This window comes from Leptodactylus fuscus, chromosome 4 (genome assembly GCF_031893055.1).
Source record: "Leptodactylus fuscus isolate aLepFus1 chromosome 4, aLepFus1.hap2, whole genome shotgun sequence".
NCBI classification, from domain to species: domain Eukaryota; kingdom Metazoa; phylum Chordata; class Amphibia; order Anura; family Leptodactylidae; genus Leptodactylus; species Leptodactylus fuscus.
The window spans coordinates 193,740,125-193,812,213 of record NC_134268.1 but is presented as its reverse complement, the minus strand read 5'-3'; the positions used below and the strand labels follow the sequence as shown (position 1 = coordinate 193,812,213).

Below are 72,089 nucleotides of genomic sequence, written 5' to 3'. Positions count from 1 at the left end.
GGGATAATACTGTGTGCAGGGGCCACTATGGGGGATAATACTGTGTGCAGGGGCCACTATGGGGGATAATACTGTGTGCAGGGGCCACTATGGGGGATAATACTGTGTGCAGGGGCCACTATTGGGTATAATACTGTGTGCAGGGGCCACTATGGGGCATAATAGAGCGCGCAGGAATGCGTAGGAGGGGGTCGGTCGAGGTCTTCGGCGTCGGTGCTGGTCGGGGGGGAGGGGGAGCCCCATGTCAAAAGTTCGCCACGGGACCCCGCCATTCCTAATTACGCCACTGATATGAACGTACATATTTGGCATCCCTGTAGCTATAACAACCAGGGGAGTAACTACCGGGGTAGCAGCGGTAGCAGCTGCCACAGGGCCCAAGACATTAGGGGAGGCCATTATACTGTATCGGGCAGGCATAAGTGGGCCATTCTACTGTATAGTCATTACCAGAGCATCTTCAAGTTTTCTTTATATACCTGCCTTTACTTATGACCATATCCCCTTGATCCCATAGACTGTCTTGAAACATGATGCCAATTTCAAAGTTACTTAAAGGGAGTCCAAAATGCCTCCGAAAACAAAATTACGTATCGCTCACTCGGTATGATATTTCTGCTCTTTTTAAAGGACCCCAACCCACCCAATTCTTAGTCTGGGAGACATTATGGAGCTAATAGACTGTAATACATTCCCTTTCTATGTTCTATAAATCCTCTTGAACATAACTGTATAAGAAGACATCATCCCATACACAACTGCACTAAATCATCCTTTAACAGATAAATAATGGAAACCTGAAATGTAAAATGCTGGAGAAAGGAACATTTTTCAGTCATTCAGCTGTACAAATAAGTTACATCTAAGACTGGCAGACGGTTATTGAAGCTTTCAGTCAGGGATCAGTCTGGAGCGGAGCCAGAATAAGCTGGAAGACTTCAGCGTGGAGCTAATAAATTAGCCTCATAATAATTCAATTCGCCCTGTCAGACATGAAAGCTCCAATTACAAGATGTAGTCTGAGTTACTTCAGGTAAATGCTCGCAACGTGTTCTCATGGTGAACAACAATAGGTATTTACAAGGATCTGTGGAAGAATGAGCTGCCATGTAGAGATCTGATTGACTTTGTGCTTTCCACTGCTTGTAGTTTGCAATATTGTCAGGTCTGGACAAAATTCTAATTGCAAAAGTTACTTTATTGGATATAAAACACCCAAACTAGCTCCGCTCACATCCTACACAACATTTACATGTACGTTACATGCCATGCATGCACACACTTCTTCAACATAGGACACATGCTGCACACTGACCAGTGTCAAAACGCGTAGCCTTGTCTCCACTGTCATTGTAACTGAATAAATATGGCCTTCCAGCCTAAAGTTACTTTTTGTGTTGCATCCTTCCACAGTAGCACTCTATACAATTTCCCGTTGTTTTTTTTTCCGCACCTCAATGGACACATCTCACACACAGCAGTCACACATTGGACACATGCTATACACTGACCACTCACACAATAGACACATCACACACAGCACTCACACTTGCGCTTAAGTAGCTTTAGTAGCAGGTTACTCTTTTGAGACGCGACTAGAGTTGAGCGATCGTGTTCGGAAAAGATCGGATTCCGATCGGCGATCGAGAAAATTTCACGATCGCGATCGGAATTCCGAACACAATCTTTTTATGTGGGATCGAGATCGGTGATCTTTTCCCACAATGCTTTGCTTAGCCTTCACACTGAGTATACGCTGTATACTCAGTGTGAAGGCTCCTCTGCAGGTCCATAGGAATGAATGGAAGCAGCCGGCACACAGCCTTCACCCCCTGCGTGCCGGCTGCCTCCATTCATTCGAATGGGAGGCTAAACTAAACATCTCTAGCAGCTACTTACCTCTAGAGATGGCTGCTCCGGTGCCCTCCTTCTTCTTGCCTCGCTGCCCCGCCTCCCAGGTTAGTGTTTAAAGCGCTAGGTAGGCGGGGCTTGGGGCTTGTGGCTTAGGAGAGTGTGGGCGGGTACAGGGTGGGGAGACGTGACGGCTCCCCTCCCAGTACCGTCCACACTCTCCTAACCCGTCCACACTCTCCTAACCTGGCAGGGAGGGGGCAGCGAAGGGAGAAGAGCAGCGTGGAGCGGCAGCGAGGCAAAGAAGAAGGAAGGCACCAGGCATCGGACCAGCCATCTCTGCAGGTAAGTGGACACCATCGGGGACTAAGTAACCAGAAAAAAATCCTTTGGCTACTTTAGTGATTCACTACACAGCCTGGATTCTAACAATTGTTAGATTCCATGCTGTATAGTGAATAGGATTGCTTTTAAAATCCGATCTCTGATTAGTAAAAAAAATCCCATTGACTTGCATTGGGATTGGAATTGGGATCGAGATCGGGTTCGAATGAAAAATGATCAGAAATCGGATTTTAAAATTGATCCTGAAAAGTCAAGATCGGCTCAACCCTAGAAGCGACTCTTCACTAACTTACTGGGCCAGACAGCTCTGTCCTCCAGGTGGAGATAGAGTATGAGGATGAGCAGGCCTCTCCTCCTTAGCTATTGTCTTGTCTAATCTGCTTTCTGAACTCTGTTCTTAGTCAGTGCCAAAGTAAAGACAATACCTTTTTTAATGGCTAACTCATAATGATGACAGAATATAACGTTTCGAGGCTCCCGGCTTCTTCTTCAGATATAACTAAAAACTATTTCTGAAGGCTGCATATTTATGTACAACAGAACAGATAGAGATAGAATTTTAGGAGGGAGGGGGGAAGGAGGAAGAGGCTTATTGGTATGTACACATAAACAAATCCCCAGTTCCCAGGTTCTTATCAGTACAGAGTGTCTTTATGGCTGTCTCAGGTCAGTGATTTCTGTAGGAGGCCATGAACCCATGTGAAAGGTTCATTCCATCCTCCAGAGTGTTAAACAGGGTCATGCACTTGTACTCATAAATCCGTCTATTCTTCTTGGATTTAAAAATTCCCTCTTAAAAATCAAAATTTCGTCGAAACGTTACAATCTGTCATCATTATGAGTTAGCCATTAAAAAAGGTATTATCTACTGAAGACTTTCAAGTTTTTTGTTTATTTTATATTTCTTACCCACTGGCTAACAAAGTACAAAAACAACATTTTTCTTAAAGTAAAGACAGTGTGTATGTATAAGTAAGTTGATTTGGCCCTTGTCTATCTGCAGGTTTCCGTTTTCTGCCCGAAACTGGGCAGGAGACGGAAACCTCCAGTAATTTTTCAAACCCATTCATTTGATTGGGTTTGAAAAGTGTCTGGCCGTGAGTGTGGTGACCATTTTTTGGGAAGCATATAGAAAGTCCCCGTCCTTGGACTTGCTGGTATGAGGCCACTTAGGCTTTTAACTCCATCAGATAGGCTGGAGATCATCTTTTTTAGTTCTCTGGAGTATTCCACTGTAGGCCTATATACAGGCCACCAAACAGCACAGTGAGTATCTGTAGCCCTAAAGTGTTGGCCAAAAGTATTGGCACCCCTGAAATTCTGTCAGATAATACTCAGTTTCTTCCAGAAAATGATTGCAAGTACAAACTCTTTGGTATTATTATCTTCATTTAATTTGTCTTCAATGGAAAACCACAAAAAGAATTGTCAAAAAGCCAAATTGGATATAATTCCACACCAAACATGAAAAAGGGGGTGGACAAAAGTATTGGCACTGTTCAAAAATCATGTGATGCTTCTCTAATTTGTGTAATTAACAGCACCTGTTACTTACCTGATTTGTGAGGAAGCATGAGCAATCTCAAGGCTACAAGTCCATCTCCAAAGACCTGAATGTTCCTGTGTCTACCGTGCGCAGTGTCATCAAGAAGTTTAAAGCCCATGGCACTGCGGCTAACCTCCCTAGATGTGGACGGAAAAGAAAAATTGATGAGATTTCAACGCAAGATTGTGCGGATGGTGGATAAAGAACCTCGACTAACATCCAAACAAGTACAAGCTGCCCTGCAGTCCGAGGGTACAACAATGTCACCCCGTACTATCCGTCGGCGTCTGAATGAGAAGGGATTGTTTGGTAGGAGACCCAGGAAGACCCCACTTCTTACCCAGAGACATAAAAAAGCCAGGCTGAAGTTTGCCAAAACTTACCTGAGAAAGCCAAAAACATTTTGGAAGAATGTTCTCTGGTCAGATGAGACAAAAGTAGGAAAAGACATCAACATAGAGTTTACAGGAAAAAAAAGAGAGGCCTTTAAAGAAAAGAACACGGTCCCTACAGTCAGACATGGCGGAGGTTCCCTAATGTTTTGGGGTTGCTTTGCTGCCTCTGGCACTGGAATACTTGACCGTGTGCATGGCATTATGAAGTCTGAAGACTACCAACACATTGTGCAGCATAATGTAGGGCCCAGTGTGAGAAAGCTGGGTCTCCCTCAGAGGTCATGGCTCTTCCAGCAGGACAATGACCCAAAACACACTTCAGGTCAGCACTAGAAAATGGTTTGAGAGAAAGCCCTGGAGACTTGTAAAGTGGCAGCAATGAGTCCAGACCTGAATCCCATAGAACACCTGTGGGGGAGAGATCTCTTGATGGTAGTTTGGAGAAGGCCCCCTTCACATCTCAGGGGGGACCTGGAGCAGTTTGCCAAAGAAGAATGGTCTAAAATTCCAGCAGAGCCTTGTAAGAAACTCATTGATGGTTACCGGAAGCGGTTGTGCGCAGTTATTGTGTCTAAAGGTTGTGCTACCAAGTATTAGGCTGAGGGGGCCAATACTTCTGTCCGGCCCATTTTTGGAGTTTTGTGCAAAATGATCAATGGTTTGACTTTTTTTTTTCATTCTCTTTTGTGTTTTTACTTGCAAGCAAAAGAAATGAAGATATTACCAAAGAGTTTGTGCTTGCAATCATTTTCTGGAAGAAACTGAGTATTATCTGACAGAATTGCAGGGGTGCCAATACTTTTGGCCAACACTGTATATACAGGTCACCAAACAGCACAGTGAGTATCTGTAGCCCTACTGAATATACAGGCCTACTGACTGGTTACAAGATTGTAGACACCTGTGATGCGAATTAGTGGACACATTAGTGAAGATTTTACATGTCCCTTTGGTGACATCATTTTCAGGGGTCCCATCATTTCTGTCCAGGCCTGTTTCAGGAGTTTTTTTTTTTTTTTTAAATTCAGTTGAAGCGAAAGGCAATGTCTGACTTTCATTTGTTCGTTTTCATATAATTTTTATTTATTCTTACTTTTGTCAGATTCAAGTTATTTCTGTGACCATTGTGGGTTTTTCTTTCATTAAACGAGGGCGACCACCAATTTTGTCCACGTGTGTAGATGGGGGATAGGTTATCACAGGGATGACGAATACACATTGGACAGGCCAATTGGTCAAACTGAATGCTGATAGTAACACTTCTCTAGATACTATAGATTAAGAAGCAACCTCATTTCTTTAGCCGTCCACTTTGCAGATATCATAGCAACAAATGCAACTCACAATGAATCATCCATAGGCAAAAATAGCACTTTGTAGCTAGTTCTGTAAGAATTAAGATGTTGGCTCCAGGAGCCATGGGATATAATGTATCCAATTAGGGTATATTGTGTTGGCTTTGATATAGTCAGTCTTACCTCCCTACTGCTTTAATTATGATCAACTCTTAAAATTTACATACCCTTGGCGTCAGCGCTGCCTACATTAGCATAATGAGACCATTTGCAAATATCTCCAAATATACCACAATGACTTGCCCGGAATATATTGCTTTTTATGACTGACTATTAAAATTCAAAATTCATCAAATCCAATTTGTTTTGCCAGAATGTTGATAAATGATTAATTTTCCCCAAATGACACAGACAGAACAAGTTGACAAACCAACATGTTAGATCAATATTTTATATAAATCTCCACGATTGAGGCAATTACCGAGAAGTATGTCAGTGACGCCGGCTCTATCACGGGTGGCGGGATGTATCATTCCTCTTTGTCATTTCTCACACTGTATTCACAACCACTTAGACTTTATTACTGATGATAACAATTGGAAGACGTCTTCTTCTCCTTCTTCATTCACTATCTTGAGGCAAGTGCTTTCATACCGATGTGGACAAGCAACCGTAGCCTAAAAATCACACAATATTATAAATATGAGGTGTGTAATATTTCCTAGGCAGAACGTTACAGGATACTCGAAAAGCAGTGAAGAATTGGAGAACAATGAAAGATTATGAATGATAATCTGTTTTCCCTTAGCCCAAACAGCAGCACAACTGGGAGGGGGAGGGGGGTATTCCTGCCCCTATGAGCTGTTAGGACAGGTGGAATTTTTATTTACCTAACAGCTTTGACCCCTATAAGAGTTCGGAAGACCAAACAGATTATCATTCATAATCTTTCATTCCCCCTACGCCCAACAGCAGCACAACTGGGGATTTAGCAAGTATCGCTTTTACCCTAGGGTGGGTGATCCTGGCAGGTTGATGCCAACACAGAGTGTCCAAACGCTGTAGACTCCGTCGTCTGCCAATCCAGTCTATAATGCTTGGCGAATGTTAGATGCGAACTCCAAGAAGCCGTGGCACATATCTGCTCCAAGGAAAGGGACCGCCTTTCGGCCCAAGATGTTGCCACTGCACAGGTGGCATGGGCACGGACAAAGTCTGGCACTGGAAGATCTTGGGCACGTAGGGAGCAGATAATGGCTTCCTTGATCCATCTTGACAGAGTTGAATTGATGTTTTGGCACCTCTATTGTGCCCAAACACGTTGACTAGCAAATTCTCTGATCTCCCCTGTCCTGTCCCACAGGACAGAAAAAAACACAAGTGGTAGTTGGTCTTCCGACCTCTTATAGGTGTCAAAGCTGTTAGGTAATTAAAAATTCCATTCTGCTGTTGGGCGTAGGGGGAATCCAATGGACTTTATAGAAATACATTTATGTTTATTGTGGGCCGCTGAGGATATAGAGCAGTTTTTTAGTATCCAATATTTTACTATGTTTGTTATAGAACAGACAGTTAGAATGAAAGATTATGAAAATCTGTTTTCCCTTAGCCCAAACAGCAGCACAACTGGGTTATTCCTGCCCCTATGAGCTGTTAGGACAGGTGGAATTTTTAATTACCTAACAGCTTTGACCCCTATAAGAGGCCGGAAGACCAACTCCCCCTGTGTTAGTAGCAAGTATAAAGTACAGCATATATTTCATCGAATACAAAATAGTACAATCTAGTACAAAAAAACAACATAGGGAGGGAGCCTTGTGCTGCTGTTTGGGCTAAGGGAAAACAGATTATCATTCATAATCTTTCATTTCCCCTACGCCCAACAGCAGCATTGGGGACCCCCCAGTGCTGTTTGAGCACTGGGGCCCACCCCCATTGCTGCGAGAGAGCTCATTTGCATACCAACAAGAACCGGGGTTGTAAGCAAACGGCGGCACGGAGAAGACAGCGAAAGGTAGGAGATGAATAACCTTTCTTAAGGCTATTCCGATGTGGTACCTAGAAAAAATTGTGTCTGAATGATAGGATCCCTTTAAAAAGAAAGTTCGCAGAGTTTTCCTCCGCAGACATTGTTTCAATTATACCTATGGGGAAACCGCTAACGCTCCCGTAGGTATAATTGACATGCTGCAATTTCTAAAACCGCACCAGTTTTGGAAATCGAGGGGTGTCCACATCATGGTTTGTACCGCAAAGTGGGTATGGGATTGGGGCAACATGGTGGCTCAGTGGTTAGCACTGCAGCCTTACAGCGCTGTAGTCCTGAGTTCAAATCTCACCAGGAACAACATCTACAAGGAGTTTGTATGTTCTCCCCATCTTTGCGTAGATTTCCTCCCATTCTACAAAAGACATACTGATAGGTAGAAAAAAAAATGTACATTGTGATCCCTATATGGGGCTCACAATCAACATTAAAAAAAGAAGAGAAAAAAAATAAAGTAGGTATGGCATTCGTTAGAATCACTGAATTCATTAGAGTCACTGCATTTCCATCCTGTCCTAAAGGATTTCCCATCTCCCTGTTTCAGCATCTTTGCCTGCTGTCTCTTCTTCTCACTTCCTGTATTCCTTATCAGTCAAAGTCGCCTCCCCCCAGCTTGCTGAACAATACTATAATATCTTACTATGATTACTATAAATCTAATATAAATGCAGATGAAATGCACTCAGTGGCCAAAAGTCACGGAAAGGCATGTCCCAGTGCCGGATATGATGCTCAAACAGTGTGACGCGATGCGGCCTATGGCACTAGTGTCACCACGCTATCTGAGCAGTCTGATGCAGACGTGTCTCGTGAACATGGCAGTACATTGCAAATTAAGTGACTTTGAAAGTGGAATGATAATTGGTGCATGGGGGATATCATTTTGGAGATCCAGGAATTTGGTTTTCCGAGGTCAACAGTGTCTCGGGTGGAATTGCAATATCACAGAGACAACGTCGTCCACGAGTGTTCGATAAATGGACATCACGTCACCTCCGCAGAGTCATATGGGGATCTCGATGGTCTACTGTGGGTCAAATTACCGCCAATTTGAATGTGGGGCACCAGGATGCCATTTCCACCAGGACTGTACAGCGGGAACTGCACTGCATAGACTTCAACAGTCAACGCCCAAACTGTGTCCCTTTGCTGACGTCGCGACACAGAGCTCGAAGACTGGCATGCGCCCGCGACCATCGTCATTGGACCATGGAACAGTGGCGGCATGTGGTATGGTCTGATGAATCACGGTTTCAGTTGTACAGAGCCGATGGGTGTGTGAGAGTGTGGCGTATGCCCCATGAAGCCATGGATCCTGCATGCCAACAGGGTGTCCAGGCGGGAGGTGGCTCCGTCATGGTCTGTGCCATGTTCACATGGTCGTAATTGGGCCCCATTGTTCGGGTGCAGGGATCAATGACCAGTGTTAGATATGTGCAACTTATGGCAGACCATCTGCACCCCTTTCAGGTGTTGTAGTTCCCTGATGGGGATGCTGTGTACCAACAGGACACCAGTGCCTGCTCCATGGACCCAGCGTCAACTACACAGGATCAATTGTGAGCTACAGTGCCGACGGCGTAGATCAATATCCCTCCAGAACTCTTCCAGCACCTCGTGGAGTCCATACCTTGTTGTCTTGCTGCATTTATCAGGGCTCGCGGAGGGGCGACCCGCTAATAACAGCGCATCCGGTACCTTCCCATGACTTTTGGCCACTCAGTGTAATATGCACATGCTTGTAGAGAATGGACTCAGTGTTATCTGTGTGTTTACAGGGCTTTATCAGCAACCTGCAATTAAGGCAGAGCTGTAGATAACAATGAGTGATGTCACTTGTTCTGTCTTATCACACAGGTCTGGCTCTATGGAAACGTTGTGTAAACAACAGGAGGAATAAATTCACATAGCAGGAAAACAAAGTGGCATCGCTAAAGCAATATATTAAGGAAAACTTTTCAATATACATAAGGTACAAGTATAGACAGGATCCTTGAGACGGGAATATCCCTTTAATAAATATTGTAATATACTTATTAATGGATTTTGCCTCCTTCACAATAAAATTCTGTGTTGAAATTCATTTTCTGTTCCTATTGTATTTTTCTTCTCAGTGCTTCTTAAGAGTATAGAGGTGCAGGGAAGCTGAGGCTGGGGGGGGGGTAATTTCAAGCAATTATATTTCAGGCATTATAAAAGTTAGAATAAATGTAGAAAGATTCTCATTCTCATCAATGACACCAAGATTGCAATTCTACCTGTATAATTTCCAGAGACATCAGTTGAAATCACAGTCAGGCTCAGAAGCAGATGCTGTTCTTGGGGTATTCACAAGGATTAAAGGGGGCCTTTCACTCTCTCCACCAATTCCAGTTCTCATCATCTGTTAACTGATTCCAGCACAGTTGGCATTTTTTCTCTAGCCCTCACCATTCCTGAGCAACAAGCACAGGTAGTTTGTGTGCCTGATGTGCTATTTAAGCTCTGTAATGTCAGAAAGGTGGTGTCAGGCAGGGGGTGTGATTCAGAGCTCCAATCAGAGGCAGCCAGTGTCAAAGCTCAGACTCATACCGCTTGTCTGCTCCTGCCTGACACTGCCCTCCTGACAGTACAGAAACTAGATAGGCCCCAAAACTAACAAGATCGATTGCTCTGGAATGGTGGGGGCTAGAGAAAAGATTGCAACTGTGCCAGAATCAGTGGAGCAGCTTCTCTTAAATGGTGCAAAGAGCTTGACTTGTTGGAAGTGGCGACAAATTCGCTTCAAATATCTTAATGAAATAAGTAACGAAAGGTCAGTGAAGGTTAAAAGAGAAAAGAGCCATGTTGAGGACAAAGAGCTAGAGGAGTACTGTGGTTGGGACCAACAATAAAGAGGCAATAGTTTTTTGTGCAAAACCAATGATAAATGCCAGAAGCAATTTTTTTTGCATTACAAAAGGACCACTGCACTAAATACTAGTAGGTGAATAAATGCATACTCCCTCTGCTGACCTTGTGAATTCCTCTTCATTTTCCGCCACCGTCTATGATTGGGCCTAATCAGCAGGCAGTCTCAAAACGCGGAATCGCAGCGGAATTTGCCAAAACAAAAGGAGGGAGATACATTGAAAACTACAGGTCCATTCACACATCGGCATTTTTTATAGATGGAAAAAAACAAAACCTATGCCTGTCCACTTTTTCCAAATATGAATGCATCAAGTCAATAGAAGTCTATGGGTCAGTGGAAAAAACAAAATATGGATGGAATCTGTGTCATCTGCTTTTCATGGATCGAAAGACAATGTCATGGATAAAAATATCTAAAAATAAAATAATAATGATCATTTTTAGAGATGAGCGAACAGTGTTCTATCGAACTCATGTTCGATCGGATATTAGGCTGTTCGGCATGTTCGAATCGAATCGAACACCGCGTGGTAAAGTGCGCCATTACTCGATTCCCCTCCCACCTTCCCTGGCGCCTTTTTTGCTCCAATAACAGCGCAGGGTAGGTGGGACAGGAACTACGACACCGGTGACGTTGAAAAAAGTAGGCAAAACCCATTGGCTGCCGAAAACATGTGACCTCTAATTTAAAAGAACAGCGCCGCCCAGGTTCGCGTCATTCTGAGCTTGCAATTCACCGAGGACGGAGGTTTCCGTCCAGCTAGCTAGGGCTTAGATTCTGGGTAGGCAGGGACAGGCTAGGATAGGAAGGAGAAGACAACCAACAGCTCTTGTAAGAGCTAAATTCCAGGGAGAAGCTTGTCAGTGTAACGTGGCACTGACGGGCTCAATCGCCGCAACCCAGCTTTCCCAGGATCCTGAATGGAATACACTGTCAGTGTATTCCCGTATACCCGATATATACCCCGATACCCGTTCCAACGGTGTGCCCCCCCACCTTCACCCCAGAAATACCCTGCAAGTCCCCTAGCAATAGAATTGGGGCTATATACACCCACAATTTTTACTACTGGTATACAGTGCCATTGTCTGACTGGGAATTCAAAGAATATATTGGGAATACAAATACCCTCATTTCTTGCTACTGCCATATAGTGCCAGTTTCTGACTGGTAATTCAAAGAATATATTGGGGTTACGTGCACCCACAATTTTTACTACTGGTATACAGTGCCATTGTCTGACTGGGAATTCAAAGAATATATTGGGAATACAAATACCCTCATTTCTTGCTACTGCCATATAGTGCCAGTGTCTGACTGGGAATTCAAAGAATATATTGGGGTTACGTGCACCCACAATTTTTACTACTGGTATACAGTGCCATTGTCTGACTGGGAATTCAAAGAATATATTGGGAATACAAATACCCTCATTTCTTGCTACTGCCATATAGTGCCAGTGTCTGACTGGGAATTCAAAGAATATATTGGGGTTACGTGCACCCACAATTTTTACTACTGGTATACAGTGCCATTGTCTGACTGGGAATTCAAAGAATATATTGGGAATACAAATACCCTCATTTCTTGCTACTGCCATATAGTGCCAGTGTCTGACTGGTAATTCAAAGAATATATTGGGGTTACGTGCACCCACAATTTTTACTACTGGTATACAGTGCCATTGTCTGACTGGGAATTCAAAGAATATATTGGGGTTATAAATACCCTCATTTCTTGCTACTGCCATATAGTGCCAGTTTCTGACTGGTAATTCAAAGAATATATTGGGGTTACGTGCACCCACAATTTTTACTACTGGTATACAGTGCCATTGTCTGACTGGGAATTCAAAGAGTATATTGGGAATACAAATACCCTCATTTCTTGCTACTGCCATATAGTGCCAGTTTCTGACTGGTAATTCAAAGAATATATTGGGGTTACGTGCACCCACAATTTTTACTACTGGTATACAGTGCCATTGTCTGACTGGGAATTCAAAGAATATATTGGGGTTATAAATACCCTCATTTCTTGCTACTGCCATATAGTGCCAGTTTCTGACTGGTAATTCAAAGAATATATTGGGGTTACGTGCACCCACAATTTTTACTACTGGTATACAGTGCCATTGTTTGACTGGGAATTCAAAGAGTATATTGGGAATACAAATACCCTCATTTCTTGCTACTGCCATATAGTGCCAGTTTCTGACTGGGAATTCAAAGAATATATTGGGGTTACGTGCACCCACAATTTTTACTACTGGTATACAGTGCCATTGTCTGACTGGGAATTCAAAGAATATATTGGGGTTATAAATACCCTCATTTCTTGCTACTGCCATATAGTGCCAGTTTCTGACTGGTAATTCAAAGAATATATTGGGGTTACGTGCACCCACAATTTTTACTACTGGTATACAGTGCCATTGTCTGACTGGGAATTCAAAGAATATATTGGGGTTATAAATACCCTCATTTCTTGCTACTGCCATATAGTGCCAGTTTCTGACTGGTAATTCAAAGAATATATTGGGGTTACGTGCACCCACAATTTTTACTACTGGTATACAGTGCCATTGTCTGACTGGGAATTCAAAGAATATATTGGGGTTATAAATACCCTCATTTCTTGCTACTGCCATATAGTGCCAGTTTCTGACTGGTAATTCAAAGAATATATTGGGGTTACGTGCACCCACAATTTTTACTACTGGTATACAGTGCCATTGTTTGACTGGGAATTCAAAGAGTATATTGGGAATACAAATACCCTCATTTCTTGCTACTGCCATATAGTGCCAGTTTCTGACTGGGAATTCAAAGAATATATTGGGGTTACGTGCACCCACAATTTTTACTACTGGTATACAGTGCCATTGTCTGACTGGGAATTCAAAGAGTATATTGGGAATACAAATACCCTCATTTCTTGCTACTGCCATATAGTGCCAGTTTCTGACTGGTAATTCAAAGAATATATTGGGGTTACGTGCACCCACAATTTTTACTACTGGTATACAGTGCCATTGTCTGACTGGGAATTCAAAGAATATATTGGGGTTATAAATACCCTCATTTCTTGCTACTGCCATATAGTGCCAGTTTCTGACTGGTAATTCAAAGAATATATTGGGGTTACGTGCACCCACAATTTTTACTACTGGTATACAGTGCCATTGTCTGACTGGGAATTCAAAGAGTATATTGGGAATACAAATACCCTCATTTCTTGCTACTGCCATATAGTGCCAGTTTCTGACTGGGAATTCAAAGAATATATTGGGGTTACGTGCACCCACAATTTTTACTACTGGTATACAGTGCCATTGTCTGACTGGGAATTCAAAGAATATATTGGGGTTATAAATACCCTCATTTCTTGCTACTGCCATATAGTGCCAGTTTCTGACTGGTAATTCAAAGAATATATTGGGGTTACGTGCACCCACAATTTTTACTACTGGTATACAGTGCCATTGTCTGACTGGGAATTCAAAGAATATATTGGGGTTATAAATACCCTCATTTCTTGCTACTGCCATATAGTGCCAGTTTCTGACTGGTAATTCAAAGAATATATTGGGGTTACGTGCACCCACAATTTTTACTACTGGTATACAGTGCCATTGTCTGACTGGGAATTCAAAGAATATATTGGGGTTATAAATACCCTCATTTCTTGCTACTGCCATATAGTGCCAGTTTCTGACTGGTAATTCAAAGAATATATTGGGGTTACGTGCACCCACAATTTTTACTACTGGTATACAGTGCCATTGTCTGACTGGGAATTCAAAGAGTATATTGGGAATACAAATACCCTCATTTCTTGCTACTGCCATATAGTGCCAGTTTCTGACTGGGAATTCAAAGAATATATTGGGGTTACGTGCACCCACAATTTTTACTACTGGTATACAGTGCCATTGTCTGACTGGGAATTCAAAGAATATATTGGGGTTATAAATACCCTCATTTCTTGCTACTGCCATATAGTGCCAGTTTCTGACTGGTAATTCAAAGAATATATTGGGGTTACGTGCACCCACAATTTTTACTACTGGTATACAGTGCCATTGTCTGACTGGGAATTCAAAGAGTATATTGGGAATACAAATACCCTCATTTCTTGCTACTGCCATATAGTGCCAGTGTCTGACTGGGAATTCAAAGAATATATTGGGGTTACGTGCACCCACAATTTTTACTACTGGTATACAGTGCCAATTTCTAACTAGGAATTCAAAATGCGCAAGGCTCCCGGAAAGGGACGTGGACGAGGCCGTGGGCGAGGTCGGGGGAATGGTTCTGGGGAGCAAGGTAGCAGTGAAGCCACAGGGCGTCCCGTGCCTACTCCTGTGGGGCAGCAAGCATTGCGCCACTCCACAGTGCCAGGGTTGCTTGCCACATTAACTAAACTGCAGGGTACAAACCTTAGTAGGCCCGAGAACCAGGAACAGGTCTTGCAATGGCTGTCAGAGAACGCTTACAGCACATTGTCCAGCAGCCAGTCAGACTCTGCCTCCTCTCCTCCTATTACCCAACAGTCTTGTCTTCCTTCCTCCCAAAATTCCGAAGCTTTACAGAACAATAACCCAAACTGTCCCTGCTCCCCAGAGCTGTTCTCCGCTCCTTTCATTGTCCCTCAACCTGCCTCTCCACGTCACGATTCCACGAACCTAACAGAGGAGCATCTGTGTCCAGATGCTCAAACACTAGAGTCTCCTCCATCTCCGTTCGATTTGGTGGTGGATGACCAGCAACCCACCCTCATCGACGATGATGTGACGCAGTTGCCGTCAGGGCATCCAGTTGACCGGCGCATTGTGCGGGAGGAGGAGATGAGACAGGAGTTGGAAGAGGAAGTGGTGGATGATGAGGACACTGACCCGACCTGGACAGGGGGGATGTCAAGCGGGGAAAGTAGTGTGGATGTTGAGGCAGGTGCAGCACCAAAAAGGGTAGCTAGAGGCAGAGGCAGAGGTCAGCAGCTTAGGCGAAGCCAGGCCACACCCGGAATCTCCCAAGATGTTCCAGTTCGTACCCAGCCCCGAAAAACTCCCACCTCGAGGGCACGTTTCTCGAAGGTGTGGAGTTTTTTCAAGGAATGCGCCGAGGACAGATATAGTGTTGTCTGCACAATTTGCCTCTCGAAATTGATTAGGGGCTCTGAGAAGAGCAACCTGTCCACCACTTCAATGCGCCGTCATTTGGAATCCAAGCACTGGAATCAGTGGCAGGCAGCAACGGCAGGACAAAGGCCGCCTGCCGTTCACGCCACTGCCACTGCCTCTGCCACTGCCTCTGCCACTGCCACTGCTGACTGTGCTGGCGATGCACTCCAGAGGACGAGCCAGGACACCACTTCATCTGCCTCCGCCACTTTGTTGACTTCTACCTCATCCTCCCCTGGTCCTGTCTTATCTCCTTCTCCTGCACCATCAAAGGCACCATCAGGCGTTTCTTTACAACAACCCACCATCTCTCAGACATTGGAGCGGCGGCAGAAATACACTGCTAACCACCCACACGCGCAAGCCTTGAACGCCAACATCGCTAAACTGCTGGCCCAGGAGATGTTGGCGTTCCGGCTTGTTGAAACTCCCGCCTTCCTGGACCTGATGGCAACTGCGGCACCTCGCTATGCCGTCCCTAGCCGTCACTACTTCTCCCGGTGTGCCGTCCCCGCCTTGCACCAGCACGTGTCACTCAACATCAGGCGGGCCCTTAGTTCCGCGCTTTGCACAAAGGTCCACTTGACCACCGACGCGTGGACAAGTGCATGCGGACAGGGACGCTACATTTCACTGACGGCACACTGGGTGAATGTAGTTGAGGCTGGGACTGCTTCCCAAACTGGCCCGGTGTACCTCGTCTCCCCGCCTAACATTCCTGCGGGGACACGAGAAGAACACCCCCCTCCTCCTCCTCCTCTACCGCCTCCTCCTCCGCCACCGCCTCCTCCTCTGCCACCGCCTCCTCCTCCGCTGTTAGATTGACCCCAGCTACGAGTTGGAAACGTTGCAGCACTGGCGTTGGTAGACGTCAGCAGGCTGTGCTGAAGCTGATCAGCTTGGGGGACAGACAGCACACTGCCTCCGAGGTGAGGGATGCCCTCCTCGATGAGACGGCAATATGGTTTGAGCCGCTGCACCTGGGCCCAGGCATGGTCGTTTGTGATAACGGCCGGAACCTGGTAGCAGCTCTGGAGCTTGCCGGACTCCAACATGTTCCATGCCTGGCCCACGTCTTCAACCTAGTGGTGCAACGTTTCCTAAAGAGCTACCCCAATGTTCCAGAGCTACTGGTGAAAGTGCGGCGCATGTGCGCCCACTTTCGCAAGTCGACAGTAGCCGCTGCTAGCTTAAAATCTCTCCAGCAACGCCTGCATGTGCCACAACACCGGCTTTTGTGCGACGTCCCCACACGCTGGAACTCAACGTTTCAGATGTTGAATAGAGTGGTTGAGCAGCAGAGACCTTTGATGGAATACCAGCTACAAAACCCTAGGGTGCCACAAAGTCAGCTGCCTCAGTTTCACATCCATGAGTGGCCATGGATGAGAGACCTTTGTGACATCCTACGGGTCTTTGAGGAGTCCACAAGGAGGGTGAGCTCTGAGGATGCGATGGTGAGCCTTACAATCCCGCTCTTGTGTGTTCTGAGAGAATCCCTGATTGACATCAGGGATAACTCAGATCACACAGAGGAGTTAGGGATAGCATCCGATCCGTCACAGCTGGAGAGTAGGTCCACACATCTGTCCGCTTCACTGCGTTTAATGGAGGAGGAGGAGGAGGAGGAGGAGGAAGAAGAGTTGTCCGATGATGTGATGGTGATACAGGAGGCTTCCGGGCAACTTCGAATCGTCCCATTGTTGCAGCGCGGATGGGTAGACATGGAGGATGAGGAGGAAATGGAGATTGAACTTTCCGGTGGGGCCAGAGGAGTCATGCCAACTAACACTGTGGCAGACATGGCTGAGTTCATGTTGGGGTGCTTTACAACCGACAAGCGTATTGTCAAAATCATGGAGGACAACCAGTACTGGATCTTTGCTATCCTTGACCCCCGGTATAAAAACAACATCTCGTCTTTTATTCCGGTAGAGGGGAGGGCCAATCGCATCAATGCTTGCCACAGGCAATTGGTGCAGAATATGATGGAGATGTTTCCAGCATGTGACGTTGGCGGCAGGGAGGGCAGTTCCTCCAGTAGGCAACCAAGTTCTCACCGGTCCACACAAACGAGGGGCACACTGTCTAAGGTCTGGGACACCTTGATGGCACCCCCTCGCCAAAGTGCCGCCACGGAGGGTCCTAGTGTCACCAGGCGTGAGAAGTATAGGCGCATGTTGCGGGAATACCTTTCCGACCACAGCCCTGTCCTCTCCGACCCCTCTGCGCCCTACACGTATTGGGTGTCGAAGTTGGACCTGTGGCTTGAACTTGCCCTATATGCCTTGGAGGTGCTGTCCTGTCCTGCCGCCAGCGTCCTATCTGAGAGGGTGTTCAGTGCAGCCGGTGGCATCATCACTGACAAGCGCACCCGTCTGTCAGCTGAGAGTGCCGACCGGCTCACTTTGATAAAAATGAACCACCACTGGATAGAGCCTTCATTTTTGTGCCCACCTGTGTAAAGCACCCCAACATGAAACTCCATGTCTGTACTCAACCTCTCCAATTCCTCCGCATCCTCATACTCATCCACCATAAGCGTTGCACAATTCTGCTAATACTAGGCTCCCTCCAACATGATTTCCCCCAACTCTGCTGGTTAGAGGCTCCCTCCACCCTGATTTCCACCAACTCTGCTGGTTAGAGGCTCCCTCCACCCTGCTTTCCCACAACTCTGCTGGTTAGAGGCTCCTTCCACCATGAATTTGCCCAAACTGGGCTGTTTAGAGGCTCCCTCCACCATGAATTGGTCCAAACTGGGCTGGTTAGAGGCTCCCTCCACCATTAATTGGTCCAAACTGGGCTGGTTAGAGGCTCCCTCCACCATGAATTTGCCCAAACTGGGCTGTTTAGAGGCTCCCTCCACCATGAATTTGCCCAAACTGGGCTGTTTAGAGGCTCCCTCCACCATGAATTGGTCCAAACTGGGTTTTTTAGAGGCTCCCTCCACCATGAATTGGTCCAAACTGGGCTGGTTAGAGGCTCCCTCCACCATGAATTGGTCCAAACTGGGGTGGTTAGAGGCTCCCTCCACCATTAATTGGTCCAAACTGGGCTGGTTAGAGGCTCCCTCCACCATTAATTGGTCCAAACTGGGCTGGTTAGAGGCTCCCTCCACCATGAATTTGCCCAAACTGGGCTGTTTAGAGGCTCCCTCCACCATGAATTGGTCCAAACTGGGTTTTTTAGAGGCTCCCTCCACCATGAATTGGTCCAAACTGGGCTGGTTAGAGGCTCCCTCCACCATGAATTGGTCCAAACTGGGGTGGTTAGAGGCTCCCTCCACCATGAATTTGTCCAAACTGGGTTTTTTAGAGGCTCCCTCCACCATGAATTTGCCCAAACTGGGCTGTTTAGAGGCTCCCTCCACCATGAATTGGTCCAAACTGGGCTGGTTAGAGGCTCCCTCCACCATGAATTTCCCAAAACTTGGCTGTTTAGAGGCTCCCTCCACCATTAATTGGTCCAAACTGGGCTGGTTAGAGGCTCCCTCCACCATGAATTGGTCCAAACTGGGGTTTTTAGAGGCTCCCTCCACCATGAATTGGTCCAAACTTGGCTGTTTAGAGGCTCCCTCCACCATGAATTGGTCCAAACTGGGGTGGTTAGAGGCTCCCTCCACCATTAATTGGTCCAAACTGGGCTGGTTAGAGGCTTCCTCCACCATTAATTGGTCCAAACTGGGCTGGTTAGAGGCTCCCTCCACCATGAATTTGCCCAAACTGGGCTGTTTAGAGGCTCCCTCCACCATGAATTTGCCCAAACTGGGCTGGTTAGAGGCTCCCTCCACCATGAATTGGTCCAAACGGGTTTTTAGAGGCTCCCTCCACCATGAATTGGTCCAAACTTGGCTGTTTAGAGGCTCCCTCCACCATGAATTGGTCCAAACTGGGTTTTTTAGAGGCTCCCTCCACCATGAATTTGCCCAAACTGGGCTGTTTAGAGGCTCCCTCCACCATGAATTTGCCCAAACTGGGCTGGTTAGAGGCTCCCTCCACCATGAATTGGTCCAAACTGGGGTTTTTAGAGGCTCCCTCCACCATGAATTGGTCCAAACTGGGTTTTTTAGAGGCTCCCTCCACCATTAATTGGTCCAAACTGGGCTGGTTAGAGGCTCCCTCCACCATGAATTGGTCCAAACTTGGCTGTTTAGAGGCTCCCTCCACCATGAATTGGTCCAAACTGGGGTGGTTAGAGGCTCCCTCCACCATTAATTGGTCCAAACTGGGCTGGTTAGAGGCTCCCTCCACCATTAATTGGTCCAAACTGGGCTGGTTAGAGGCTCCCTCCACCATGAATTGGTCCAAACTGGGTTTTTTAGAGGCTCCCTCCACCATGAATTTGCCCAAACTGGGCTGTTTAGAGGCTCCCTCCACCATGAATTGGTCCAAACTGGGCTGGTTAGAGGCTCCCTCCACCATGAATTTCCCAAAACTTGGCTGTTTAGAGGCTCCCTCCACCATTAATTGGTCCAAACTGGGGTTTTTAGAGGCTCCCTCCACCATGAATTGGTCCAAACTTGGCTGTTTAGAGGCTCCCTCCACCATGAATTGGTCCAAACTGGGGTGGTTAGAGGCTCCCTCCACCATTAATTGGTCCAAACTGGGCTGGTTAGAGGCTCCCTCCACCATTAATTGGTCCAAACTGGGCTGGTTAGAGGCTCCCTCCACCATGAATTTGCCCAAACTGGGCTGTTTAGAGGCTCCCTCCACCATGAATTTGCCCAAACTGGGCTGGTTAGAGGCTCCCTCCACCATGAATTGGTCCAAACGGGTTTTTAGAGGCTCCCTTCACCATGAATTGGTCCAAACTTGGCTGTTTAGAGGCTCCCTCCACCATGAATTGGTCCAAACTGGGGTGGTTAGAGGCTCCCTCCACCATTAATTGGTCCAAACTGGGCTGGTTAGAGGCTCCCTCCACCATTAATTGGTCCAAACTGGGCTGGTTAGAGGCTCCCTCCACCATGAATTGGTCCAAACTGGGGTTTTTAGAGGCTCCCTCCACCATGAATTGGTCCAAACTTGGCTGTTTAGAGGCTCCCTCCACCATTAATTGGTCCAAACTGGGCTGGTTAGAGGCTCCCTCCACCATGAATTGGTCCAAACTGGGTTTTTTAGAGGCTCCCTCCACCATGAATTTGCCCAAACTGGGCTGTTTAGAGGCTCCCTCCACCATGAATTGGTCCAAACTGGGTTTTTTAGAGGCTCCCTCCACCATGAATTGGTCCAAACTGGGCTGGTTAGAGGCTCCCTCCACCATGAATTGGTCCAAACTGGGGTGGTTAGAGGCTCCCTCCACCATTAATTGGTCCAAACTGGGCTGGTTAGAGGCTCCCTCCACCATTAATTGGTCCAAACTGGGCTGGTTAGAGGCTCCCTCCACCATTAATTGGTCCAAACTGGGCTGGTTAGAGGCTCCCTCCACCATGAATTTGCCCAAACTGGGCTGTTTAGAGGCTCCCTCCACCATGAATTTGCCCAAACTGGGCTGGTTAGAGGCTCCCTCCAACATGAATTGGTCCAAACTGGGGTTTTTAGAGGCTCCCTCCACCATGAATTGGTCCAAACTTGGCTGTTTAGAGGCTCCCTCCACCATTAATTGGTCCAAACTGGGCTGGTTAGAGGCTCCCTCCACCATGAATTGGTCCAAACTGGGTTTTTTAGAGGCTCCCTCCACCATGAATTTGCCCAAACTGGGCTGTTTAGAGGCTCCCTCCACCATGAATTGGTCCAAACTGGGGTGGTTAGAGGCTCCCTCCACCATTAATTGGTCCAAACTGGGCTGGTTAGAGGCTCCCTCCACCATTAATTGGTCCAAACTGGGCTGGTTAGAGGCTCCCTCCACCATGAATTTGCCCAAACTGGGCTGGTTAGAGGCTCCCTCCACCATGAATTTGCCCAAACTGGGCTGGTTAGAGGCTCCCTCCACCATGAATTGGTCCAAACTGGGGTTTTTAGAGGCTCCCTCCACCATGAATTTGCCCAAACTCTGCTGGTTAGAGGCTCAATCCACCCTGATTTTCAAAACAAATGTTGGTGCCAACCTCAACTTACTACAAGGGCCAAATTCACTGCTGGTGACAAGCTCTCCTCACTGCAAGTGCCAAATACACATGTTTCAAGGTGTTTTCCTACTGTCAGAGAGGTGGTATTGAGTGTGTAAAGTGTGTAGTTGTTAGGCTGTGATGTTGGGGTAATAGAGGGTCTTTGGTGTGTTAGATGCCCCCAGACATGCTTCCCCTGCTGTCCCAGTGTCATTCCAGAGGTGTTGGCATCATTTCCTGGGGTGTCATAGTGGACTTGGTGACCCTCCAGACACGGATTTGGGTTTCCCCCTTAACGAGTATCTGTTCCCCATAGACTATAATGGGGTTCGAAACCCGTTCGAACACACGAACATTGAGCGGCTGTTCGAATCGAATTTCGAACCTCGAACATTTTAGTGTTCGCTCATCTCTAATCATTTTCACATGTGAAAAACAGATCAACCATGGCAAATAGACAAACAAGGATCACGTGCGTAATTAAAAAAACGTCACATGTCCGCAAAATCATGGCGTCCCTATACTTGGAAGAATTAGGCAGAAATTTTTGAGGTTTTTATTAAATAGTTACAAAGTAGATGAAGATATCAGTTCATCAAGTCCAACCTATAACCCTACAATCCCCTACAGTGTTGATACAGGGGAAGGCAAAAAAAAAAACCCATGAGGCTCATGCCAATTGTCCCATTTCAGGAGAAAAATTCCTTCCCGACTCCAATCCGGTAGTCAATATAAAAACCCTGGATCAACAAACTACTTTTTGTTGTCTACCTAAGGGGTTAATATGCAAATAAGACTTTAAATGAGTCATCCATAATTGGACAAACAGCGCCATCCCTATCTGTGGGTTGTATTAGGTATTACAGCTCAGTACCACTACACTGTACAGTTCACAGTTGTATTTTGTACATTGATGGTATTACTAAGAAGGGCAGAATTGAGATTTCTAGAACGAATCTTGCTTTGTAGAACTCATCCCCTCCTTCTATACATAAACATAGGCGATTCATTCATATAGCACATTCTATACCTCCGACAACCCATACCGGTATACTGTAAGTAATGAAAATTAAACATTATAGCTTTAGGCAAATGAATATTTGAGTTTCTACAATCAGAAATTCAAGGCTGTACACAATATGTGACTTATACTTCATCTATACGGGTTCCTAATAAGTGATAGTTGTAAAACAATACAGGATTTAGCAAAGAAAAAAATTCATATATTAATATTAATGTCTTGGCTACTACTGAGGCCATTATATTTAGCAGAGGTTACCGTTTACATTGTTAGGAAAATATCTTCTTCATCACATGTAAGTGCAAATACTGCCATCTGCTGGTAGTTCTATAACACTACAGCACTGTGAAAGAACAAGTTATTGAAAAATGCTAGAGGATAAAAAAGGAATTAAAATTGGTTGTGATAGGAGATAGGATAGTTTTTTGTTATTATTATTATTTTTAATTATGATTCTTAACTTTGTTTAAATACGTTACTTGTTTTAGGCCAATTTTAGATGGATTCAGTCTGTGAAATAAGTTTCTAAGAATTTGTTTTATTTACCAGACAACCTTTGAATCATAATTTATACGCATAAAGGGCATCTATATAAAGTTCAACTTATCCTGCAAAACATAAGGAGTCACACCTCAGCACAGGAATAAGAGAGACACAACGGTCAAGATTTATTATGCCTTGTACGCCAGTTTTCTGACCCTAGGATTAGGCCATTAACACCAGTCTTCATACATACAGCCCTAGGACTATATGACGTGTTGCACAATAAAAAATTAGCAGAGATGCCTTACAAAAATCAGTGCCACAAAACATCACTCTGACGTGGCGATGAAAGAAATAAAAAACCTTTTTTACCATAGACTTTTATGTAAGACCTTGACGGTGTTTTTCCAGCCAAATTATAACTCTTAAACGTCAGGGGCTAATAAAGTGCTTTTTCGGATTTCTATGATGTTCTGTGTGTTACAGCCATTGCTCTTCTCTTGATCACACAAGCACTGTAGCAATGCCCATGTTATTTGTATGTAGCGTGTCATGAACAGCATACATGGTATAAGTTGTAAGGTTTTATTTAAGAGGACATTCCTTGACCTGGTTTAAAAGAACCAAAAAAAACAAAAACAAAATATTCTCTTGAATACTTACCTTTAATGTTGGCCAGAGAGTTAGCAGCCGGGGTTTGGGGTCCCGAGGGAAAGAGAGAAGGCTGGAGTGAAAGCAGTAGCTCCAAAAATCTATGAATGCACTGCTAGTTGGGGAGGGGGGGGCAAAGCTTTGCATGATGTTGTGACACAATCATCCCCAGTGTGAGCGGCACTGCTAAATCTCTATGAAAGTGCAAAAGCCTGGCATGATGCTGTCTGACTGTCCTTTGTCTCCACCCTGTGGTCATTTTCTGGAATGCAGCCTGCACCCTCCTATATGAAAGGTCTAGTTTTATAAAATGCACTTTTGTGGTTCTATAAACCACCACCTGCTCCTTCACAGGGAGAGACCATCAGTGCTAGGTGCAGGTCACAGTTGCAGGCAGGCAAAGTTGTGCTTCTCTCACCACCCATGCCAAGGAGGCTACACGCACCCACTCACCCAGGACAGTGAGGGCATACTTAGCACCATACCGTGCAGTTTCCAGAGTCCACAACAGTTGCAGCCATTTTGCCATGCACACCCAGCTTCTCTCAGGCTCTCCCATCTGCCGCCAGCGGTTCCCAGGCCTCCAGCTGTCTTAATCCTAACTTCAGATGGCATTAAATCAGTTACGGTTCCTTTGCCCTCTCCAATGGTTACTCACATGACTGTGCACAGAGCAGGCAAGTCCATGGAAATGGGGTTAAGAGACAACAAAACTTAGTCGTCATACTAGAGCATTTGCTGCGATCCATTATTCCAGGACTGTATGTAATGGTTGCAGCAATAACTAATATGACCAGTACTAGTATATGGCATCTACCATGACAGGTGATAGTTTATGGACATAGCATGTGTCCATTGCACATAAGAATGGTGTACAGCACTTGTTTTAATCTGGACGCAGTTAGGGCTAGTTCACACGTAAAAACCTCCTGGCTTATTTTGGTCCTGAAAAAAACCGCTTCCTCATGAGGAAGCTTTTTTTTGACATTGCCAAGCTTTTTTTGGAGCTTTTTTTTTGTAAAAACCGCTTCCAAAAAAAAGCCAGGCTGTTTTCCCCTCCCATATGAGTGAATGGGCTGAAAAAACCGCTAGCGTTTTTTTTCCGCGCGTTTTTTTTGCAAAAAACCGCGTCGTTTATTTTTGCAAAAAAACGCGCGGAAAAAAAAACGCGCGGTTTTTGCCTCCCATTCACTTCTATTGCTTTCTTCAGGCGGAAAACGCCTGAAGAAAGGTCATGTCACTTCTTTTTTCTACTAGCTGAAAAATAACTAGCAGAAAAAAAAAGCTAGTGGAAAAAAAAAAGCTAGATGTTCACATAGGGCTCCATTGTAAAGGGGCTGATTTTGAAGCGAAATCCGCTGTCAAAAAACTCCCCTTTGCCCACGTGTGAACTAGCCCTTATAGTTGTATACGGTGGGGATGGATAAGAGATCAATCGTCTTTTTTCAGAAAGTTTAGGTTCTGTAGTTCTTCAACCAATGAACAAAAACGTCAATTTCTGATGATTCCAGATTCATAAAAATAGTGATTATTTAATAATTATAATTCTGGATAACAAGTCTGTCCTGCAGTAAACTCCGGACATAAGTCATCATTGGAGTATTGGATGAGGATTTGTCTGGACCTTACTACATATCTATAGATACATCATCTATAAAAGACTGTACAATATTCTAAGAGCACAAACAGAAGTACGCAGTACAAAAATATATACTGTATTTTTGGAAACCATAGAATAAATAGTGCCGTGGATGTAGAAAACAAATAGTGTTCTGTACGTACAAAACTATACAACATATCGGAGAGGTCACTGACAGATCCTTATAAAATCTCTTGTAAAATCAGATGTAACTTCTCTAACTCTTGGGGCTGAATCTTGGCCATTGTCTTCTTAATATACTGGATCTCCACTTTTCCTGAAGATTTGCCTAACGCCAGACCCATGATATTATTGCTCTTTTCCGGTTCTCCATACACAGACATACTGAGCACGCTGTGAAAATAAAGCAGATAAAATATTATATTCCCACCACACCTGGGATCTTTTTACATGGTCTCTCACTTTTCCAAAAAATTTGCATCAATCAATAATATAAATGAATAGAAACTTTGTAATTTCAGAGAAAAAGGTTTCCTTCTCCACTTATGCGAGATTCACACTGGCATTTGGGTTTCTATTCTTCGGGCCCACAAAAACCGAGACCCTATCCACTTAAAAAGAGGTTACAGACTATAATGGGGTCCGCCGGGTTTCCTCCTGAAATCAGCAGAGAGAAAAGTCCGGCTTGCAGAATGGGGGACGGATTCCCCTTGTGTTACCAAGAGGATTTTATCCCCAAATCATTCCCTCATTCATAGGCCCTGAGATAAAAAACAAATTCCTAAGTCAAAGGCATCACATCCCGCAAACTAGTGTCCGGATCTGTAATGATGTTGGGCAAGAACTATGACTAGGCCGTGTACAGGAGGGCCTCTTGATTTTGAAGAAGACTCAAAACTTCTTTTTGGAAGAAATCTCATCTAAGCACTGCCAACACCCCCCCCCCCCCCCCAAAAAAAAAAAAAACCAAAAAAAACCTGAAGTTCAATTGTGGGCTAGCCACATGGGAAACCACAGCAGAAATCTGACAATTTTGGCTATTTTTTGCTGCAGGCAGATCTGATGTTGAATGTCCGTTGCAGACGTCGCAGCAAGTGAAATTAGCCTAATTGGGCTTCCTTAGCATAATATTCAATGCCCAATCGGTAAGATGGAGGACAGAAGCCTGTTTGTAGCCAGTCCAGAGAATGAACCAGTTTTAGTATGGTAGTGTAGTAGCGTCCTGCATGTGTGATATGTACCTGCTGAAAATTATGCTGGAGATGGAAACTGGCAGGTTCGGTCACTAATGCCCCTGTATAAAGGGATTATAAATAGCTAAGATCTTGTGCTGGATGACCACAGATTTAGATAATAGATCTGAAGACTTAAAAGCTTTTTTTGTTGCAGATTTTGCTGCGATTTTTTGAGCCAAAGCCAAGAATGGCTACAAAAGGAATGGGAAATATAAGGCAAGTCCTTATACTTCTCCCTTCTGCTCAATCCATTCCTGAATTTGGCTCAAAAAACTGCAGCAAAATCTGCAACAAAAAAAGCTGTGTTTCCGCAATGTGGGTCCTTAGCCTTAAATGGGGTTTCCAACTTCAAGTGGATTTTTCTATATTGGCTAGGTCAGCAGTATGTGACATGTGGGGTCTGACACCTGGTTGGATTAGCCGTTTCAACACACGTGGATCAGCTGTGCCAGTAGCCTCCAGGAACCAGAAGCTGCCACAGTGGACGGGAGTGTGTGCAGCGCTGCAATTCCCCGGGACCACCGCTATACAGTGAATGCGGCAGAGCTCCTTCCGCTCCCCATTCACTGCAGCAGCTATAACAGCTGATCTGTGTGGGGTCCAGGTGCTGTCCCTACATATCAGATACTAATATCCTATTTTGTGGACAGGTCATCAGTTTGAAAAATGTATTTGGGACCAGAAAATCCCCTTAATGGGGGAATTTATTAAGATGGGCGAGTTGTGTGCAAGCCTTACTATGACAAGTATAAGCTCCAGCCTCTTAATAATTGTAGAGTATTTTGGGAGGTTTCCTGTGGCAAACTAAACTACCGTATTTTTTAGGTTTTAGAGGAGAAAAATAGGGAAAAAAAAATTTCAGGCAAAAAATGGTAAAATATTTAATATATGGGAGTTGTAGTTTTGGAACAGCTGCAAGGCCACATTGACAGGTGACCCTGCAGCTGTACGGGGATGTATAGGGCGTTTTTTTTTTTTTGTGGGGCCAGGTGTACTTTTTAGATATACCATTTTGGGAAATGTTTATTGCTTAGATCACCTTTTATTTAATTCAGAGGCAAAACAGAGAGAAAAACCCGGCAGTTTAGCACTTTTGATTTTGACGTTCACTGTACATAAAAATATTAGTAGACCGGGCATTTTCAGACACAGGGATACCTAATGTGTATGTTTCACAGTAATGTTATACTTTTATATGTATTCTAGGGAAAGGAGGTGAACTTTTATTTATTTTATTTTTTATTATATTTTTTTTTTTAAGTGTTTTTTTTTTTTTTTACTATTTTATTATCCCCCGCCTAGGGGGCTTGAACCTGCAATCATTTGATTGCAAGTCCCATAGACGGCAATACAAGTGTATTGCCGTCTATTGGAGATTCTATACATTACTATCGCGGAGGGTCATAGACCAGCCGCGATAGTAATATATATCTATGACAAGCCTCGGAGCCTTCATTAGGCTCCCGGCTGTCATCGGAACAGGTCGGCTCCTGCGGCCTCGCCGTGCAGGAGCCGGCCTGCATCACTAAAGGTATGGGGCCGGTGGGGGGGGGCTAACTGACTGCCGGGACCTGTGGAGGAGGAGTGGGTTTGCAGCATGGCCGCGCTACTGCCACCGCTGGTTTTCTTCAGCGGCAGAAGCGTGGCAATCTGCAGGCCCCGGCAGCTAAGACAGTCCCCGGCATCTGCTGTAATAGACCGGCGGATGCCGGGGAGTGTCTTAGCTGCCGGGGCCTGCAAGATTGTCACACTCCTGCCGCTGAAGAAAACCAGCGGTGACAGTAGCGCGGCCATGCTGCAAACCCACTCCTCCACCCACATTCAGACTATAAGACGCACCCTCATTTTCCTCCGAAATTTGGGGGGAAAAAAAGTGCGTCTTATAGTCCGAAAAATACGGGTACATTGTGTGCTAAATGTTATGATCCCCATGGTGGCTCATATGTGTATGCAGATGTGCTTGGAGATATATGCAGTTACGTTTTGTATAAGTTCTACATTAAATGTTAGATGCCTTCTGTCGCTCTAAAAAAGGGCTACAGGGGTTTATACATTGCAAGAAGTGATGGCATGCTGCTAGGACATACCACCACTTCCTGCTGGATCCCCCAATGTACAGACACACATGCTCCTGTCTGCCCACAGTACAGGGAACAGCATGACAACCCCATTCAATGACTTGGAGCACAGTGACTGGATGTGAGGGATGGAATCATTCTCTACATGAGCAAGAGTCCATAGAAGTAGAATAGACCAATCCCAATAGCCAAAATACAGCATATTCTATCAAGAAGGGAAGACGCCTTCATGTGTTCATTGTCCCATGACAAGTGGGTTACAAGTATTACAAGTACAAAAGCCTTGCGTCCATATAGAAAAGTTGCCCCTAACTGCATCTTGCCTTTGTCGCCAGCTTCATTGCACTGACACTTTGTGGCTCTGTAGCAGATTCCTATAAAGAAACCGCAGTCTGGCTTTTATTCATTATGCGTCTAAGAATTTTGTTGCTAGCCGGAGAGACACTTTAGCACGAGCTCATGTTTACTTACCGGTCAGGCGTAATGGATTCTTTGGCTATTGGATGTAAATCATTCTGTGACAAATCCCATATGTAGACGGAAGATGCCGCATCCAAGACAAAGAACACAGTAGGTCTTGTGAAGGACCATTGTAGCGCGGTGACAGACTGGCCATTAGTGCTGTCATTCCACTGCATGGCTGGGAACTCCGCGCTCATGGTGTGTAGTCTTATAGAGCCGTCCGAGCATCCTGCCTTAATAAAGCAAAAAGTGAAGCAAATCATTATATACAGTTACCCTACTTGTCCTCTCTTTTAGGCTCTGTTCACATGCGTGTTGCGGCTTACGTTCATAATGTGTTGGTGCAATTGGTATTCAGGTAGGTTCACATCTGCACTAAAGGGTCTCTATGAAGACTTCATCGGCAATTCATAATGCAGCTCTAGTCTTGCTGTCAAAACTATGAAACCTGACAGATCCCATCATAAGTCCAGGGGTTAGTGAGCTGTACAACAGATCCAAAAGTGTCCACTGACTTATAATGGAATATGGCAGGGAAAGTGATGCAAGTAAGGCTGGGTTCACAATTGCACCAGGTGTCTATATGAGGATCCACCTAAAAATCAACAAACTTCTTTGTCGCTTGGGCGGAGACTCGGCAACTGAAGTTTAATGTTGACAAATGTAAAGTTATGCACTTTGGTTGACGTAATAAAATGTATGACTATGTACTTAATAGTAAATTACTGGGTAAGACTGCCAGTGAAGACTTAGGGATTCTGGTGGACAGCAAGCTTACCTTTAGTGACCAGTGCCAGGCAGCTGCTGCCAAGGCAAATAAAATTATGGGATGCATCAAAAGAGGTCTAGATTCTCATGACAAGGACATAGTTATACCGCTATACAAATCACTGGTACGGTCACACTTAGAATATTGTGCGCAATTTTGGGCCCCGATATACAAGAAAGACATAATCGAACTAGAAAAAGTGCAAAGACAGGCAACCAAAATGATTAGGGGAATGGGTGGACTGGAGTACAACGATAGATTAACAAACTTGGGGTTATTCAGTTTAGAGAAAAGACGTCTACGGGGAGATCTAATAACAATGTACTAATACATGAAGGGACACAAAGAACTTTCTAAGGATCTATTTACTCCTAGGCCAGTGACAGTGACAAGAGGACATCCTCTACTCCTAGGCCAGTGACAGTGACAAGAGGACATCCTCTACTCCTAGGCCAACGACAGGAGGACATCCTCTACTCCTAGGTCAGTGACAGTGAGAAGAGGACATCCTCTACGTCTGGAGGAGAGAAGGCTTCACTACAAACATAGAAGGGGATTCTTCACAGTAAGAACAGCGAGGCTCTGGAACTCTCTGCCCCAGGAAGTGGTGATGGCGGATTCACTGAACAAGTTCAAAGAGAGACTGGATGCTTTTCTCGAAAAGAACAATATTACGGGTTATGGTCTCTAGATTTTAATGACACGTTGATCCAGGGTTTTTATACTGACTGCCAGATTTGGAGTCGGGAAGGAATTTTTTCCCCTGAAATAGGGCAATTGGCATGAGTCTCATGAGGTTTTTTGCCTTCCCCTGGATCAACACTGTAGGGATTGTAGGGTTATAGGTTGGACTTGATGGACTGATGTCTTTATCCAACCTCATCTACTATGTAACTATGTCCACTGATTTCAGTTAAAGTGAACAGACAACCGATCGATCCCTTTATAGGCAATGGGATCTGTGAGAAACCATTCGTGTCTGGTGCAAATGTAAACCCAGCATAAAATGAAGATTTACATCTTGTCTATTTTTTATTTACTTTTTTTTTTTTTTATATATTCCATATTTAATGTTTTGCTAATTCCTAATCTTAGCCTCCTAGTGGTCAGTTCTATAACCATGGTGCTGTGGGATCACACCTGCACCTGATCTCCGCTTTGGGGGTTTCCGTCTTCTGCCTGAAAAACTGGACAGGAGATGGAAACCTGGCAGTCAGTGTCCGCCTGTGAGCGTCTTGTGGTCTCCGCAGCAAAACAGTTTGTTTTTTTGTTTGTTTCTTTTTTTAACCGAACACAATGTCCTGCATGTCCGACATTGTGTCCAGCTAAAAAAAAAAAAAACTGTTTCACTGCGGACAGGCACAAGACGCTCACAGGCGGTCACTTTGCAAATCCATTCAAGTGAATGGGTTTGAAAATTGCCTGCCGGTTTCAGACTCCTGTCCAGTTTCTCAGGCAGAAGATGAAAACCTGCAAAGCAGAGATCGGGCGCAGGTGTGAACCCGCCCTAAGCAAGAAAAATGCTTTATTTGAATATAGTTTCAATGTTTTTAATAAAAGTACATACTAAAAATGCAGCGGCCCCAAATGGAGAGAAATCAATGGCTGTAATCTGTGAAGGTCTGAGCTTGCTGTGCAGAGACGTGTATTGCATCGGGGGCTCGATCAAACCATATCTTGTTCCATGAGTTACTAAGCCCTATAAAAGAATAAAAAGGAATTGTAAAGTACAGTACAGTATAGCAATGAGTGAAGTAAACTGCCGAAAATGTATTTCTTCTATTTATAGTTTATTAATAAATGCAATGGGCTCTAGTATAAGATATACTGACTTAGGCGACATGCACACGACTGGGTGTAACCAGGCTGTGATAAAAATGGCACATGAATGACAACCGTGTGCTGCCCGTGCCTACACGGCCCATTCAGTGATGTCAGGGAGCTTGGGTCACAAAATGGACAGGGGTAGGGCCTGTGATGAATTTTGAATTCTGGTTCATATTTTCTGGTTGAAAACATACAGCGAGTAAAGGAGCCGTAGAAATGAACGGGTCAGTGACCATGTAAAAAAACACAGCTAGCACATCGACAATGTGCAATGTCATGTTCATTTTAAAGAGGACCTTTCATGGGTTTGGGCACAGGCAGTTTTATATAACGCTGGAAAGCCGATAGTGCGCTGAATTCAGCACACTGTCAGCTTTCACGATCTGCGCCCTGGGTGAAGAGTCTGTCAGGGACATCCTTCTCCACAGCAGCACCAATAGTGTGGTACTGTGAGAGCAGGGAGGAACGCCCCCTCCCTCTGCTCACAGTACACGTCCATAGACGAGTATTATCAGGAGAAGGAGGTGGCGTTCCTCCCCGCTCACACTGTACAGCGCTATTGGCGCTGATGTGAAGAAGGACGTTCCTGACTGACTGTTAGGAACGCTCTTCTGACTGTGAAAAGCTACGGTACCGATCGCTCTTCACCCGGGGTGCAGATCGTGAAAGCCGACAGTGCACTGAATTCAGCGCACTATCGGCTTTTCAGCAGTATATAGAACTGCCTGTGCCCCAAGTCATGAAAGGTCCTCTTTAAGGTCTCATGCACAAACCCTTTTCTAAACACATACTGCCCTCTACAGGGCGAGGCTGATATGTACATGATATCCAATCAAATGAATGCATGCAGACCATTTACTGTGGGCAAGTTAGATTCTCCATAGTGAGCTCTACTCTTTGTAGTGGAAATCTGATCATAGAAAGACTGTCTAATGGAAAACTTCCTTTAATAGAGAACTCACATGGGAGTGCTGTGAATAGATGCCATAAAAGTAATCTGCAAAGCAAAACCACTATTCTAAAAAGTCACTATAGTAGGGACCAGCTCTGTCTACACTGTGTAACAATGAAAAAACTCAACAACATTTGACAAAGAATAAATCTTAAGACATACTGTAAGAGTATAAAAATACATTATAATCTTAAAAAAATATATAACTACACAAAAAATAGAAAAAGTAATCATTGTGCCAAAACAACTGCTAATATTTATGAAAGGACTTATCCAGTATAGAAACCCTATTTTACACCCCCTATTAGGGAAATCTAGGGTATTAGAGAGGGTCTCCTCTTGCGAGCGGTTGATTTGAGTGAGCACACTGTAATATGTAATCTGCCCTGTGGTGGCGCTGCAAGAAAACTGAACACTTAGGTTTCCCCACAGATAACAGTTGAATACTGTGGGTCCTAGTAGGGGAACAGTTTAGGATATGCTTATTGCCAAGGGACATTTTTAAGGCTACATTACCACTATTAAGGTCTGCTAATCTCATCCGTCACAGGGTGACAGCAACAGACATTAATAGTTGTAGAATGCAGACAGATCCCTCTCCCGTCTGGTGTCTGTCTGTCTGTGGGGGAGAACTATCAACCATCATTAGGGCTCGTTCACACGGGGCAAGAGGGGGCGGATTATGGTGCTGAATCCACGTCATAGTCCGCCCCCTCACAATGGAGGTATATGTAGATCGCCAGCTTACTTTGTTCCATGAGCGTCATGGTGCCGCTCACGGAAAAAATAAGCGAGCTGTCCTTTCTTCAGGCAGACTCTGCGGCTGATTCAGCTCCGGCGTCCGCCTCGCGGCAGCACCCTCCGGACTAGACCCATTCATTTGCAACTACTCCGGAAGGGGAAGCCGCGACTGTCATGATAGGTGTATTTTGGCCCTATTGTGACGCTGCACTCTCACGTCACTCTCAGGACCAAAATCCGCCAATCCGCTCCCCGTGTGAACGGGGCCTTAGATAGATGCAAAACAATATATGTACAGCATCTGTGATGTATTCTAACTTACAATGTCTGTTCCAATGACAAAATGATTGAAGTCTCGAGGAAGAAATTTAATATTTAAAGTTTGCGGGCTTCCCAGCATGAGGACATCTTTGTGGAAAAATCTAGAAAACAATGTTAAAATGCATTATTTATTTTTTTTTGCAATATAAATGATCAAAAAATATACAATTAATATCACATACGGTACTGTGCAAAAGTTTTAGTGTGGAAAAAATGCTGCAAAGTAAGAATGCTTCCAGAAATAGAAGTGTTAATAGTTTATTTTTATCAATTACCAAAATGAAGTGAATTTATAAAATAGAAATCTAAATCCCATCAATATTCGGTGCGTTCTCTTAGTTCTCCAAGATGGTGGGAACAACCTCCCTGTGGAGTTCCTTTAAAAAGTCTACAAGTGTGCCTAAACGTTTGCATGGCTCTGTATATTTGTAACCTCGAATGAGATCTTTAGGATTTAGAGAATACCAGAAAACCCAAAAAGCATCCAGAATTTTGACATGACTATACCAGCATCATATTTCAAAGTGTCATTTAACCCCAACCTTGCCTCATGGTAAGACATGTTAGAAGGACAAGAGCACCCAGACACAGCAGGGTGGAGCGACCTCCTGGTCGCATCAGACCGGGGGTAGGCTACATTTTTTTGTACAGTGTAACAAATTAAAATTAAAAAAAATCAAAAGATCAGGTACTCGGTGTACCGGGCTATAAATGAAAGGTTCTCATCCTAAATGAAAGGTATGTAATGGGACTTATGGCCGTACATCAGTATTACAGCCCTGTGAAGCCTAATGCTGCATTCAGATGTTCATCCGTCATTGTTTTTTGGGGTTTTTGTGCGCTATGCTGCGCTTTTTTGTGTGGTAGAATGGCATACATCCCTATGACGCTCCACACCCCTCCATCTCTTACATAGGGCTACTTTTACCCTCTGCATCCCTTCCATGTATATGGAATGAAGAGGAAGCAGAAGTGCTGTGGAAGGAAAGAAGAGGTGAAGGCTGCAGCAGTCCTACGTAAGGGGGGCGTTCACGCTACCGTTGTTAAAGCATGCAGGACTTTAACTTCTTTTACAAAAATAAACAAATACGCAGAGACAAACATGTCTCTGCAACAAGTTAATGTCTGTTGACGTCATCCTATGACGGAAGACAGCAATGGACATTAACAGCGGTAGTGTGAACGCTCCTTAAAGGGGACCTTTCACCATTTGGGGCACATGCGGTTTAAAACACCGCTAGAAAGCCAACAGAGTTTTTCCCTTTATGTGTCCCAGTGAAGAGCTATCAGTGCCGGTACCATAGCTCTTCACTGTCAGAAAGGCGTTTCTGACAGTCAGCCGGGAACGCCCTTCCTCACAGTAGCGTCTATAGCTCTGTAATGTGAAAGGGGGCATTCCTTACCGCCCAGCAATGATGCTGAGTGGTGAGGAACGCCTCCCCCCCCAGTACTTGTCTATGGATCCTCACTGCTCTCACAGTACAGCGCTATAGAAGGCTGCTGTGAGGAAAGGCGTTCCTGACTGACTGTCAGAAACACCCTTCTGACTGTGAAGAGCTAGGGTACTGGCACCGATAGTGCTTCATCGGGGACACAGAACATGAAAGCCTATAGTACGCTGAATTCAGTGCACTGTCGGCTTTCTAGCGGTGTATTATACCACATGTGCCGCAAGAGGTGAAAGGTCCCCTTTAAGGAAAGAAGGGAGTCTATGCTTCTGGCTGCAGCAGTCCTTACATCTTATATCTTACACAAAGCTGGTGTAGCCAGGAGTCAAGATCACATTCTTTCCTTGCACAGGACTGCTGCTTGTCCCTTCATACTTTACACAAGACAGAATACCCATACCAATAAATAAATCACTTACCTGCTGGAGTTGTATACCACTGGGTCAGAAGCAAGCAGAGGTAACTTTAGCAAGGGTTAATTCCATTGAGACCGGCCAGACAGGGAACCATTGAGAGGGCCGATGAGTTATTTGAAGTGAACCAAGCTGCGTCAGGTCAGGCGCTGATGATTTATGAATTGGTTTGCTTGTTCCCTGACCTGACGCAGCGCTAGCATGAGGATGTTATCTTCAAATAATTGGTTGGTCAGCATTTTAGACCTTAAAGAGAGCACGGTGCTGAGTAATTATGCCTAAAGTGCTGACCACGGCCCAGGTGCTGGAGGTGGACGACCCAGCATTAGACATTGCATTAACTGTAGAATAACATCAAGAGAAGCAAACTGGGGCTCCAGTGTTATTAATGGAGGAAGGAAATAATCAGAACAACAACTTGTATATAATCTATACTGCCATCTTTAATATTACGATAGAAGTAACATAGTACACTTACCTGTCACTGAGGTGTATCGATGAGCTGTGTATCAGTTTCACTTTCCCACCTGGGATTAATCCTAGACACACAGGTACAGTTTTTTAATTTTAACTGTTGGATCACAGACCATAGAAAAAAAAATGTAGCTGCGCAAATATTAAAAAAAAAAAAACTTACCCAGGTCATTTTGGGAGCCAGCGAGGTCAACCTTTCTCAGCTCTACCACTACCTGCAACGACATATTAGGATTTCTGAAAACTTGATAAAAAAAAGCAGATGCATTTGCAAACTGGTGTAGACGTGTTTTCTGCATTTATATTACAGCTAATATGAAAGTTTACATAAAAGGAATATAGATACTTTTGACATGGAAAAATTAGTTTTACATGTTAGCAGCCATCTTGAAAAAAAAAAAAAAAGCTGCTCTATGTTTTAGGCTGCTAACTCTGTTCCTTCAGACCATTTGGTTGGAAAATGAAGAGAAACTGAGGCAGACTGGCGCCCCAGCTCCTCTTCATTCTTCCGAAAATTGGCTTTCTGCAGCAGCTTTCAGTCACTGATCAGCCCCAGATGAATGGGTCTGATCTGCTGACTGTATTGTATCAAGGGTCTTGTGGTTGATCAGCTGCAGAATCCGTGCCGTGATCAAGCAGGAGGTTTAATTTTTTTTTCCAACACCCTGCTCTGATTTATGCCCTACCATTGAAAACAATAGAGGGATCTGGCAAACAATGTGGCAATGATATTGAGGAGAAATTGGACTCAAAATCTGTCACTTTCTGCCATGTGACCATACTTTAAATGAAGACTATTTAGAAAGTCACTTAAATTTAGTATGTAGGAAGCAAATAAACAAAACAAAACAAAAAAAAAGGTGCAGTGCATAAGTGTCTAAAGGTTTTAAGAAAACGTTATCCTACTATCCTATATTGTAAATGTGAAAGTTTGTATGTTTGTGCGTTTGTTCCTCAATCACGCAAAAACGGCTGAACGGATTTGAATGAAATTCGGCACATAGATAGTTTGTAACCTGGATTAACACATAGGCTTCTTTTTATCCCGTAAATGACATGGATTCACAACTGTTATGAATTTATGTTCACATACTATATTACACTGCTCTTATCTCAGTTTCTGAGAAAGCCAGGGCTGTTATCTCTCTGTGTGAACACTCACTAACCCCCAGTGTACATGCATTTGCATATTATCTGACATGAGCAAACACCTTTAATTCAAATTGGCAGTTTCTCAATTTTAAACATGCCCGGAAAAAGAAAATCTAATTTGTCGCAAACAACGAGAGCTATGAAGGAGCCAGAAGTCAACAGAGCTCTCTTCAAGCGGAGCTGAGGGGGATAGACACCCACAACACACTCATTATATGGCATCACAGCGAGCTGCTGAAAAGCCGGAACATTTACAGGCACGGTGCAAACAACCACCTCAGTGCCAGGGCAACTTGAGAGTTGCTGAAACGCCGGAGCAGGCCGATCATCAACGCCGACAACATGCCGATTATATAGCGTCCCAGCGAGCGAGTTCAGCAGCAGGCCAGCTTGACAGCTATCGAAACGCTGGAGCTGGTGGATCATCAATATCAACAACACGCTCATTATATGGCTTCCCAGTGAGCTGCTGAGATGCCGGAACAATCACAGGCACAGCGTGAGGAACAAGTTCAGCAGCAGGACAGCTTAAGTGCTGCAAAAACGCCGGAACAGGCAAACCATCAACGGCAGCAATTTGCTGAATACACTCATTATATGGCGTCCCAGCGAGCTAATGAGATGCCGGAACAATCACGGGAACGGTGCCAAGCCAACTTGAGAGCTGCCAAAATGCCAGAGCAGGTGGATCATCAACACCAACAACACGCTCATTATATGGCATCCCAGTGAGCTGCTGAGATGCCGGAACAATCACAGGTATGCTAAGATGAACAAGTTCAGCAGCAGGACAGCTTGAGAGCTGCCAAATCGCTGGAGCACGCAAACCATCGGCAGCAGCAATTTGCTAAATTTAGGTGGATCATACACGCCAACAACACGCAGACGAAGTCGCAGGCAGAGGCTAGTAGGACATATTTAATAGAGGAACAAGCACAGGGAAATTATACTAAAAATTGCAATACCATATCTGTATTATACAACTCATATGTAACATAAAAATAGTATAACCTATATAGAACCAAGCAAAGTCTGTGTTGCATGTAGTAGAAAGCAAGAGTACTGAATAAATTATAGATTACTAATCGAGCAGTCAAGTATCAGATCAGATCCAGCCTGCATTATTCAGCAGACAATTCCCTACACAACTGCAGCACGGCTCCTATTCAGTAAGTAAATGGGAGCTAAGTTGCAGTAGTCTGGCACAGTCACTACACAGTGTATACAACTTCTTCTGGCTCCATATGGTGTGTAATTACAGTACTGAGCATGTGTGACCACCAGCACAGGACACATTAGGATTATGGTCTAAAGACTCCATAGGGCAACATAAGTTTGCAACAGTAATTTCATGCACTTTTTTTTTTTTTTTTTTTTTTTTTTAGAGGATCCATCTGAAAAGTTATGTTTCGCTAATAGAAAGAATTCATACTGTCTTGAGACAAAAGGAAATAAAATTTGGGTTTTGTTATTCTATTGCTGTTTTACTTAACTTTCAAACTTACCCACAAGATAAGATGGCCGCTTTCATCCAGAGATGCAACTTGAAATGACAAACCTGACATCTCTGCAAAACAACAGGTAAAATATTCAAAAGCAGTCAATTGGGAACAGACACCACACAAAGAAAAAACTCTGCAGACAATTAGTATAAAGATAAGACAAGGAACCAGAGATTTATGTAAATATCTTTCCCTCATATGTCCATCTGAACTGGAAATATACAACTGCAACTATGGTATATTGGGCTGACAGTCAGTAAGCCAGGCCACAGATTCCTACACCTCTATTTTTCCACAGCCTGACTCTGCCTCCTTCATAAATGGCTGACAGCTATGGTAAGGGTATGTTCACAGAGAGGAAAAGTTGGCGGAAACTTGTAAACATTCCGTCATGGCATCCCGAACCCGTTTAGGCCTGAATGAATGGGCATAAACAGGAATGTGTCTCAAGCTGTGGAGCCGTGGATGACTTAGGGCTCGTTCACACGGGGGGGGGCAGATTTTGGCACAGAGAGTGACGCGGGGAGCAGCGTCACTCTCAGGTCAAAACCCGCCTGCCACGACCGTCGCGGTTTCTCCCTCCGGAGTCGGCTCAAATGAATGGGCCGATTCCAGAGGTTGCTGCCGCCAGGCGGAATCCGCCTGAAGAAAGGGCAGCTCACTTCTTTTTTCAACATGCCACTAGCGGAAAAAAGAACGCTAGTGGTCTCCATAGACCACCATTGTATGGAGGCGGATTTTGAGGCGAAATCTGCCGTCAAAATCCGCCTCCTTGTCCCCCCGTGTGAACTAGCCCTTAGCCGCAGAATAGGCAGCAAGATAGGTCATGTCGCTTCTTTTTTTCCCCACTACTAGCTAGCTGGAAAAAAAAAGTGAGCAGCTCCCATTGAAGTCAATGGGAGCCATTTCAGCAGGCAGATTCAACATCCACCTGCAAAAAACTCAGTGTGAACATACCCTTAGTCAGAAGCAGTAAAAATCCTCTAATTCATTAAAAATGCAATGTAAGTAAATATGTAACAAACTATACTTTGAATTAATTATATTAAAATGAATTAATCTTTATATTTAGAAGCTGCATTTGGCGTTTCTAACTTTATTCCCACTCCACTCAAAATGGGTCCCTATTTCATATCCCTGCTCTCAGCTATCCATTACGCCATAGATTTCTGCCAAATAACGTCAGACACGTATTTGCCGTACTATTTCTGTTATCATAACCTAAACTTGAGGTTAAAGGAGTTTTCCCAATGAACATAGCCATATTTAAAATTTTAGTAAAAAGTAAAGTGCATATATAAATAATTAAAAATTTGGCAGAGTTTTCAAGATGTCCTCTAACCATCTTAGTGATGAATGTCTGTTGTCTTGTTCAGTTGCCAAAGGATACGACCAAGAATGTAGTAAACTTTCTATGGTCTGGGACTTGTCAGAAGCCCAGTCATGATGTCCTTATTGTGGACAGGTTATCAGACAGGAACACTATATGTATGAGAAGAAATTTTGAAATATACTTTATTAACACATTTTGGCTCCTTTGGGGCAGTTCACATGGAGTAATGCGCTGCGCATTCAGGCATGTATACATGTGTAAGAGCGCGGCGCTTCAAAACTGATCACATTCATTTCAATGTGTGCCAGCATATGCGTGATACACATTGAAATCAATGGGAGGCTTTGTAACCCAATGATTTCAATGGGGGGGGGGGGGATAAAATAGTAAAAAAAAAAAAAAAAAAAACTTTAAAAATATATAATAAAAATATGAAATAAATAAAAGTTCTAAATCACCTCCTGTCCCTAGAATATATATATAAAAGTAGAAAAACATATATCATAAACCACCGTTTGTTTTTTTTTCAATAAAAGGTGATCTAAGCAATAGATATTCCCCAAAATGGCATAACTAAAAAGTACAGCTGGCCCCGCAAAAAAAAAAAAAACACTCTATGCATCCCCGTACAGCTGCAGGGTCACCTGTCAATGTGGCCTTGCAGCTGTTGCAAAACTACAACTCCCATATATTAAATATTTTACCAGTTTTTGCTTCAAAATTTTTTTTCCCTATTTTCCTCCTCTAAAACCTAGGTGCGTCTTATAGTCCGAAAAATACGGTATATGTTGTGATCCTCCACATTCTCATTTGTTCTACATGTTACACAGCCCTGTACTCATACACAGTAACATTCAGTAAGTAACAGTGACAGTTCTCAATAGAGAAGCCAGGGAAGAATAAAGAAATTCAGGATTTCACAGAAAGGAGACAAAATGTGTTAATAAACTATATTACAAAATGTATTTTTTTTTTTTAAATGTAGATTGTGAGCCCCACATAGAGCTCACAATGTACATTTTTCCCTATCAATATGTCTTTGGAATATGGGATGGAGATCCATGCAAACACGGGGAGAACATACAAACTCCTTGCAGATGGTTTTATGCCCTTGGCGGGATTTGAACACCAGGACTCCAGTGCTGCATTGCTAACCAATGAGCCACCGTGTGGCCCCCATATTACAAAATTTATTAACCGCAAAACGTTTTTTGGTTTTTTTTAACCAGACACAGAGTCCTGAATGTCTGACTTTGTGTCCAGTTAAAAAAAACAGTTTCGCCGTGGGGAGGCAGAAGACTCACACAACGCTCACTTTGCAAACCCATTCAAGTGAATGTGTTTGAAAACTGACTGCCGGGTTTCCGTCCCCTGTCCAGTTTCTCGGGGCAGAAGACGGAAACCCGCCGGATTGGCTAAAGTGGAGACCGGGCGCAGGTGTCAACCCGCCCTCATATAGATTTTTTGGTGGGAAGGCGATCAGTGTATGAAGTCATCCATAGTGATGCAGCAAGGCTCATTAGAGGAGCGGACACTTCAATAGGTGGCACTAGTGATACACTAATATTTTTCCCATAAAGTATTGCCTGTAGGACTTCATATTAAGAATGAGTAACCCCTTCCCACCAATCTCAAATCTATACACAGACATAATACTTAGTTGCCCTAAGAATAGTTATTTATAAACCTGTGCGTGCAAGCTACAAGAGAGTATGGCCATACAGCACATCAAACTGTGCCCTAAAAGACAATATTTATACCCAAATTTACATATAAATGAGACACTGCCATTTTTTTTTAGCATGAACTGTAACAACATGAAAGTCAGTCCATATATTCTAATGATAACTTTTAAAGGTCAAACTTCAATACGGCCTCCACCCACAACCACAACATGTGTTTAACACACCCTTCCTGGAAATTCAGAATATGTTCCCACTATCTACACCTTGTGTGTAGGAGCAAGAAGCAAAGTAAATCATACAGAATGTGTTATGTCTTAGCAAAGCAGGCGCAATCTCATGGATGGGTGTATGCTGAAAATAGGAGGCGAAGTGGGATATAGATGACTAGGGACAGGAAGCGGTATGTGTGATAACAACCTGTGGACAGCTCCATGGAACATGCCAGGATTGGACCCCTACCACTCAAATATTGATGGTCATCCAGAAAGGCTTCTTTAACGTACCAAGCATATGGCAGAAAGCATGTACCAAGCAGTAGGAGGACATAATTTTAGGATAGTGAACACTTTGAGCTTCACAGTTTCCAGCTATTCAGCAGAAATATGTTTTATAACTGAAATTACCTTCAGGGGAAGACAAAGAAGAAATCCCGTGATCCTTTGTCTCTGTACTTGGGACAGGTTCTACGGCCTTCACTGGATGTGTGTGACTCACGTGAGTAAAAATGCCATCTGCAAATCATACAAATATGCAACAAACAAAACTAAATAACAAAGTACTGTAAAAATAAAAGACATTGAGTACAAACAGCAAAATCTATGGCCTTCCATTTGTGTTATATTTCTGTTTCATGTAAGACTTTTTTGCCCACTGATTTCAGGTGGACATTGCGATGGAGAATCTGCACAAATGAAATCTTACACTTAGTATTCTTGGTTTGCCTTAGTCAACTACATAGTGTACTATCAGCAAAACTGTGGCAAATGTATCAAAACTAGTACAAAATGTATTAAAAAAAATTGCAACTAATCAGATTGTAGCTTTCAATTCTAGGGAGTCTGTCAAGAGGAAAATAGACATCATTCTACTCATAGCACTTCTGACATGGTTTCCAAATAGGTCTGTATTATTTTGGATGGCTGCTCGGTTGCTGAAAATTTTGGTTTTATAATTATGCTAATGAGTTGAAAGGGCTTTTGGGGCATTTACTTTGCAGTGTGGGAATCTGTATAGCTGTGAACACCCCTAAAGCATCATCCTCCACCCGAAAGTGCTACACACCACTGTAAAAGAGTCTGGGTGGGGGAGAACATTAGCTGGCATGTGCAGTAAACTCAGTACTGCACGTGCGGAACCCACAAAAACCCTTTAGAAAGTGTTTAATGGGTTTTTACAGGTCATACAGAAGCCCACACTGCAATGTTAACGCACCTAAAGCCCTTTTAGACTCATTAGCATAACTGTAAAACACCAAAATTCTCCGCAACCGAGCAGCTGGCCAAGATAACACAGACCAGACTCCCTTTAAAAAAAATGACCTCTGTATAATGAAAGCTGCAATGAGACTGGTCCCTGTGGGCGACTTGTCTACTTGTGATCAAGGCTGTGGAGTAGGTAGGCCACCGACATTTTTCCACAGTCCTTCATAAATAGTTGCAATAAATATGGATCAAGCTATACATATAATTAAACTATTATATATAAGAATAATTAATTTCTCAAGTTTTTTTTTCCGCCCCGACTACAGCTAAAATTGATTTCCACTCCAACTCCATAGTCCTACTAGTGATAAATCTCCCCATTTATCACATTCTTTAAAACAATAAGAACATGAGGATGTAAACCATGGTTTAGGATGTTATTAAAAGGTATTTTCCCTTCTGCGGAAGTTATCCCCTCTCCACAGGAGATCAGTGAGGGGCTAACCCCACTGATGGGGAAGAGGTTGGGGAATAGGGGAGTCTGTCCCCACACAACTTTAAAAATAAAAGTTCTAACCTGTAGAAAAAGTAGGAGACCTAAATGTCCAGCCGGCGTCTTTGATCACCATAGTCTGGTGCATACTCGAGTCCTCCCGTAGATCCCATACTAATACAGAACCGTCCACTGTACCAGCAAACACCAGAGACGCTTTGCCTGGGCTGAAACAGCAACATTTGACCTATAAAATTCCAATAAGCGAGTCTGTGAAAATACAATCTGTAAGGACACTAAAAACTATATTTGGATCAGAGGCGAGTCCTGGCGTGCTGCAGCCCACAGATAACATGTGCGTATCTCTGGGCCTGCAAGGGTAAGCTCCGAGAACTCCACAATCCAAAAAAATATATTCAAAGATTTGCAGAAAAATAGTAGAGTCTGTATTGCAGAGAAACTTTGCTATATAAGACCAACAGCTCAAGAGAAGTAGCGAACTTTGAAAGTAGACAAAGTAAAATATGAGATGCAAAGAGAAATTTCAGATGACATATAAAGACAAATAAGATCATATTTTCATACCTCGGATTCAGAACAGAGGATTTTCTGGGGAGTAGAAGGCTGCCATATATTCCATACACAGATGATATACTTCTCCCAGACACTGCTAGACTCAGTGCTGTTGCCCAATCCATGCAAGGTAAGCAAAAGGTGCCTTTGTGTGTCAGAAAACTGCAGCTGGTATACACTACGACCTAGAACAACATAAAGGTGTGCAAAATAGGTTTCTTTTTGGCTTTTTTTTTTTTTTAACAAGGCATTCATGGGAAATCTGACAGCTTAACTACATTAGTACATTGTGTTCTTTCCCAAGAGAACAGGGCAGATACTGCAAAATGTTCCAATAAATCTAAGCTAGGGACACATGGTGACATCACAAAATTATGCCAGGTGAGCAAATGCAAAGCTAAAGGAGCCCATACTCCTTCAATGGACAGTAGCCAAACACTTACTCAGCGGGCAGCTATTAGTAATGACCATCCAGCCCCATAGACATGCACACTCATCTGGACGTACAGCTTTACTAATGTGCCCCACGTCAGCACAACACGTGATGAGCGTTACATTGTGACTCTATTTTGATAACATAAATCAGATTAAAGGGGATCTGTCACCAGGACCTAGCATATCACCTCAGCCCCGCACATTGATAGGTAGGTTAGCGTCTAATGAATCAGACTCAGTTTTCCCCTTCTGAACCAATTGGTGAGATATTGCCTTTTGTCAACATGTAAATGAGCTCTTTGGAGCAATGCGGGCACTGTGACTCTGTTGGTTCATAGATTTAGAGACATTGCTCCAAAGAGTTAATTTGCATATTGACAAAAAGGCAATATCTTGGCAACTGATTTACAGGGGGGAAAACATTTCAGGAGACGCTAACCTGTCTATCTGCAAGGCTGGGTTGATATGCTGGGTTTTGGCGGCAGACTCCAATTAACACTGGAGCCTTCCTTGTATTATAAGAGCAGCCTTCTTCTGATTGGTAGCTATGTAGTAACGCATTTTAATTACAGATGGGGGTAATGTCTGGTTAGCGGTGGCATACCCTGGAAAAATTACAAACTGTACATATGTAAATATAATGTGTCTTTACTTTTATGAAGTGCAGATAAAACTTTACTGCACCAATTGCTCCTGTTTTATTACACAAGATAATGTAATAAAAGGGAATGTCAATTACAAGGTTTTTCCTACCTTCAAGAAAAGGCAAGTTGGTATTTAGATGGAAGCAGCTATCGCTGATAGACAGGCAGGGGGCTTTAGACTGAACCTGGTCACTAGATTGCTTTTCAGCCCGATTCTCTTCTAGCAGAACAGTCATGACCTACAAACAGAGATGTACAAATCATACAGTAAGAATGGGGCACCATGTTGGCCCAGTGGTTAGCACTGTAGCCTTGCAGCGCTGGAGTCCTGGGCTCGAATCCCGCCAGGGACAACATCTGCAAGGAGTTTGTATGTTCTCCCCATGTTTGCGTGAATTTCCTCCCATTCTACAAGGACATACTGATAGGAAAATAAATGTACATTGTGATCCCTATATGGGACTCACAATCTACATAATAAAAAAAAAAAATCACAAAGTAAAATGGAAACACTACAATTACATTTACTGTAATCATATACATTTAGAAAAATAATACAAGAGGTAAAATAAGAAATTATGTGATATATCTTATTAATGAAATAGGTTTTCTTTTCCTCTTATCATGCTGAATGACATTTAACATAGAAATCTATGGAGAGGGGAGGGGAGGAGGATGCGGCTGCTGGAAAAGACACAAATAACCCCAACTGCTAAGCTCTTCTACACTGTGTGTGAGAACATTTCTCAGATACTGCTATCTTTCAAGATAAGACTTTACCAATTAGAAAAATATTTAAATAAGTCTCCTCGCTTGAGTAGGAATGTCTGACACCAACCTGACAGGCAGAACGAAGGAATGTTGTCAGCCGCTGTGAGTCCACCTTGGTTACAACCCCTGTATCTTGTACATTTTCATTTTTAGGGCCTGTAAGAAGAAGGGAAGATTATAAATGTAAGTGGATTGACTGATACGTTACTTGCAAGTCTCGTGTATATATAATACTTTAATATGAGACTCTACAAAGTCAATGCAAGTCATGCTGTTCACACCTCATGTATATAACACAATCCACAGAAATCAGATCAGTATTGATCCAACCGCCAAAAAGTTCTTGCTCCCATTGGAAAGTTGGCTTTGCACATTTTTATTAGGAAATTATGCTTTTTAAAAACTTCTGAAACGTGAAGTTTTGACCAGTGAGGGCCCAAGTATTCAGATTCCCAAAAGTCAATACAAGGAAGAGCAGAAGCAACTAGCTGAGGTTTCCTTCAAATCGAATCTCCATCTTCTAGCTCTCTCTCGCAAGCTAGGATTAGCTGTGTAGATGCTATGTACTTTCTCGGTCTAGCATACAGAAAACCAGTGCAGGTGCTAAAAGAAAGCCTATATAGGGTTGTTCTGTACTTGAGCCATCTCCGGCGCCTCTACTGAAGTGAATGGGTGCGTCACATCCAGCAAGGGCACATCTAGGATTATCACGCTAAACCACTCCCTCCCCTTCCCCCACCGCTTAAAATCAGTGGTGTCTCAGCTGTCAGAACCCCACCGATGGCATAAACCTTTTAAAGAGGACCCTTCACGTCCTCATTGATGTGCGGTATTATATACCGCTAGAAAGCCGACAGTGCACTGAATTAATGGATATATCCCCATTGTCAGAAGAGTGGGCCTTACAGCTCGGCGTCATCATTGCGCGATAAGGAATGCCCCCTCTGACAGTACAAGGCTATGAAAGAGTACTGTCAGGTGGGGCGTTATCCACAGCCCAGCGATGATGCTGGGCTGCAAGGCCTGCCCATCTGACAGTGGGGAGATATCGGTGCCAAAATTAACAATACTGCCCAGCGGCACATACTGGGAAAGCAGACAGTGCACTAAATACCGCACATCTATGAGGACATGAAAGATCCTCCTTACATGACAATGCAAGTCTCATGTTCAGGTATAAGCCAACAGCGGCAAAACAAGATCATATTTTGCAAACGGAGTTCTTTGACAAAGATGATATTGCCCTGTATTGTATATTTGTAGATAGATTTTTATTATGGCTACAGTTTAGCTCACCTCCACACACAGCAGCGCCCTCTCCTGGATACTGAGTCCACTTTTCTTCAAGATCTATTTCTTCAGTTTGAATTTCTCGGTCAATGGCGTCTTCATTGCACTGCACATAAGCCTGACAGAACATGATAAGCAAACAAAGGAGGGTTATTTAATAAAACAGGAGTGTTTCTAATGTTAACTACATATGTATATCACAAATGTAGTATGAACAGCCCGATATTAAGTATTCTTAATTAAAGGAACACTACATGTAGAAATGAAGGATAAAAGTAAACAAAAAATATAGTTGTCCTCATTATTTGCCTGTCTAAAGCATCCTGACAGTCCTAGAGAAATCCTACAGAAAACACAGGGGTCCATTTCCTTGTCCATTTGATCTTTGGTTGGAGACTCAAAGTGGAAACTCAGCAAAAACGTGAAGGTGAAAAGGGGTCGTGTCATCATAGACCAGGGGTAGGGAACCTTCGGCTCTCCAGCTGCTGAGAAACTACAACTCCCAACATGCTCCATTCACTTCCATGGGAGTTCGTAGAACAGCAGAGCAAGTATGCATGCTGGGAGTTGTAGTTTTGCAACAGCTGGAGAGCCGTACATTCCCTACCCCTGTTATAGACACTTAACCAACATCCATACAGGTTAAGCCTCCGAATTCTGGGTGGGACTGTTGGGACTCCCAACATTAAGGAGAACAGGGAGCGGAAAGCTCCTGGAATCCTCCTTGTGACTAAAGCACCAGTGTGACTAGAGTGACCAGCGCTCCACTAACTTCTTTGGGATTGATGAAAATGTCAATGTACAATTCATGTCTATGGGGCTGCTGCAATCTCCATCACCCCCATAGAAGTGAATGGAGTGTTGGTCATGTAAGTACACTGATGTTTCATTCACATGGAAGACTCAAGGGGGCTTTTTGATCCGCATTTTCTTGAAGGTGTCAGATCGCTGGAACCCCCAGTAACCTGAAACTTATCACCTATTCTGTGCACAGGGTTAAAGAGGACCTTTCATGGTTTGGGGCACAGGCAGTTCTATATACTGCTGGAAAGCAGATAGTGCTCGTCCATAGACGCACTGTGAGCAGAGGGAGGAGGCGTTCCTCCCCGCTCACACTGTACTGCGCTATAGGCGCTGCTGTGGAGAAGGACGTTCCTGACTTACTGTCAGGAACGCCCATCTGACTGTAAAGCGCTACAGTACCGGGACCGATAGCTCTTTACCCGGGGCACAGATCGGGAAAGCCGACATTGCACTGAATTCAGCGCACTGTTGGCTTTCCAGCAGTATATAAAACTGCCTGTGCCCCGAACCATGAAAGGTCCTCTTTAAGTGTCTATAATGGCAAAACCCTTTATCCAATTTTTGTCCTACTGCGGACAGGGCACAGAAGTGAGATTCATGCTCCAGACAGTTCTCTTACAGCTTGTGAGGAGGAGGAGGAGGAGGAAGGAGGAGGAGGGGGAAGGGGGCATGGATGAGATCCCAAGACACAAAGAATACATTTTGAAAACAAGCCTAGGGAGGGGGGGAAAAAAAAAAAATCATACTCCCCTGTCCCCCGATGTCCTCCCAATGGATCAGCAGGACTGGACTGTGCAGGGAGGCATCAGAGGATCAGGGAAAGAAGAGTATGATTATTTTTAAAAAATTTTCACCTGCAACAGCCTATTTAAAATGTAAAATTTTTGCCTGGACAACCCCTTTAGGTATTCTCCAGTTTAAATTGTAATATAAGATAACACTGGACCAAAGAAAGGATGAAATGAATGGAGGAAAAGATTCCTTTTATATTATTGTATTTTCTACGTTTATTGTTCCTTTAAATCTAAGATACTATTAAAAATGAAAACAGAATCTCATTCTCTATCTACAAATCCTCTTTTTAAAATATGACTACCTGTAGAGTTCCTATCAATTATAATAGAGCTCATACTGTTTTTAACAGGCCCCTAGGAGAGTAAGCACTGCGCTCTGTCTCTATAGTTTCTACTCATCACGCATCACTGACCATAGGAAGTCTGTGGTGCTGATACAGATGTACTCTACCCTGATCTAATGAACAAAAATAATAAGTATATAGTTTATTTTTACATTGCCCGATATATTTTTGTACAGGTATATTCACACTGCTGTCATTCTGTCTGTTGTTTTGGAGGATCAGAGCAATGGACAGAATGCGGATGCAGATAGGACACTTCTCATTTGCTTCATCATTGACTTTAATGTTAAAAAAAAATAAACAATGTAATGTTAAGGTCAATGTTGACAGATACAAATGGATGGTGATCCATCTGCATGCTTCACTCCGCCAACGTTTTAGTTCATTGTTCTGATCCGATAACGAAACAGAACAACAGACAGGATGACGGCGGCGTAGACTTCATTAATAATTAAAGCGGTATTCACATACAGTTACAAAGGATTGATGTGGGTCCCACACTTACTTGGTGGTTTCTAGGGTCCTGCAGAAGCACGGTGCCCCCTACATTATTCTAATGGTGCTACATTTACTGCTGTTCGAACAAATGCCTAAAATATATCGCTTACAAAATACTACCAAGGTGCCAATAAACTCCATTGTATTTTTAGTGCACACTAGTAAACAGCAAAGTCTGAGCCATTCATACAAACCTTTTATAAAACATATTATAAGTATATATTACTGTTGTATAATCCATCTATATACCTGCTTTGTATTGGTCTTTCCAAAGTTCCGGATATACATTTCATATTCTTTTACAGGAGGAAGGTCCAATAAAGAAAAAGTAGAGGAAAAATCTAAGTCGATGAGGCGGAGGATTTCCAGACTGCGCTTCCTGTAATGAAATATTAAATTACAAATGCATTTAACATAGAGAAAAGCATTATACAGAGCTAAAGCAGAAACAGGACAATCATCTAATAGATTATTCATATTCAGTGCCTAGAGATGGACAATGAAATGTCAGCTCTATGGGCTATAGTCACATTGGCATCATGGCAGGGTCCATGCTGAGGATCATTTATATTCTGTTTTGTAACATACAAATCCTAAACTCAATATAATTGAGTTATAATGGGCTTCTAAATAAAAGCAAGGACCGACTAGATCCATGCCATGGGCTGCTTATAGTTATACACTACAGTGTCCCGCCCCATCATCTATATCCAGGAGGGACGCAGTCATTGTAAGACCTCACGACATTACAGCCTAGATATAAGCAGTCCACAGCCTGGCCCATGGCTGGTCCTTGCTGACTTGTAGAACAAGAATGCTGTGTATGATGTTAGAAACAAAACTGGATATAATCCTGAATTATAATCATTTTTCTAAATAAAGGTACAATTTAAAAGGACTTTCCAGGATCTGAAGGTAATTTATACTGATGACTGTGGATAGGTCCTCAGTATATCGGTTGTGATCAGGTACTTTGGCCACCACATGCCATATATCAGGTATACGGCCGGAAGCAGCCCTGCACCTCTTCAAGTTCATTGGAATGGGGCTGCAGTTCCAGACACAACTAATACACTGTACAGACCAGGAGCTGTATACAGTGTACGGAGCTGCATACACTGTAGTGATGGCGCCTACAATTGTAGTCCTGCTACCCCTCACTTGAGTAGAAGTAAGGACAGTCATACGTGGAGGGTTGTAAAACACATGTATAAGGCTGGTCTTACACGACCGTAGTTTTGCACCGCAAATGGTCCGCAATTGCGGGTTCAAAATTGCGGACCATTTACGGTCCCATAATTTTCTATGAGGCCTCTTACACGATCGTAGATTTTGTCAGTGGTGTGGCGTGCCGCAACTGTGGTCCAGACAGTATACCGCATGTCCGTAATGGCCGCGCTTTTACTGCACAGCATGGAAGGTCCAATAGAAGTCTATGGGCAGGTGCATTTTTGCGGATATACACTGAACATACATCAGTGTATATCCGCAATTGCGGATATCAACATGTGTGTTTTGTTTTTTGCGGAACATTGCGGATGTCTGCGGAATTAATTTTTAAAGTGAAATTTGTGTTGCGGATCCGCAAATTGGGACCGCAAAAACCACTACGGTCGTGTAAGACCAGCCTAAAGCTGCAGCAAAGTTATGATGTGATCATTGAACTATATCGGCAACATTAGGATGCTGATATAGTTGGATACAATGGCGAGCAGGGAGCTCAGGCATCTGCTAGTGATGTCTGCAACTCTGTGAAGACATGATGCATGGAGCCGGAAATAAGAAGAACAGAGCAGAAGAGAATTGAGGGGGAACCAGGATGGGTAAGGGTTACGGTTTCTTATTTATAGGGAGAAATGGGGAACATTATTACTTGTCTGGGGACCACTAGGGAGCATTATTATTAGTCTGGGTACCAAAAATGAACATTATTTCTTGCTTGCGGGCCATTGGGGAGTATTACTAGGTGTTGCAAGAGACACTGGGGACCCCAAAACCGTGTGGTGGGGAGCATGACGCTGTGTGGGGACTAGTAAGCAAGCATGGTGATGGTAAAATATACTGAAGCTTTTCCCCACAATGTCCTCAGCTCCTCCTGTCTGCATTTTCATGGTGCAGGACTGTATTCAGCAATACACACAGGGATCTCTGCGCCATCTCCCAAAATGTACTTTTCAACCAGATAAGGCCATAGTATACAGTGCCCTGTATCTATATCTGTTTTAATATTATAAATACTCATGAAAACTGTTATTATATTAAAGGTTGAGAAACCTCAGCCATGAGAGCCATGACAAACCTAAATAATCATACTTACTTCTGCCTGGTTGAGATTTGACCATCAACTTGACGCTGTTTTGCAGATCCAAAATCTATGAACACCCCTCGCTGAGCACTCTTTCTTGAAGAATTTCGACCTAAAATAAATAGAGAACGGTAAAAAACAGATTAATCACAATCGCCTCAAATGTCATCATGTTATTAAATTACCGTATATACTCGAGTATAAGCCTACCCGCGTATAGGCTGACCCCCCTAATTTTACCACAAAAAACTGGGAAAACTTATTGACTCGAGTATAAGCCGAGGGGGGGAAATGCAGCAGCTACTGGAAAATTTCAAAAATTAAAATGGTCGGAGTTTTTGGGTGCAGTAGTTGCTGGGTGCTGGGGAAGGGGAGGGGGTGTTTTGGTTGTCTGTCTGCCCCTTCCCTGAGCTTGAGGACTGAGTTTTTTTCCCCCCACTTGGAATTCAGTCTGGCTGAATATAGGGGATCTGCAGTGCTCCTATTAACCCCTTCACGACGGAACAGGAGCATTGCAGATCCCCTATATTCAGTAGACCGGGCACTGTCAGACACAGGATACCTAATGTGTATGTGTGTCAGTCATTTTCTACTTTTATATGTATTCTAGGGAAAGGAGGGATTTACAACTTTTATTTATTTTATTTTCTCATTATATTTTTTAAAGCTTTTTTCCCACTGTTTTATGGGAGATTCTATACATTACTATTGTGGGTGGTCATAGAGCATACAACACAGCTGCACCTCAGACGCTTTGTGTAGCAGCACCCTTGTGATGTGTTTAACACACTAAATAGAAGCTAAAGAATATACTGAAACATAGACAGTGGACAACTATAAACGGCCAGAAAAATTTTCATAGAAATCTGCAATTGAAGAAATTCTCTATTATTATTCACTATTACCAAAGCTGCACCAAAATAAATGTGCCAGAAAGACACATTCTATAATTCAGAGTGGCCCCCGGGACCCCTGTGTAGTGCCCACCTGAACACCTTAATGCCGCTTCATGGTCACAATCACTTCGGAGTTGAGTAAGAAAAAACTGACTGCAGTTTTAAAATAAAATGATTCATTATTTTTAATTATCTTATACAATCATTAACATATACTAATTAATGTATAATTAATTAGATGTATAGTTTGTTACATCTTTAAACTCATAGGAACCAATCACTGGCTTTCTAATGACTAAGAGGATGTTACTGCTTCTAACTGATCATGACTGTCAGCCATTGATGTTGGAGCAGGAGTGAGAGTCAGGCCATGGAGTTAGAGTTGGTGGTTTGGCCTACTGACTCCACAGCCCTGCATACTAGATCCTGCTGTCGGGCAGTACATGCACAGAACCAATGACAATTCTGTGGCTTTTAGCACTCCCAGGGATTTTTTGCACCCAGTCTTCCATTTGTAATTGCATTTTTACCCTCCACTCCAGTCTCTGGCTATGTCACTGGGCTGATACCAGACTCTCCAATTTATGCTGGATCTCATGTATGGACTGGACACCAGATGAATGGGAAGTCACAAAAATTTCTACAACAAAACTGCCCTGAGAGTGAACCAGTAAATTCTGCCATTCATTTTACATTTTTTATTGAAAGTCATGGGAGTGGCTTTTCTGCTCAATTAATAGATCTAATCCATAAAGATAGAGAACTAAGGCTGGCCACAGTGGCGTAACTAGGAATGGCGGGGCCCCGTGGCGAACTTTTGACTTGACTTTGACTTTTCAGACCCCAGAGTATAATAATTGGAGACCCAGGGGGAGAAAAACATTAAAAAACACTGTTACTCACCTATCTCCCGGCTCTGCTGCAGTCCTTCGCTGTCGGCCTCCGCTGTAGTCCATCTTCAATGACATCAGATGTCACATGACCCGTGACGCAGGCCGGGGTCATGAGACATCAGAAGACTAGGCCTGAAGCCTGCCCGGATCATGGAGAGGTAAGTAACAGTGTTTTTTATGTTTCTTGCCTCTCCCGGGCCTCCGATCATTATACTCGGAGTATAATGATAGTGTTTGTGGGGCCCGCAGTCTCACTTACCGATCCCGGCCCTGCCAGGATTGGTAAGTAAATAGGGCCCGTTACCGGCTGGAGTAACTCCAGCCAGTAATGGCCTATTAAGAAAAAAAAACAAAAACGCAGCGGTAGCAGCTGTCACCGGGCCCCTAATGTCCTGGGCCCTGTGGCAGCTGCCTCTGCTGCTACGGTGGTAGTTACGCCACTGGCTTTTCATACAAAATTAGATTAGAATGGGCCAATAACTATCTCTTCTCATTCTCCTATACACATGCACGTTCTGTTCAGCAGTCCATGTATGTGATTTGTGTGAAGAGAAGTGACAAAGGACCAGGCGTGTAGGAATCTAATAGACTGATATTTATCACCCCCAGCATCTGAGTGTCGGGAGGTTACCCACATAAAATGGTTGGTTATGGCCGACATTAGTCTAAGGCTGGTCGTGTCAGCAGAACCCAAATCAGACCTCTAATCTTGATGGGGTATTCCTAAACCTTCCCCAGGGGATGTTGGGGGGAGATAAAGATCGGGCTGTTATATTTTAACTGCTTGACAATTTTGCTCTTGGGTAAATAAGATTCTGCCAGTAGTCACAAGCAGTGGCTGCAAGTTTAGAAAATACGAAAGATCATCCTAAAGAGTTGGCCCAACAGCTATCTAATATGTATGGTCATCTTAACACAAAAAGTGATTTTTGTGTACTCACCTGTAAAATCCTTTTCTCGTTGTTTCACTGGGGGACACAGGACCCACCCATTGTTATTTTGTGTATGGGGTTTTATTTCTTCATAAATTTAGGTTTGTTTGTGGTTGTTGATTCCATATTCGTTTTGTGGACTCTCTCCTACTGCTGTGGTACAATACTGCCTGAGTGCACTGTCAGTGAGAGGGTATAGCCTGTGTGGGCGGAGCCAACTTCCTTCATTTCCCTAGTGTCCGCCTCCTAGTGGTCAGGTCTATACCCAAGGTGCTGTGTCCCCCAGTGAAATATTGCGAGAAATGTAAATTTACTCCCCTATCTGTGGTTCTGACCAAACCAAAATAACTGAAAATGAAAAACATAAAAGCAAACAAACATAAAAACCTTCAGAACTTGTTTCTTCGTCCTGATGATCTTCTAATGTTTGTCTACGTGTAGCTGGGACTACAGAAATGCTTTCATTCTCCAAGAACATGGCCTTCTGAATCTCCTCCACTTCTGCACTCCTGGCGATGGCTTTGGGCTCTGGTGTTCTGTCTGTGGCCTTCTCCTCTTCACTCTCATCTTCAAAATCATCATCGTAATCCTAAAAGAGTAACATCAGAGGGATATATATCAGCCAGATGTATATACATGTATACACTGATAACAGAGCACAAAAATTCCTTTTATATTTTGAACCTTTGTAGAATATTTTACAAAAAACATCTGAAAAACATAGTAATATTAGGGCTCATTCACACGGAGTTTTGTGGCAGCAGAAAAAAAGAAGCAACATGCCCCTTCTTATGGCTGACTCAGCCGCGGCGCGAGGATCCCTCCCGATTAGACCCATTCATTTGGGCCTAATCCGGAGCGGAATGCCGCAACGGGATGTTGGTGAACTGCATTGGCATTCCGCCACGGCTAGCCACAACTTTGTAATAAAATTAAAAATGTTTCTTTCTCCAGTTGTCAGGCTCTTTCCCCAACATTTCCTAAACAGATACTCACTCTGTAATCTCTGCTAAATCCATCTTGTGCAAATCAGACCGCATCTTACCGAGAAATCAGATTACATAGAAGGCTATGATAAGAAGAGGGGGTGGACTGAGCAACTGTTGAGCGACGGAGGAAAGACAAAGGCTCAGACAAAGGCTACTAGAGCCAGACGGGAAATTTCTATTGCACCCCAAGTGCTTAAAGGGGTTCTCCAACAAACATAAATATATTTAAAATTTGCAGACAATTAAAAGTTAAACTGCTGAGACTACCATCTGGGATTCTGTTGTCAGACCTTATGTATGCTCAGTTGTCAATGGATACAATAAATTCAGGCACTTTCTATAGTCTGGGACTTGTCAGAAACCCAGCCATGATGTCCTTATTGTGGACAGGTTATCAGGTAAGGACACTACATGTACAAAATGATAACCCAGCGACAATAAGGAAATCATGGCTGGGTTTCAGATCATACTAAGCTCCTGAATTCATGGTTGTATCCACTGGCAACTGATCAAGACGAGAGACTGTCACCACTAAGATGGTTAGAGAAAATCCTTAAATCCTTTACAAACGCGTTTAATTCACATCAATACTTCTCTATATTTGTCTTATATGTTCCTACTGCTGCTTCTGACTGAGAGAGCGTTATGACGCAGATTCTCCCCTACTTTCTGTGTGCAGTGTATGGCAATTCACAAAGCAGTTAGATTACATCCACCGAGTCAGAAAGAACTGAGAATTAAAGATAAAACATACAGGGTGAAACAACTACTAAAACGTACAGAATACAAGGCCTCTAATGGTTAGATACACTTTTAAGTCAAGTTACTTACTTCAAAATCTTCTTCATAGTTTGTGGATTCGTCATTTGCCGTATCAGTGTTATATAAAGTCTCCTCAATTTCCTTCAAGTAAAATGATAACAAATGGTAAGACATTATATTACACTGAAAAAAAGAAAAACATACTTAAAAACTACAGACAGGTTTGTTGAAAATAAAAGAAATGGACACGAAAGATGGATCTGTTGACAGGCACAGATAGAGCCATACGGATGAGCCATACAGATCCCTGGGATTATAAAGGGAGCCACTGGATCATTCTTCTAACAAAATACTCCTCCATGCAGGACATTTCCACCTGCCAGTTTTGACAGAACCTCTGATAGAGATGTAGTACAGAGCATAACAATGTAAAGTCAATGGTGCACTCAATGGTGCATTGCTCACTTTATTCAGCCCCCAGATCGTCATGTAAGTCACTTCTTCTATGTAACTCTATGAAAGCCTAGATCTTAGTTTTCATAGACTTAGGCTAAATGCACAGGAATGTGTGAGCAGCAATAAGTTCACTGTAGAATGGCACATGGGTGATAGCCGTGTGCTACCCACGCCTTCCACTGACCCATATGTATAGGCCCTGACCCTCTCCTAGCAGCAGAGTAGAACAACGGGATCAGACACGGTCAAACCCAACATGCCCAAACCTATGGTCTCAGATAAAAGCCACTTCTCAATTAAGAAGACACGCACACTGATCTGAAGTGAGTGTGCATGTACCCAGAGAACCAGGAGACATACCATTTATCTGATAAATCCAGTAGGCCTGTGCCATCAGTTACTGCTCTTACAATCTTATGATAACCCATAACCCTTACCCACGTTGATCTACTTTACACACATGCTGCACAATGATGAATAAGATGAAAAATAATCTTCATCCATTGTATGCAAGTGATAGGTACTGCGCACAGCTCACGTGTTCCCTACCGATCTCTCCAACACTAAAGTGTGTGGGTGTCGGAAACAGTTCCTGAGTGCAGCAAAAAGCTTTCATCTGTTCTTATGTAAATGTTTATGCTGCTGCACGCTAGAATGTGAGCTAAGACCCAGTGAGCACAGATAAAGCGATGCAAAGTGGGAGAATAAGTGTCATGGCTCGGTTTAGAAACCACTTTGAAGGGCAATCAAAGAAAATAGCAGAGAACGAAAAGTGTTTATCTGGCACGTCTTCCCAGTACATCACAGGGCCGGGTCCACCGCTGCAATTATTTCCAAAGGGCAGATGCTCCTGCTTTCAAGAAGATTGCTAGGTGAACAATAATCTGTCAGACAGGCTCTGCACTATGGCGTAGCTACCATGACTTTTTCCAGACACCAGAGTTTTGTTAAAAACTTTAATGAGTAACATGACTTTATCTTAAAGCGATAGTATGACACCCAGTCAGTAAAGGTCACCGTTACCTTGTCATCATTGCTTTCCTGCTTTGCTAGAGGTTCCCTGGGGCGGCTTTTATTCACTGGAATGTTTTCCTATTAAAATGGAAACAAAAACATTTTTACATTATTATAGCTGTAGAAAAAAAATTGTCATAAAAATAGCTACACCCCATAAGGCGGTGGAATAACTCAATCGTGGTCAACAGCGGAGGCCAGAAAAACTTCTCTCTTGATCATAGTTTTAAAGATAGTGAGCAAAACCGAACCGTCGGTTAGCTTTTGCTTCAGTGTGTTAGTGCAATGTCTATGACCTGACAGGACATCAATAGAGGATGGAAGGGAAGGGTGACAAGAATGTTACATGGGAGAAACACTGGCTCAGTGGTTAGCACTGTAGCCTTGAAGTGCTGGAGTTCTGGGTTCGAATCCCACAAGGAACAACATCTGCAAGGAGTTTGTATTTTCTCCCCGTGTTTGTGTGGATTTCCTTCCATTCTACAAAGACATACTGATAGGGAAAAAAATGTGATCTACATTAAAAAAAAAAAGTTACATGGTCTGTGAAGCATTTGATAATTGAGCATCAACGGTATTTGACCACCCGCTGATTTTCAATCGATGACCTATCCAAAGGGCAGGTCATCAATTGATAAAGCCCAGAAAACCCCCTCAAAGAGGTTATCCACTTTCTACAAGAGATGGGTTATCCTTAGGATAGGCCATCCATTTTAGATCCAAGGAGTGCGAAACCAAGGACCCCCACGGATTACCAGTACCGAGGCAGCGGGAGAGTCTATAGGACAGCAATGCATTTCCTACACTCGCTACTACACTTTGTACAATGTGTGAGCAGCGTGTCTCTCCCACACTACCTCCATACCGGTGATCTGCGGGGGTCTGATAACCAGGACCTGAGGATAGACCATCAAGTGTAGAAAGTGGATAATCCCTTTAGGTTTCACTCATATTGACCAAACATATAAGGCAGCTTATGTATTTGGCCAACAGCTATCTCTCCTGACACTCCCATCCCATGCCTTAGCTTGGCTGAGCGTGCACATATTCTCTGTAGGAAGAATGCCGCTCTCATTGGTGTGCAAACCAATTGCTATAGATTGCAAAAATTTACATTATAGTCCATCCTCTATACAGGTTTTATTAAAGGGATTAAAGTCCTCTAAGAAACTGCATTAAAAACAGAATCAAAACTGCATGCAGTTGATTTATTACATGGACTCTATACAAATGGATGGTCAACTGTTTTCAACCATATTCAGATGTGAGCTGGCCTGAGGTGGAGGTGTATAACTTAAAGGCCCCTTCACACGGGGTAAGCGCGCCGCTCATTTAGACACGTATACACGTGTCCGAGAGCGGCGCTTCAAAACAGAGCCCATTGATTTCTATGCAAAGTGCGTCTATATCGGCATATAAGCGTGCTTCCCATTGAAATCAATGGGCTCTCTTTTGAAGCGCCGCTCTCAGACACGTGCATATGTGTCTAAATGAGTGGCGCGCTTACGCCGTGTGAAGGGGCCCTAAGATTTTTGCTATGAGGTCTTGCAATGTCCACTCAGGCCCGGCTGTACATATAATGCAATGCATGCGTTTGGTGCACATCATACTACAATTCTGGTGCATTTCCAATAGTACTTGCCCCACGGTGTCTAAAACACGGCTGAATGAAATAAACTCGTGTACAATGACAAATACTTGAGCACATCCTAGGACTGATGATTTTATGATTTCTAGGAGAATATTATATTAGATCAGTGACAAGTACTGTAAATACGAAGGGGGTTTGTAATGTCTGCTGCTTCTGTGACCTCAGTAAGATCTACATAACATCAGTAAAATGAATGAATGTCCTGCGGTCCTTTACCTGAGAATCAGTTCTCTTTGTCTCGTGTGCACGTGTTCTACGGTCTTTTTTATCTCTGTGTCTTTGTTCCTTGTCTCCATCATATGAATTACTCTCCCTATGATGTTTTTGTCTAGTTCTATCTGAATCCTCAATCCTTAGGTCTGAATGTGACTCCCTCTCTCGTGTGCTGCGATGTCTCTTCTCTCTGTCTCTATGTTTTCTGTCGCTCCTTCTTCTTTCCCGGTCTGCATCTTGACTATTAAGCTCCTCGGTTTGTTTATGGTGCCGTGGGTTACGATCTTTGTGTTCTTCACTCTAGAAGATAATATATGAAATGAGTATATATTTAATGTTGGTCACTAATCTCACAATTCAGAAAAAACAAACCCTTAAATCGACCTAATAACATTAGAGGGGTTGTTCTCTGTTATAGCCCTCCAATAATAAGATTGTAACAGGGAGTCTCATATATAAGGGAGAAACCAGCAGAAAATGTTCCTTTCTACTGCAGAATTTCACAGCCCATACTTTGGACATCTACCAAAGCACGAGATGCTTTTTGTATTTGCTCTTCACCCTGGCTAATAAGAGTCACTAGGATATTCCAACGATTTATAATTGGTGGGGGTCGAGGATATGGGCCCCAAAACAATATGGAGAATGAAGAGAAAGCACCGCTGCAGCATTGCATCCCATCACAGCCACAAGCAGTGCAGAGTCCATTCAAGTAGTAGTTTCCTGTAAAACTAGGAGTGCCCTTGTGCAAAGAAAACATTGAACACAGCACTAAAGCAGCCCTTCATACCCTACATTCTCAAAGTCAGTCAGGGTCCCAGAGGATCACACCCTGACTGATCCCTAATACAAATGGGTTTTCAACACTAGGCAATGCCTTTTATGGTTTTACAGGCTTACAGATTGAAGACATATACATAAGGTGGTGATGGTGTACTGAAACACAAATTGTAACATGACGTGAATAAATTACCTCCCGTTTTCTCTCTTCCTTTTCTCGTCTTTCTCGAGGTCTCCTTTCTCGATCCTCACCTCTGTGTTTGCTTTTATCTAGGATTGAAACAGATTAACCACATATACACATTAGCTGTCGCTTTATTTTTTCCAGTCCTTCCGCTGTCCGTTTAATTGCATTGGGCATGTGATGGATGCAGCCAGTCAGTGGCCGCAGCAGTCAGGTGCTGTATTACCGCCATCTTGGCTCCTATGACATAGCCATAATGACGGTAAAAGGGCACACGATGTAAGCGGCCACTGATTGGTTGCCTTAATCACATGCTCTATGCAAGTAGATGGACATAGGGAGCACTGGAGAAAAGACAACAGTAGTAGGGGAAACGTGGTGGCTCAGTGGTTAGCACTACAGCCTTGCAGCACTGGAGTCCTGGGTTCAGATTCTGCCAAGGACAACATCTGCAAGGAGTTTGTATGTTCTCCCCGTGTTTGCATGGATTCCCTTCCATACTCCAAAGACATACTGATAGGGAAAGTAGATTGTGATCCCTATGTGGGGCTCACAATCAACATTAAAAAAAAAAAAGGACAACAGTATTGCTGGTTTTCTGGGGACTGGTGAGTAGTTTCATTATATAAGGCCACTTGCTACTAGGACCTGCAATATATCAAAGCCACAATACAGAAAATTGCAATGTGAGAGGAACCACTATAGTTCTAAAGAAATACAAGGTGCTTACAAAAAGACTGCAAGGAATTTCACAAAGAAACTCACAGCTTAAAAGGGAACTGGTCGGGAGATTCAAAATGCCCAAACCTGGGGTAGCCTGAAATCCTGACAGGTTCCCTCTGTACAAACAACTACAGTATGTTTTACAGTCTAAGCAGGAGCTATACCAGCAGGGAGATGGGCCCATTGGACAGTTCCTGGCTGGTTTCTCTCCTCCAGGCTCAGCTTGATTGACAAGTCTCTCCCTACTTGTGTAAAAAGAAAGACCTGTCACCCATACCAAGCCAGGTGGGGAGACACACAGTGCGCAATTCACCTTAATATTGCCTTGGGGGTTTTTTTCTGTCAGGATTTCACACTATGAATATCCTGACAGGTTCCCTTTAGACAAGTACAAATACAATAAAATCCTTATTTATAATCACATCTTACACTGTAGTGCAGGGCTCAGCAACCTTCAGCACTCCAGCTGTTATGAGACTACAACTCCCAGCATGAAGACTTGCTCTGCTGTTCTTGGAACTCCCATGGAAGTGAATGGCACATGTTGGGAGTTCAAATTTCACAGCAGCTGGAGTGCCAAAATGTTGCTGACCCCTGCTCTAGTGACACCGGAGCTGTATTTAAAATTCTGCCAGTCAGACACCACAGATTAGCTCCTCCTCCTTGTCAGATGTGAACTTAGAGCTTAGCTATAACTGTAAACATGTTTTTGAGACTCCTGTATTGTCTCTTACCTAGACTGTCTCTCATCTTCCTTTCCTCCCTACCCAGATCAGATGTTCCATATTCCTTATCCGACTTCTCTCCAATGTCCGTTTTGTCCCTTCTTTTCTCTCGGTCCTTGGTCGTGTGCTTTTCTGATAGGTGAGGTTTGTCCGTGTCCCTTTCTCTTGCTTTCTCCCTATCCCTACGGCGCTCTCTAACATCATCCCTCTCTCTGTCGGCATGTCTGTCTCTCTCCGTATACTTTAGACGCTCTCTTTCATCTGTCTTCTCGTCAGGCTTATGTCTGCGTCGTGATTGTTCATCGCGATCTTCCTCCCTGTGATGTCTTCTTTCCTTATGTCTCCTCTCATTGGTGCTATCAGATGGCATTCCCTATAGAATGAGAAGAAAATGACGCCAAAATCAAATCCAATTAAAGCGTACCTAAACTTTTTTTCTTTTGTCATAAATGCACACCTCAGCTATAGATAAAGTTTGTGGTATATTTTATACAACACTTATTTGCCTCTGTCACTGATCAAATGTATGCAATAGAAGTCTATGGAGGGGAAGAAAAAGGAGATCTCCTCAAAAAGAGAGACATCAGAAACATATAGACCATTCTTTTTCACAATACAGCTGGGTTATCAGGAATTACTATCCAGCCTTTTCCTGACAGAAAATACTCAGTTAACACTGACAGCCTCATATCTCTTTCTACTTTTCCACTTCTCCCTCCATAAAATCTACTGTAAATTGACAATTCTTGTGTATGGAGTTCAGACTGAATGAATCAGATAAGATTTGTATATTGTCGGCCCCATATAGCGCTCACAATGTACATTTTTCCATACCAGTATGTTTTTGGAGTATGGGAGGAAATTCAGAGGAAATCCACGTAAACACGGGGAGAACATACAATCTCCTTGCATATGTTGTTCCTGGCAGGATTCAAACCCAGGACTCCAGCTCTGCAAGGCTGCAGTGCTAACCATTGAGCCACTGTGTTGTCCCCCAAATTGCAAATTTTGTTCCCTTCACCTGCACGTTTGATTTGTGAAAAAATTAATAAAAGTTAACTTACTTTGTACACACATGACTATGTGCCCAGTCCGTGTGCTAGCCGTGTTTATCTTGGCTAGCACACTGACCCATTAATGTCTATGGCACCATACACACGACCGTGTGTTTTCATGGTTCGGTGTATGGGGCCGTGAGCAGCGAGCATAACTCAGGAAAGGTCCCATCCCGATCCATTCACAGATGAATGGAATGGAATCACAGATGACCTCCGTGTGCCGCCCGCGCTGTTCAATCACGGTCGGTGACATGCACACAGTCGGTGACATGCACACGGTCGGTGACATGCACACGGTCGATGACATGCACACGGTCATGTGAATGCCGCCTAACTTGGAGAGAGAGATCTGACAAATAAATGCAATACCGTAGCAGGTATACAGGATCTTTACTGGGACGCAGTTACTATCAATTACTTGTTATTCATATAGTGCTTACATATTCCGAAGCTCAGTACAAAGATACCTCTCACATCGGTCTTTGCAGAGCTCTATTCAGTGTAAATACTGAGCTGCTCCCGGCGTTGCGATACTGATGATTTCCTGCGGCTACATTAAACCTACAGCTACAGACTAATAGACTGGTGGCCTTGTAATTTCAGGCATGAAATCATTCATATCTCATACTATGTATGACAAGTAGCATTTAGTTCTCCGCCGTCTCCTAGGTTACAGCAAATTGCGCCGGCTCTGCTGAGAACGCTACGCTTCACCGACAACCATTTGGTTTTTACTTTAAATGCAGGAGGCATCCAGGGAGTAAGTATATAATCAGAGGAGGATCAGACTGAATATTTAGCAGAAACAATCCAAATATAAAGTCACACGTAGGGAAAACAAATGTGTCACCTTTAGGTGTTTCTTGAGTTCCTCCGACGTCCAGGTGTCCCCCTTGGATTTGTGCTACAAAATATACAAACAGTTAAAGAGTTACTAACTTTTCTGACAATTTCTTCTCATATAATAGAGCATGTGATTCTGGACCTAAATGTAATGCACCTTATTAAAAAATGTTGTTGTTTTCTATCTCTTTACTTTGCTGTTCATTTGATGTTACTAAGAAAGTTCCGTCTTTAGAAACCTGCAGGCTCAAGATGGTAAGGATCCATTCACGTGGAGGAAAATGGTGAGGAATTTGGTGTGGAATGTTCAACGCTGAAAAAAAAGCTCCCACTGACTTCAATGGGTTCTGCTAGTGGGAAAAAAAAGCTAGCGGCACCCACTGAAGTCATTGGGAGGCTTTTTTTTCAGTGTGGAAAATTCCACACCACATTCCTCACCATTTTCCTCTGCGTGAATGGACCCTAACGAAGTAAGTGGAGGGGGAGGGGCAGGTCCCTCTTTTCACAGCCTCTGCAGGTTTTCACATCGCTTTGGATGACTGACATCTCAGTATTAGGCTTAGCTGGTAAGGGCCATGGCTAATATGCTACATTGTGTGCTAAAAAAAACCGTACCCACATTTTTGGCGGAAATTGGGCTAAAGTACAAAGTAAAACTGGAACATTTATACCAAGAGAAAAAGCCGCACATACAAGTATGCACATCCAAAGGGTATGATATATATAGGAAATATTTTTCATTGAAAAATCTAAATGGATAAAAAAAAAAAAACATTAAAAACAAATAACTGACTTTGCCTAAATGTAGATGAAATAGACAGCAAAATGTGTGGAGTTCTCCAATATCACCTCAGGGGCGGAGCGCCATTCCCCCGGTTCTGGTTTCTTGGCCATTATTTACACACCTGGATCTTTTTTCTTCCCTGCCCGGATATCACATTATTAATGGTTGGCTTATTATTGTGTTAGGTATTTGCACACCTGCCGATTTCTCAATATTGTACTGCCACTTTGTCTGTACGGATATCATTTTGGTTGTAATTCACCTATCACTTAGTTGTTTTTTTTGCGAGGGGGGGGGGGGATTGTCATCACCATCACAATATAATTTCGTTATCTGTTGCATTTTTATTTTGTGTTTAGATATATTTCCCCCTGCAATCCAGAAGTGCTTGTTTTTCTAAAGCCCGGTTCACATTTGCGTTCGGGCCATTCCGTTCCCCTATCACAATATGGCTCCATTCACTTACATTATTGAAAAAGTCACATGCCGATACAGATCACTGGTTACATAATGGGAAAACAAAATTGTTTTGTAGCCCCTGTCTTAAACATAGGTTAGTGGAATGAGGGAGCCTAGTGTGAACCTAGCGCTGATGGAGGAGGTACAATATATACCAGATATTTTCTATAAGGGGGCATTCACACTTGCGCCCGTGTCCGCCCTGTGTCACTCCGCCGGGGCTCCGTTCTATTCCCCAGAGAAACTGCATAGGGGACGGCTTCCTGGCAGTCAATTTTAAAACCCATTTTCTTGAACAGGTTTTAAAAGCAAACCTCTAGTGTCCGTATGCAGGCTCTCTGCGGGGAAACTGTTGGTTTTTTTTTTACTGGACACAAAGTCCTCCATGTCCAACTTTGAGTCCGGCCAAAAAAAACCCTGTTTCCCCGCGAAAATGCTGCATACGGACACCGGCGGTTTGCTTTTAAAACCCGTTCAAGTAAATGGGTTTTAAAACAGACCGCCGGGAAGCCGTCCCCTATGCAGTTTTTCCAGGGCTTAGGACGGAAACCCGGAGGAGTGACACTGGGCGACACGGGCGCAAGTGTGAACACCCCCTAAGCAATCTGCAGCGCTTCAGTATAATACCTGATGCCCATTTTAGGGACTTTTCCACAAAAATAACTAGATTTAAATTTGAAGACAATAAAAAGTTAAACATTTTTGCAAATATAAAGAATTTAAAGTTTTACAGAGTTGTAAATATTTTCTGTAACCATCTTAGAGGTGACCGTGTCCTTTCTTGATCAGTGGCCATTGGATGTGACGATGAATGGAAGAACTTTCTATAGTTTGGGACTATCTACGATTTTCTTATTGTGGACAGGTTACCCGACACACTACATGTATGAGAAGATAACATCCTGATCAGATTTCTGACAAGTTCCAGCAATCATGGTCATATCAATTGGCAACCGATCAAGACAACAGACTGTCACCACTAAGAACTTTAAGACTCTGCTAAATTTGTAATTACTTATGACTGAGATGGGAATATGGGGCTATAAGTCTCAGGCACCAGGCCATGAATTTCAGAAACAGTTGAATACAGCCGCTCTGCTGCTTGTATCTGATGCTCCCCCAGGGGGGCGCCGCTGGCCCGTTCCAATACACATATACCAGGTCCTATTTTGCTCCATGCCAATGGAGCAGAACGGAGCTGAAGCCCCTAATAAGGCAAGAGCATCGCAAAATGCACTTGGAGGATACTAAGATGTCACTCCAAGTGTATTCTGCAGCAAAATCTGCCCCACCACAGATGGCCCACTCATTTGTGTGCATAGAACCTAACTCTTACCCACTCCTGAGACTTCCAGGAACAGCCTAGACCAGTCACATTCAGCTGCTTCTGTAACTCCAGACCACATCAGTGTCCTCATAGCCATGACCACTGAGGTCAATGACTGCCAACAGCAGTCACGACAGGCATAGGCCTCTACATCACCCAACGGAAGCCAAAAAATATTTCCTTTTAGCTTCCACTGTGCTGGTATAAGATAGTATGACTTTTGCTTACTTACTCGCTTTTCTATGCAGTATACATTTATCTTACATGGAAGCCCCTGTATGAGTCAGGCCACAGTTGACGCAATCCGCAGCAGACGTTGCATAGGTTACATGTGTATTTTGCTGCAGATTATACAATTCCACAGCAAAAAAAAAACAAAAAAAACAACACACAATACCATGCCTATAGAGTGGCATACATCTAAGCGTTCTGCCATAGGAATCCAGCAGGAAACCCTGTTGTGAATGCAGTCCGAACAGAGCTTAACCCTTAATACGACAGAGCACAGCTTCTCAGGTGCCATCTGCCAGCAAGAGAAGGATAAGCCGCTGCGGCTTCATTCTCTGATGCTCTACACAGTGCACATAATCTCCTTCTATACACTGGTATTTGCTTCGGAAATCCTTTTACGTGGATAAACCAAATGGGCAGAATAAAACTCATCCCAGGACATGAATTTACGCAATTACCCAAAAACAGCATTTATCGACTGGCGACTTGTGTCTGGGATTACTGAACACTGAAAATCCCCCTTTTTTTTATCCAAAAGTTGACTACTGTATATTGAATATCAATGTTCTGCACTACTAGGGTGAACTCGGGTCAGTCAGGTTGGAAGCAAAGTTGCATGCGGTTTTGGTGCAGTTTTTGATTTTATAAAAGAAACACAATATAGAATTGTGTTTACTGTGTAAAATTGAAAAACGTCACCAAAAACTGCATTAAATCTGCTTTCAAATGTAGTTTCAATGCAGTTTTACCTGGACATGGACAGCCCCTTTAAATATTAAGGCACACCCTAGGAGGTCCCTCATAGCAAGACTGAACTGATTTCAGGTATAACTTGTATCTGTTTTCTGGCATGAGTAAAGATAAATCTGTCGCCCTTCATAAATGGCGGACAGCCACGGTCAGTCAGAAGCAGTAAAGATGCTTTAATTCATTAGAAAGCCGGTGATTGATTCCTATGAGAATAAACATGCGACAAACTATACATCCAATTAATGATATAATATCCTTAAGTAAAACGATGGCGACCCTGGCATAGAATGATTAAGTCTTACTTCAGCCAAAATTGGTTCCTGCCCCAACAACACAGCCTTGATGTTTATGGACGTGTTTTGCCCACTAATGATCCGTTTCTTATTGTCAGAGAGCATGTCTATGGCTAGATTTATATCTTCACACGGGTCTCCATTGTGCGGGTCCCCTGACTGGGCTGATCCCCTGGGTGCACAGAAAGGGTCACAGCAGGCTCTACCTGCTCAGGAGGCTGAGGGATCTTGGAGTCCAGGGGTCACTTCTTAGGGCCTTTTTCATCCCTGTGGTAGCATCTTTTTCGGTGTGGCCTGCTGGGGGAGTAACTTACCAGCCAGGGACAGGAATAGACGACAGGCTGATCAGAAGGGCCAGCTCTGTCCTGGGGAGCCCCCTGGAGGCAGTACAGGTGGTGGGTGACAGAAGGATACTGTCCGTGGTGACCTCCATGCTGGAGAACAAATCCCACCCCATGTATGAGACCTTGACAGCAATTGGCAGCACTGTAAGTGACCGTCTGCTTCACCCCAAGTGTCAGTATCGGGGATCCACAGTCAGACTGTACAACCAACACCAAGCTACGTTGAGATCACTCCATACAGAGAACTGAAAGACCTTTAAATTGTGATATCCCTTCCACTACAATTTTTTTCCTTTACCATTTTATCTGTACCTCCTGTCAATGTAATGCCTATACCGTGGAGCTTTTGTAATTGTATATTCTATTATGAGGGGCGTCTGAAAAGTTCGCAGCCCACCCATGAAATCTTTTTCACATAGTCTTGTTTTGCAACAGAATATGTTTTTTAGTTATTTGAAAGGTCTCAGGAGTAGAGATGAGCGAGTACTATTCGAAACAGTAGTTTCGAATAGCACACTGTCATTGGAATGAATGGGAGTGGACGACACGCAGGGAGATAAGCGGCAGGATGCCGGCACCGGCTGCGTCCATTCATTCCTATGGGAGAGTGCTATTCGAAATTATCGTTTCGAATAGTACTCACTCATCTCTACTCATGAGCAATCTGGATGTATTTTGCTGTTATTTTGCAGTCTGCAATTCACTCCTGAGGTTTCCAACTGTTTCAGCACCCACCCCATTCCCCTGATTTGGCTCCCTCAGACTACCACCTAATGCCACAGATGAGAAGGCACCTTGGTGGAAGTTGTTTTCCTTCTGATGAAGCCGTTATGGACGTCGTAAGGGATAGAGATGAGCGAACACTGTTCGGATCAGCCGTTCCGAACAGCACGCTCCCATAGAAATGAATGGAAGCACCTGGCACGGCGACTGGCCGCTGGCAAAGTGTACGTGTTCGCTCATCTCTAGTAAGGGACTTTTTGGAGTAGCAGAATGGAACGTTCTACCACAGTGGAATAATGAACCTCCAAGAGCGATGGCATACATGTGTGACCCTCAAAGGAGTCTATGTTGAGAACTGACTGCAACATTTCGACTCACAGTCACTACTTCTGGGTCGGGCCACAAACTTTTCAGGCGCCTCTCGTATCTACGCTGCTGTAACACACTGAATTTCCCCATGGTGGACTATTAAAGGATTATCTCTCTTATCTCATAAAACAGCGGTTGCCCGCAGACCCCATAGTCTATAATGAAGTCTGCCGGGTGTCCACCGTTTCTATAATGAAACCAACAAAGAACAGTCCTCCGTGCAGAACTTTACTCTTTTCCGATTGTTGGCTGTTTCTGTGCAGATGTAAACCTAGCCTCTGTTTTGACAATTTGTGAATTCATTTTTTTTTTTAAAGCACCTTATCTTATCTTACTAGAACATAAAAATAAAGGGATTGTCAGGACTAATGAAATATTAAAGCCAAGCGAAACAAAATTTGTAATATTTTATTACCTTTGTGGCGTTCCCAGTGCAGTCATGTGATCATAGGTGGTGGTTTCTGTGACGTCATGTATACCTTCTCATATCCTGTGCCTCACTCTCCTGGCACAGCATCTGTATTATTTGGTGTGGGCCGGCTTAGCTCTGTCTTCCTCCATCTATCTCCTGTGTCTAGTATGTATGCAGAGAAAGCAGAGATTGAGCGCATGCGCAGTAGAGACCGGTGCTGTGAACCTAGGAAGCCCATTTCAAAATGCACACAATCATGCTCAGTAAAAACTGCCAGATGAAACACGGATTGGTATCTGAGTATCATCTGTGGTTTTCGTTGATCCATTCATTTAAAGATAAGGCCATATCTAGTGGATCTTCACTACGGCTCAGTCAATCAGACACAAAAACTACGGCTGTGTGTATAGGCCCATAGAAATTACGGTAATCGGTTCACAGGTTATCTGCAATTGCTGACCCACAACTGCGCCAGAAGAGCGAGGTACAGGATACGACAAGGTGTATGTGACATCACAGAAACCACTGCGGATGATCAACTGATCGCATTGGGAATGAGACAAAGGGGGCCATACTGTCAACAAAAATATATTAAAAAAATTGCTTCAGCTGTCATTAATATTTAATTGATGCAGTAAATAGAAAATGTCCTGAACAACCCCTTTAAATGGATCCATGTGTTTACCATGCAATGGTCCATTCACACTGAGGAAGATGGTGAGGAATTTGAGCGCTGAAAAAAAAGCCTTCAATGGGTTCCTTTTTCTAGCGTCCTAAAATGGCTAATCCTATTTTATAACATGATTGCCTATTGCTAGGATATTCCATTACTTTACGATCACCAATGCGGAGTGTGCTGACCCTTCTTCTTCACTGCTTTCACCTATACAATGGTGCCCTGACCACCAGTTTGTAGCAAACAGGATCACAACTCTCTGGGACCCACAGCCATCTCCATCACACGGGTCGACCCCCCAATGAATGAGGGGGAGAAAAACTGCAACAGTAACTTGATATTCACCCTAAGGGTACATTCACACTGAGGAATTTGGAGCTGATTTTGAGGTCCTGTCTCCGCCTAAAATCAGCCCCAATTCATTTCAATGTCAAGCAGATGCTGTTTTTGTTTCTTTCAGCTATTCGCCAAAAATTTGCATCATGCTCGATATTCAGGCTGAGAACTCCCATTTCGACAATTCTGGGGGTGGAAATATACCACCTGGACGGCGCACAATTTATTATGGAATATGCAATTTCCACGGCAGATTCAGCAGTCAAAAAAATCTTCCGAATTCCTGAAACTGAATTTTTCAATCTAGCCTACCATTTCTACTGTGGATTCCATTGCGAATACACATGAAATGTTCCTGCTGTGTATTTACAATAGTGTGAATATGGGCCAGAGGTCCAGGATGCTGCCCCTGGGCTGTGCATGGGAGGGCTGATAGAAATCCCGCACACAAGGGCTCATAGCTATGCAAACATCATTTTGGTTTCATTTATTTGCAACATCCTGCACATAGATTTGTGGCGCCACCTGTTGTGGAACTACAAGTCACAGGATGGCTGCCGGGGTATGCTGAAACATGCAGGGACACAAGATGGACGCAGTAAGGTAAGTAATGCATGTATACTTCACCCTGTCTGGCTGCATGCTCCTCGGACCGTCTTCTTCACCATGCAGCACTCAGCCCGAGCCTCTCCGTTACCAAGCCAAACACTCCGCTCTGTTGACTAGATGGGCCGGCGCCATGACAGCCAGGCTCCTAGTCACTGCGCATGCGAACTGACATAGTCACCATGGCAACGGCGGCGTCACCTTACTTGGCAACTGCAGCCGGGGAGCGCGTCCTCTGAGCCTGCGCGTACACGAGCGCTCACTGCTCAGCGCGCATGCGTACTACTGTGTATACCTCTATACCTACACTACTGTGTATGCTGCTGATATTGTTCGCATTATAGCTGGAAAAACAGACTTTTTTGCAGGCAGATTTTGAGGCGGAATCTGCCTCAAAAAACTCAAAGGGAATCAGTAGCAGTTTTTTTTTCCTCTAGCTGATATCTTCAGGCAGATTCTTCCTTGAAAAACTTATTGAAATGAATGAGAAATGGAAAAAAAAAACACAATGCATTTTTTGGAGCAGCTTTTCATGCAGAAA

At 43.6% G+C, this 72,089-nt stretch overlaps 1 protein-coding gene across 1 annotated transcript; it reads right to left on the bottom strand.

The window, feature by feature from the left end:
• Window positions 1–25,247: 25,247 nt before the first annotated feature.
• Window positions 25,248–71,716, bottom strand: DYNC2I1 (dynein 2 intermediate chain 1). The gene is made up of 23 exons (XM_075271521.1): window positions 71,570–71,716; window positions 64,246–64,299; window positions 62,347–62,710; window positions 60,899–60,975; window positions 59,929–60,225; window positions 58,071–58,139; window positions 56,661–56,732; window positions 55,228–55,429; window positions 52,132–52,231; window positions 50,064–50,193; window positions 47,381–47,492; window positions 46,152–46,240; window positions 45,423–45,552; window positions 44,247–44,419; window positions 43,746–43,908; window positions 42,371–42,478; window positions 38,733–38,794; window positions 36,239–36,290; window positions 36,080–36,140; window positions 33,742–33,841; window positions 31,467–31,598; window positions 29,140–29,363; window positions 25,248–25,748 (listed from the first exon to the last, which is right to left on the bottom strand). Exons 1-23 carry the CDS (start codon window positions 71,582–71,584, stop codon window positions 25,577–25,579), a joined length of 2,958 nt encoding a protein of 985 aa, XP_075127622.1. The 5' UTR covers window positions 71,585–71,716; the 3' UTR covers window positions 25,248–25,576.
• Between the last annotated feature and the right edge of the window lie 373 nt (window positions 71,717–72,089).

Excerpts from the sequence above, each read along its gene's own strand:
- DYNC2I1 (XM_075271521.1), bottom strand. Across the intron at positions 38,795-42,370 it reads TTCTTTGTCTTCCCCTGAAG|AGATGTCAGGTTTGTCATTT; the intron begins GTAATTTCAGTT and ends GTTGTTTTGCAG. Across the intron at positions 33,842-36,079 it reads TCGATACACCTCAGTGACAG|ATTTTTCCACAAAGATGTCC; the intron begins GTAAGTGTACTA and ends ATTGTTTTCTAG.